Source organism: Gymnoscopelus microlampas, assembly GCF_963454915.1.
Source record: "Gymnoscopelus microlampas genome assembly, chromosome: 13".
NCBI lineage: Eukaryota > Metazoa > Chordata > Actinopteri > Myctophiformes > Myctophidae > Gymnoscopelus > Gymnoscopelus microlampas.
This window is the reverse complement of record NC_139950.1, coordinates 35,196,308-35,268,396: the sequence shown is the minus strand read 5'-3', so window position 1 is coordinate 35,268,396 and position 72,089 is coordinate 35,196,308. Positions and strand designations below refer to the sequence as shown.

Below are 72,089 nucleotides of genomic sequence, written 5' to 3'. Positions count from 1 at the left end.
GCGCGCGTGTGCGCGCGCGCGCGTGCGTGTTGGTGTGGGTGTGTAGGTGTGTGTGTGGGTTGACACAAGTGCATGTATTCTGAAGGATGTGCTTGTACACATTTTGCTAACACGTGCGTGCACGTGTTTGTGTTAGTGTGCACAGATGTGTGTGTGTGTGTGTGGTGTGTGTTGTGCATGTGTGACTAAAAGTAAGTACATTGTTAGTTGTCAAGGAGACAATGCAAGAGGAATTACTCGTCCCCACATGGACCTAACTCTGTGCCAAGTAAGCCTGGACCATGTGAGTCTCTCTGTAGAGTTTTTTTGGCCCTTAAGAACAATAATGCTTGTTAATAATGTGAAATTAATCCAAGTAGTTCTATACAGCTTAGTCGTCTGATAAGAAAAACAAAAACAAATTCTGACAGCATAACTACAAATACATGCTGTTTTTTATTTTTTTTTATTATGAAATTAAATGAAACCGAAGGACAACTAGGCTGTGTTTTATCTGTCTTCTTTATTGTAGTTACTGTAGGTATATGTAACATTGGATGCGCTTCTCTGTATCAGGACTGGTATTCCCTCGACTATGCCTCCGGCTATATCTCCTCCTTTTCGCTGTTCTACAGCAGATCTCAACAGCAGCGCTTCTGCTCCTGCTGTTGTAGATGCTGCAAACACAGTGGTGATGGTAGTAGTAGTAGAAGTGGAGTGGTGGTGGTGGTGGTGGTGGTGGTGGTATGCTACGTAGTGAGCAACCAGGGAGAAAGTGTTGGGGCTACAGCCATGGTCTTTCTAATTCAGGCCCCTGCCAAGGGTAGCTGCTGAGAGACACGGTACATTTTAACAAACACGCTCACTGGCCACTTCCAAATCTTCCGTGTGCTCAGCCGTCCGGTGCCTCTCCAAAGCCCCTTTCAGATATCCGGAGGAGTGCTGGTCGGGTGGTGGTGGTGGGGGTGGGTGGGCGGGCGGCTAGGGAGTGTTGGGTGGTAGTGGTTGGGGGGCGGGAGGGGGGGTGGTTGGGGTGGGGGGTGTACAAGGCGAGGAGGAGAGTCGGGGCTGCGCTGTCTCTCCAGTTTGGTTTGGTCCGAGCACAGAGCCAGCTGGCCTCATTAGGACTTGATGGGAGGAAGGCTGGCATGAGACGTGCACATGCATGCACACATCAACAAATGTAGTGTGAAGCGTGGCCTGATGCCCGTGAAAGATCTGGACAAAAGTTTGCGCGCGCGCGCGTGTGCGTGTGTGTGTGTGTGTGTGTGTGTGTGTGTGTGTGTGTGTGGTGGCTTGCAGGCGGAGGAGGAGGCGTATGATGTATTGTACAGGGTGGAAAAAAAACAAAACTCAAAAAACAAAAACAAAACAAAACAAGATCATTAGTGTGTATTTTCTCTTTCAGATGCCGTCTCATACCTGGCTCAACCTGAGCTACCCTGTTGAGCCCAAGAGCTTGTATGAGGGGAGAGAGGAACCACGAAAGGGGGTGATCTGGGGATGGTGTAGTGGGGGTTTGGGGTGTCAGGGGCTGGGGCTGGCTGAAGTGGGGTGGGCATAAAGCGACGGGAGGATATGATTCATGGTAGGGTGGGTTCATCACGAGAGACGGCCGCTGACCTACAGTCTGAGGGCCGTTGGACCGGAACCAAGGCCTTGTTCCGACAGAGCGAGTGTAGCGTGAGGTGTGACGGATGGCGCCGGTCTGTTTGAGAGCCCCTGAGCAGGTGTGTGTCTCTCGCTCACATCTGCAGGCGAGCACAGTGAACCGAGACCAAATGGCAGACGCACGGGGCCCATCGGGTACCTGTGCACTGAGACACACTAATGATTATGGATGCGGGCCTATTAACGGTCACATCTGTAAGAGAGAACAACAACCAGTGCGCTGGGAGTGAGTCAGCACTTTTAACTCCCCCCCTGGAACATGGCAGACACGGCGGTGTCAGTGTTGGGAGAGGAAAAAACTTGAGTCAAAAAATGCTTGCTCGCTGCCTCTCCCCCAGTTCAGGCGTGCAGGTAGACCTCACCCAGACTCTGCTCTGATGGGGTGTATCGTTCCGTCTCGTGAAAAAGGCTTCAGAACTTTACTTGTTGGGAGCGGGGAAACAGCCATGTACTTGATGTGGATTGAGGAAGGGCTAGAAATCGGGCTGACATTCTAAGGGGTGACATTTCTTCTTAATTTTCTTTTGCTGGTACAGCTCGACACTAAATTATCTAATGAATTCATCAACTTAAAAACATCATTAAATATTAATTCTAAGAGTATAGGTAATAAATTAAATATTACTCATTGACTCATTATTTAAAAATGCATAATATGATTTGCATAGTTTTATCCTGATAGGAAATAATAATGGGTAGTTGTCTTGTAGCGTCTTTCATGACGGATGAAGCTTGCATCTTTTTGTTCCCTCATCATCATCCTCTCCTACTTGCTTCTCATTAAAGTTTTAGTGGAAGCTGTTTTAATTGTCAATCCTTTGACAGGTTGATAAAAGCAACTTGACAATTAAGTTCATTGGCTCAGCTATGCATATTAATTAGGTCTTATTTGGGTTTCTATTGTTATTGGAAGGAGCACTCAATGTGTAGCGAAATGTCAGCCATTAGCTCCACTCTTCTCAGAACTTAATGTAATTAAGCCTGCTATTGTATGACTACCAGACGAGGCTCCAGAGAGAGGAACTTTCAGTATTCATGGCATAAATGAGTAATGTCATCCCTGTGACACTGCAACAACGCTATTTCTCCAAAATCAGCAATTCAAATCTATATTATCCACAACAACTGCTGCCTAGACTTGTTTGGTTAATGGACAAATGAGCCTTGCCTTTGTCAACTTGTGTATGAATAGGCTACATGCATGTGTGCTGTAAGTGTTCATGTGGCGCTATGGATGGATGGATAGATAGATCGATTTTAAACTATATAAATATATATATATATATATATTTAAGTTGTAATTTATGTTACAATTTTTGCAAAAAGAAAATAATACCACAAAGTAATTTATGTTGTTGTTGTTAATTTTAACCTGAACTGCCAGAATTTAGCTAGTATAGCTAGTCAAGCTGTGTGTGTTTAGCAGCTAGCCGCTATAGACGGGGATCAATTTACGTTGCATTTGCACATTGTGCTGGGATGCGTTGTGAGCTTGTAGATCAGCTATTTTTGGCAAAGAGGTTTGGTGTAGAAGGGAAAAAAAAGAGCAAACCAAGTCCAGAGCCAAAAGTCAAGTTTACTAAGTATTGAGGCTTTGGGTGGTTAAATGTCTGAAAATACACTTTAACATGAATCCAACATATTAATAGAAAAGATAATGTGTAAACAAACAAATAAAAAACATAGATTTACACAGCACAGACCTGCAAAGCTATCTATGAAATCTATTAAAAGGTTTAATCTGCAACACAATTTTATACAATACGTAGTGAGGGTCCCTGTTTCATCTCTTTGGCCTGAAAAACGTTTAAGACCCAAACACGGTATCACACGATTTCCATTCCAGTCATAGTCACACAAGGTAATCTATGAAATGTTGCTGGGGACATGATGCCAGTGAAATTATCATATCCACTACCACAAATTTGTAGTCTATCCAATCAACCCAGTCAGCAGAATAAATTGTTGGCATTGTACGTTTCTGCAAACCACGGATACAATGGATATTGTTGATATTTTGTTCTTGTATAGGCTATGTGACTGTTTACAGTCTATGGGAATCATTAACTTTTCTGTGACATGCACACATATTTCTTGTATTTTGCAATATATGAACCCAACCCCAAAATGATTGGTTCTTGGTTCCTGACTTCCTGTGATAGGAACGGGATGCTGCGGTGAGGTTAATTCATGTTTAGGATGTCGCATAGTCTCTGCATAACGTTGCACGGTATAATTCACAAGAATTTTACAAGTTCATAGGTTCTATTTGAAGTGTCGCTGCCCTTAGTCCCTTGTTCCCTCCATTCCATAGATAGGCTCTTTGGTGGCTTGTGATTCAACAACATATCAGTGATGTGAATGAGAAGTTTCCAGCAGGTTTCCGAATGGTAGACCAACACCCGAGTTAAAGAGTAAGGGGAAGAAGATAAGAGCGTTTGCAGAAGTAACTGTGGTCTACATGAGACGCCTATTGTTTGGAATCAGTGGTGTGTGGAAGAGTTGTTTATGTAATCTTCATATTAAGCTGTTAAAGCAACGGCATGGTTAGTGTGGAATTAGCCTTGAAATGTACTGAGTGACTCTCATTAGGCCTGGTACAGCTCGTTGTCTGTAGCTGTTATACTGCCACGTTGGGCACCAGGCCGCTGGCCTGTCTGACTGGATGAAGACGTAGGCCTACTGTGGCGATCATTAACCCATTCAATCCGGGAACGCTTCCGTGTCATTTTAGATTTCTTTTGGCTATTCAAAAAGAGCAGATATTCAAGCTCATGGCGCGGCACCGAGTGTCGCACTATGAGCTTGTAGATCTGCTATTTTTGTGAAAATGTGTGAAAATGTGTGCAAATCTTTTAATATATATATATATATATATATATATATATATATATATATATATATATATATATATATATATATATATATATATATATATATATATATACACATACATTTTTAACTCAAATCTTTGCTTCTGGGGTGTCCCTGGAACAACATATTTTGAGATGGGGGGGTCTGTGGACAAATACATATAATTGTGGGTGGTCCTTGACATGAAAAGGTTTGAGAACCACTGATATATAGCAACAAAAAAAAAACTGTTAGAGATTTAGAAGACATTTGTAGAATCCCCAGAGGCAAGGATTTGAGTTACAAATGTTCGCTTTAAAAATATTAATATATTCAAAGATTTGCAAACATTTTCATTATTTTTCAAAAATAGCAGATCTACAAGCTCATAGGGTTGCAATGCAGTTTGTATATACTGTATGCTATTTTTGAATAGCCCAAAGAAATCTAGAATGACATAGATGCGTTCCCGGTCTAATTGGATTAAAGTTGGCAAATGTTCACTGTGGAGTCTTCTTTGCGTAGCTGTGGCATTCCTTCAGGGCAGGTTGCTGCTGAGTGATGTGAGATATTTATAACTCTGATCTGAAACTTCAGACAATTATTGAACAAAAGATGGTCTGACGCTGTTTATTCCCTTTGCACTTTTGCCGTGTTTGTTGCAGATAGAAAGAAGGACTTGACACAGAGAATGGCTGAGAGATGAGAAAGTAAGAGAGAGGGTCTATCTACAGCATCCCGGTGGTTCTCTAAGTGGGGTCCGGGAACCACCCGGGGGTCCTTGGGGGGTTCCAGGGGGTCCCCAGCTAAATTAGTTAATATACAGTAGCATACAAATCTGTTTATCCACTTCAATTCTATGTACATCAGCTGTTTAAAAAAAAGTTGAATATTTTTAAAACAACACAAATCTTGTATGGGGACAAAACCTTTTCATGTGGGGGTCCATGGTCAAATACATTAATTAAGGGGTCCGTGACATGAAAAAGTTTGAGAACCACTGGTTTATGGGGAGAGGAGGACATGGGTGGGACATATAGGGGTGCGGAGAGGCTGAGCAAGCTGGGAGACAGAGGAAGGAGGAATGAAGGAGCAACGGGAGGCGGGGGGGGTGGAGGGTTTATAGGGTGGGCTGGTGTTCCAGCAGATTATCCAGTCTACAGTACCGCGCTCAACTCTGTAGGCCCACACACTCACATCAAAGCCGGTACCCCCTGTCAGCCCGAGGCTCAGTCGGCCCCTGTCCACCCCCCATGTCACTCCATACATCCTCCTGTTCATGCTGAATAATTGACAGATCTGTTTTACATGCTCAGCATTTGCCAGGACATGGTAGTGTGACTCCAAACAGGGCATGACTCTGAGAGGTGCTCCGTGTTGGGTTGACTTCATTAGAATGTGGCCTACTAATGCTCTGCATGCACCCGGAGGTCCGTGGAGATATCGCCTGTTGAAAAAAGACAAGGCAGCCGGGGAAAGTGAAGGTGTATTTATTTTTTCGCTGTGCTTTTATTAACATTTGAATCCCCTATATAGATAGAAAAGTTGTTCTTTCCAAATACAAGTTGCTACGAATTTACATTGCAGAACCTTTTGGGTTTTTTTTAACAAAGAGGACATACAAATCCCTGCTAGGTTGCATTGAAAACATGTCCGTTCCACCTTAGAAGACACCCATGTACTATCTGGTGTGTACTTATCTGCGAAATCTGCTGAACTTCTTGGCCGTCACTCAACACCGCCAGAATGGCCGTGCATAGCAAAGGACAATGACCGCCATGGGTGCATGAAGGGGGCTGGAGTGTTTGTGCCAGGGCAATCTCTGAAGTCAAATAAGCCATTATCAGTCTGTCAAGCCAGGTCTCATTTGAAGTCTCTTAATAACAATTAGGCAGTTTGATGAAGTCCCTCAGAATGCCCTGGTAATATAGATTTTTACAGCTACTGCAGAGAACTTGGATAAAGAACTTAACCACTTAAACCCTAGTATACATAGTAGACCAGAATCCCCCAGGGCTCTATACTAGTCGCAATGTGCCGCGTTGTGAGCTTGTAGATCTGCAAAAAAACCACCAAATGTTCACCTGTTTTAGCAGAATATATTCTGTTATGATAAGCCCAGAATAGGGACGCATGCATTGGTTAAATGATAATACAAACATGGGCCGCTGTACCAGTTTAAGTGCACATCTTTTCTTTCTTTTTAAGTACAAGAAAAGGCTGGTGGAAAACTTTAAGTCGGTGTGCGGGGTTATGAAACCGTAACCAATCTTTTGCCTTCGCTACATGTTGGTAGTTGGGTTTGTGTGGATGTTCTTAGGGTTTTAAGACCAACTACTACAGTGTAACTAGCGTAGTCCTCCTAGTGAGGTTATAGGAAAGGCCTGACTGTTCAATTTGATACTTTACCTTGACCCCAGAAGTGTGTCGCTAGCACCCTGAGGGCTTGGGCTGGCCAAACCTTTCTCTGTGCCCCATGGGAATGATAATCTCAACGTGGGCGTTTACCGCGGACACCAGACACAACACCATTAGCCACAGATCCGCTGCTGCTCATTAGGACCCCCGATCGATATAGGCGGCCACAGAAATCGCCAGTGCTGCGGAACCAGCTATCACTCTTCAGAGTTATTACCGTAAACAGCACTGGCCGAGATTTAGGGCAGTGCCCCTGTTTCCTTTTGTCTGTTAGAAATAAGAGGGTTGGGAGGGCTAGCAGCGATTGACCAAAGTCACCCTTCTAAGGTGACATTATATCGTTTCATTTCATGTCCTAAAACTTTGCACAGTCTGGAGTTGTGGTTGTCCTGCAATAAAATTAGAACCTGTCAGGATGCATTCTGCCCTGCTCTTTTCACTGGGGTTTGACACGATCAGAGCAGCAAAACTATGACATAGAGGAGGTTCACTCATCTCTGAGAAGATATTTTATTTGTGTTGATGTCTCCCATATATCAAAAGAGTTTTCATAATGCTTAATAAATGACAACTTAAGTGCATTGGGGGAAAATATTAAGAAATGATGGGGCCAAAAAAGATCAGAATCTCAAAGCAAAGATGAAAGACCTGCTTTTTGTTTCAGAAAACAGGCCATTTTATATCAGTTAAAGAAGATATTTTAATTATTTCTCAATTCTTCCTCTTTGAATTGTGCGTTCTGGAGGCATTAAGTCACAGGAAATTGTAGATAAAAAGGGAAAAAAGAGCATAGTCTGTGGTTTTCTGGCAGAGAGGAGAATAATATTGAGGCAAAATTGTGAAAATAAGAAAAAGGGGAGGTGTATTGATTTTTGGAGCCAGGGAAAGAAAAGAGAGGGAATAAAGAAGTGCTCTTTGGCCGATGTGTCCAAATGATGTCTCTGGGGACGTTCTTAATGGTAGGGGGAGGGGTAGAGGGGGGTTAAGGGGGTGAGGTGGGGGTGACGGGGGCAGGTGCCTACCCTGACTAAGGCATGGAACTGCCCTTAGGCTAGGGCTAATGGTATTGGCTGAGCTTACTTTAAGCAGCTCTTTCCTAATGGCCAACTATGAGTGTGCCACAGGATAGACAGGTATTGATTGGTTCAAATGCTCTTGAGTTGACAAGAACTGAAAGTCCCTCAAGCATATACAATCTTGCAGCAAATTATGTCACACGGAAAGGTGATTAAAAACAGAAGCTCGGGGCAGACACACTCATTAAAAGTGTATATGATATTTCTCTCGCTGTCCTTGTGTCTTTCGCTCTTATCTCTGTTTATTTCACCAACATGCAGTAACTTCATCTCTCAGTAATTTGTAATGTTTTTAAGAAAGAAACCTCTATTCAAAATTCCTTCAGTAGTACCATTCTTTATTTTCAATACAGAGATTCATGGTATTGATGATTGAACGTCCATTGCATCAGTCAGAGTTGCATACTTGTGGACATATTGTATATCCTATCTATTTGAATAGAGTTAAGTTGCCCGTTATTTTCTTAACACAAATACAGGTGTGTTGTTTCTTTGAAAAGAGGTGCTGCATACAGGTATGGCGTACAAAGAACAATGCCATATTATTTGCTTTGTTGTCATGCCCCCCTTCCTCAATACACACATACAAAAAAAATGCTGCGTACAAGATTTTCTCTTATTCACAAGGGGCGCTTTCTAGACTGCTCGAGGCATCTGCTTTGATTGCATAATTCCCAGGAGATGAACAACACAAAACAAAAATACTGACTGAATTCAGACCTATAATATACCGAACAAATAACGTACCAGCTCCACTCTTCAAAACCATAGTTCTCTAAAGAAAAGGAATTGGAGAGTAAATTCAAAGTTGAAAGCTTAGCTCTTCCACAAAGTGTGGGGGTGGCGTTGAGACTGAAAGATGAAACAAACTTTATATCTGGCTGCAAATGTCTAGCATTACCAAAACAAATAGTCCATAGCAAGATGACTTAAGCACACTTTAACCTATAAGTGGGACGTATCAAATGTACCATAAACCATTTCTAAGACCTATATACTGTAGACCTTTCAGGAATGACTGGTGAGGAAATACTGTATTATGCAGAGCTGATACACAACAGGTCCCTCATGTCCTCTAGTGTTTTGCCCAGCGTAGCATGGCAGTTTCAAGCAAAGCAAACAGAGTTGAACAAATGAAAGTTAAATGAAAACGACGAGTCCCTTTTCCTCTGGAAAACAAAAGAAGAAAAAAAAGATTTTCTGCATCCAAACGATATGGTTGCACCCAAAGCTCGCGGATTTCTTCTCTTTCGATTAAATGCTCTTTCTCTGGCTGTTTGTGCTATACAGTGGAGTGCGCTACATCGCTACTTTCTTCTCTACAGGGGCCCCTGGGCTCCCCAAGCAATAGGAGTAAATTAGAGTGCACCTGTTCCAGCTCCAAGATAAGCCATCTCCAGAGGATTTCCTCTGAGTAAAATGAAGTGAGTGAAGAATAAACAGAATATCACAGCATTACTCCGCCAAGGTGAAGTTGCTGCTGCTCTGGGGACACGGTTCGTTTTGCACAACACCCAACAAAATATCCTCTATAAACCTCTGGATGTAAGACTGTAGGAATGGTCTCTGCTCACAGCGGAGAGAATAGCCGCTTTCCACCTCTGTGTAGCGTGCGCAAGGCGGCGAGTTGTGCCTCGCAACTGTATCTGTTTGCAACCTTGAGTTGAAATGCTTTAGCAGCCTTCTGTTATTTGTGGTTTGGGCATTGTGGTTTTGTTTCCAGCATGTTTTGACTCTGTGTCAACACATCTGCGGTAGTCGAACATCAAAACCACAAACCTCCCTTTTTTCCATTCTTGTGCTGCAGCCAAATATTTCTGAAAGTGCCTAATTAAGTCAACTAAGAAAATTGTCAGTACGACGTCTCTCCTTTCTTCTCAAAGGCCCGTAGCCACATGAGTTACCCCTAGCATGTCTCATAGAAGAAATAAAAGATATAACCCCAGTGTGAAGCCCAAAGACCACTGACCGGAGATGTCTAGTATGCAAAAATCACTCTGTTGGTTTACACATAAAAGGCATGGATAATTAGAGGAAAAATGTAATTCATCATACGCTTGATAATCAGTTTGATTTGGTCTCCTATCTGCACCAGAGCATTCAAATAACCCCCCTACTATTAGCACCCCACTCGCCCTCACACCAGTAGTCTGTTTTACCCTCTCTTTGTTCCCCGACAACACATTATCATTATTGTAGCTAATTGCACGGTTCGCCTTGAAGTTGTGCTGGATACTCGTGATCTTGGGGTTGAAACGTGGATCAGAGTCCGGTCTCCTCCGCAGCTTGGCTGGCACTGCTAATTGCCATTATGACAGGATAAGGCACGCGCCATGCGGCTGCCAGCCGGACAAGGCTGAAACAAGCACCGGGGGTGGTAGGGAGTGGGCCGGGTGGTGAGGGGATACCATCACAGGGGAGGTGGGATGTGGGAGGGTGCAGCTAAGGGTGGCAAAAACTAGGTGGGATGGGGTTGGGTGGGGTTGGGTTGCACTGGGGGACCAGATTGGGGAGGGAAAGGAATGTGGTGGGGGGGGGGGTAGAACCAGTGTTAGATGTAGGTCAGGAGGAGAGGAGCACCCCCGAAGATTACAGTCAGTTAGCGTGACCCCTCTCTGACAGGATCTGAGCCCCATGCTCCCATCAGAGCTGGACCCCGGCATTGTGGGAACCCGGTGGTTAGGAAGGCTAATCAAGCCCTGGCACAAAGTTTCAGCACCTCCAGCAGTCCAGAGACATCGCCCGGCCACGGGTCCAAAGGCTGGATCTTAGTTAACAAGACTGAATGTGAGTTTCTAAATGACTATTATTGAAAACAGCTCGAGGGATAATAGCGGGTATCTGGCATACAGACCTATTAGTCTTGGGCGATATCACAATCGTAGGCCACTATAATAATTGTCACTTAGCAATTGGCTTCACACTATTATCATTCTGAATGATAATATTGTGATATTGCCTGAGCCTAACAGACATAAACACACACATATTGAGGGGCTGCAACAATAGTTTTGACTCTTCTCACTCTGTAACAAAACTTTAGCACAAAAGCACACATTCCCAACCCAACACCCCAAAAAGACGTGTATTTTTCTTTGATGGCGGAAAGATGGAAACTCTAATTCAAAAAACTAAAACTAAAACAAATAAACAAACAAAGAATCTTGAATTCATAATTTGTGTTTTTGTAAGCTTCTACTTGTGGAATTGAACCAATTTAGTTTTGCAAAACAGAAGCCTATAGTGTAAGGGCTACATGTAGAATTTAGAATATTGTAATTAATCTTTTTTTCAATTACATTACATTACATTACAGTCATTTTGCAGACGCTTTTATCCAAAGCGACTTACAGTAAGTGCATTCAACATAGGTAGGCAAACTACTAATCACCAGAAGTCTTAAGTGCATTCTCTTCTAAAACAAGCAACTAAGAGCATACCTAGCGCTAAGGTAAAAGTGCAATATATCAGCTATCTACTTTCTTAAACAGACGAGACAAATAGGAAAATCAAATGAGCAAGAGCTAAAAACCAATAAGTGTATCAAATAAACTATCAATTAATATCAATTAATTATAGTAGTAATAATATTTATTGTCATTATACTGTCAATAATTTAAATTTGCCCAAGCTTAGGAACTATTGCCTTTCCTATTTGAATTTGCAAACCATTCTAATCGCCATGTTTATATATCTTAAAGAAGTGTAATGCGACGATGAGTCAATCTAACTCTGAAAATCGAAGGTTTGAGAGAACAGCAATAGTTCCTTAATTCAGATGGGAACGTTAGTTTTGCACCACAGTATCAACTTACAACTTCAAAATGAGTCACAGCTCCCCACTGGGCCTTGAGAAAAGGAAATGGAATCATGCACATAACTGGTGACAAAGCCGCCATCACCTCACAGAAGATCTTATTCCATCTGTGAGAACCTTCGATCTACCCTAGAAAAATAACAAATATCCTCCATAGCTGGTGTTCATTTTGTTCAAAAGTGAGGTTTCAAGACCAAACACAGGAAATGGTGTCATTAATGATATATATTATGAACTAGGGCTTCATAGAGTAGTCTCTGTACAAGTACATACTGAAGATGGGTAGGGGTTGATCTCTTTGCTAACAAAGGATCTCTAAAATATGAAGTGAAAAGCTACCCAAGATGAAGCTGGTAACGAAATACACGAGGAAGAGCCTATTTCCACAACACAAACAGATTTCCTGGCCTTTAGCAGTCTCTTACTGGGATACTTTGAGACATATCCATCAAAACACAGCTGTATTCATTCATATTTCATACCTCCTCCCTCTCCCAGTGCTTTAACACTGTTCTTTGATCAAAGCAGAGAAGTCGGATCACAACAGGAAGGTTCCCTGCCAGCCATGAAGAAGCAAGGCCAACTGACTACTGTACATGCTCCCGTATGTCTCGCTGTAACATCCAGTTGGAGGAAAAATTTAAAATAATAATCTTAATCTCTACAAATGCAAAACTTAGAACATTAGACAAATGTGTTGCTTTTGAATGTTCCACCTATGAAATAGTTTAGTGCGGAGTTCAGTATATTTCACGCCTTGCTTCCTTCCAAGACATGTAGCCTATGTACAGCGCCGCCTTGGAGAATACAAATTTGTACAAAAAGCTGTTGATGTAAACACAAATTCCACTGATACATAGGCATGCAGTGAAAATTAACAGTTTCCACCAAGTAAGAGATGATTGATTGCGGTCTTTGTTTGATTTAGAGGGATACAGTCATTGCAACTTTGGTGGTGGAATTGTTGGGAGACCAACAGGGGGTAGCAGATTCCAGTCGGGTAGCTCAAGAGTGTCACCATGTGGACATAAGAGGACACGGCAAGGGCTGTAACCTTTAATGGGAAGAATAATTTGACACACACATTTTTGCCTTGGAATTGAGCTGAACAAGTTATATACTGTGTGTGTGTGCGTGTGTGTGTGTGTGTGTGTGTGTGTGTGTGTGTGTGTGTGTGTGTGTGTGTGTGTGTGTGTGTGTGTGTGTGTGTGTGTGTGTGTGTGTGTGTGTGTGTGTGTGTGTGTGTGTGTGTTAAAGGAAAATAAAAATCTATAACACATTTTTTTTATATATATATATGATTTTTATTATCCTTTTTTTGGCCTGGTTTCCTCCCAAATTATTTATACTCTATATTATCCCTATACCAAAGTTTATGTACTGATTGTTTTACACTGACTGTTTCAAAGTAGCCTACTGTTTCATAGACACCTTCAACCCAGTATCTCCCATCTCCCTCTTCAACTCACCTCCACTATATTATTTCCAGGAGATAGTGTTTCCAAAAGCCCCCCCCCACCCCCCGTTCAGTAGAGCTCTGGAAAAAAAAACTGTTTGAAGACCTCCCTGACATTTAGACCGTCTCTGAAGATGACTTTGCCTTCCACCATAGCCTGCGGGAACATAGTAAGACCCACACTAAACTTCAATTGATATTCAGGCCCAGATTCCTCGAGGGAAAATTATCATTCTGTTCATAATAAGAGCCACAACAAGCACCTGGAAAATGACTTCATTATGCACTCTGCTTCAATAAAACTTTCCTATGACCCATCGGAAACGCACACGCAGTCTAATCGTGATGAAATGAAAACTATATTATGCATATGATAGAATACTCATTCGATGGTTAGCTCTGCTAGGATGCACATCGGCGAGGATGTGTTTGATTGGCAGGTGTGTTAATGCAACACTGTAGCCTTGGATGAGGGTGTGCTCTGAGACCCCTTTTTTTTCTCCTGAAGCCATTATCCAAATATGTTCTGTTTTTGAAACAAATGAATGGCAGAAAAATCAAAGTATCAAAAATGTATTGGCCTTCATAATGGAATTCCCTCAGAGCAAGGACATGTAACAATGGGCCATTCTCCCTTCCTGTCCTTTCCCTCTCTATATGCCAATGGACGTGACCTCCAAAAGCTTTAACAATGGGCCGACCAACAACACAAGCCCTTGGCTCCCTGCCACAGCCACTACGCGCAATAAGGTGGCTTTCATCTCTGTTGTTATATTTAAGGATGACATGCTAGCCTATCGGCCTCTACCATTGTCTTCACCGTGATTATTTTCTACCGTTGTTTAGCCCCAGTTGCGGCTCTTTGATGAAAAGGTCGCTGCTCAATTGGAAAACAGTCATTAAAATGCGGTGGGTACTATTCACCAGTGTGCATGGGGGAACAAACTCAACTGAGCTGGTTAATCAAAAGTTAATTATATAATTTTCATGCAGATGAGGGCAACATTCAAATGAATCCCAGCCCTACAATCATTACAAAAAATAAATAAATAAATAATTCTAAAATGCTATAAAATGTTCAGGGACTGGGAGGCTGTAAACAATATGAAGTTTAATTTGAGGTAAACAAAGTGAATATCCACCAGGGGGTCTGGGAAGGAGAAAGTGAGGTTAAATCAAATTTGGAAACACAGATACCAGCAGGTTTTGTTGTCTTGATATACGTGCAATTAGGCAGGTCCTTGATGAGGACACTGGGACAGAGAAAGTTGTGTCTCACGCCAGCGGATAAGGATAATTTAAAGGGAATTTATATCTTTTAGGCAAAGTGGTAGATATGTGAAATGGGTAGCAATTGTATCGAATTGAATTAAAATCCACATGTTACAAGAGACAATGCAAGCCACCTATAGTAGGGTATTTTGCCAAATTATTGAACAATTGAGAAAGAGATACTGTAAGAATAACTTAATTAAGTTGCACTGAGTGTGCAGGCACTACATACTGACCTACACAACATTCAACTTAATAACTTTGTGAAAGAAGGCAAAGTAAGATGCAGTACTTTTCTTTTTATTCTCAAGTCTTTCCTCATCAAAGGAAATGATTGTGTTATGCAAATTACAACCATGAATATTAAACCGACGATGTGAAGTATCACAAATGAAGAACCATTGTTCTGGAAGTGCAATGGAATGTGGTTTAATTTCTCTCTAATTCTATGTGCTTTTATAATGTTCACCTTTTCCCAGTTGTGCCAGCGGGTTTGGGTTCATTGGTGTGCATTACAACCACGCTCTAACAATACAGGGCCTCCCCCGTGTCAGCACAGTTCATGAATCCTAGCCCCTTATGCACCAGGCGATTAGTATGGTTCTCAGTCTGTGGGGCTTTGCCAGAAAATGAGTTCTCTTTAAAACATATGCCCCCTGCTGATTCTCTTCCTTCCCTGATATGAAATTCCAATTTTTATAATGAACACCAATTTCCTGTACGGGCAGGGGAAAAAAAGTTTTACACATTTTCGTCTCTTTCCTTAGATGTCCATGCTTATCCCCCCCCCAAAAAACCTAGGAAAAATCAGTTCTGGACCTCATAAGTGTGGTAAAATATTCAAACAAGTGATGCTGATTTATGACTGTATGGAGGCTAGGCTACAGGTACAAATAGCATCTTGTGCAGTTTCTCCAAGACGAATGCACATGACTGTACTGAGTGTAAATCAAATTACCTAAACTGTAACAAATTCAATTAAGTCATTGATTTCTAATAAATTGGCTTAATCACCAGCTGTTGTCATGCTGAAATTGTTGTATCACAAGTTTGTCATGCTTGTCGGTCGTGGCTTCCTTACAAAGGTAATTTACCTTGTTTAAGTGCTCGAGGGCTTTAATGGTTAAAGAGCATCATTTACTGTTCTAGCTGAAATAAATAAATAAAAACATTTGAGAAATGGAGCTCTACAAAAAAGTTAAGAAATGATTCAAAACCCCTTGATAGGTTTGTCCAAACTCCAAAAGTTTATTACAATTTTACATGGATTTAGGATTTAGTTACAGTACATAGGAAAATTAATAGCTAAATGTAATGCTATCTGGAAGGCAGTATCCTGCACTGGGATGATCTATCACTGGTGATGTTGATGCTGAGGATGGTGAGGATACTGTAAAGACTGAGCATTTACTATTGGTCTTCATTCACGTGGCTTCCTTTTCTTTATTTTGGAATGATTGGATTCATCATTAATCTGTTGAAATTTAAATTAAAGTTGGGTTAACAATTTGTCCTGTTATTGCTGGAGCATCTAATTCAACAGCATATCATGTTCATTTTCATTTATGAAACATAGTAAACAAGTTTGAGCAAAAAATAAAACAAAAAAACATACATACTCAAAATATTACTTTAAATTGTGAAAATATTCAGTTAAGAGAGCAGCACACAGATGTTGAACAGTTTAATATACTATTACTGATGCTTTGGCACAAGCACTCTGTAGCTGTAGTGTACATTAATATTGCACAATTGAAGGAGACATTGGCAATAAATTATGTATATCGGCACTTACAACATTGTATGGGCTCATCCTCTCTAGGGTATGGACACTCGTCTCTTCAGGAAGAGACACCACACCTCCTGTATCCATCATCTATGAATAGCACAATAAAATAACTGAGTATGACATTAAGAAAGCTTATTGAATCCAAGCTTATTTAAAAAAGAAAGAGAAAAGCCTATTGAGTTACATTCATATTTTTAAGCATGATTCAAGTTTCAGCGTTAGGTTTAAGAAAGCACATTTTTTTACCTCAAATCTCAGAAGGCAAAACAATAAAACATTGAATAATTACTTAAGCTACAGAACGACTTATCGTTTGGTGAACGGTGAAGCTGACTTACCCGGATGGTGGCCTCCATTTCTCCCACACCCCTCTTCCCTCCTGGTAGCCAGCCATAGGACCAGTGCTGGGAGAGGGTGACCTGCACCACCAACGCCAACAACAACACCTGCACCAACACTCTGCTAGTGGCTTCCATTGGAGCTGGAGAGGAAGCCAAAACCATTAAGCCTAGTTTGTATACTCGTCGTTCGACGGTGTCGCCAGTCGGAAATAGCAGCTTTCTGTTTGATCCACGAGCACACAACTTGTAGATCTGCTATTTTTTGGTGAGGGACACCGTTGTGTGTAGTACAGTATGATTAATTAAGCATAGAGAATAACAGCATCATAGTTATCCCCTCCATCTCAAACCCCATGACTTTAGGCGGCCAACGCGTATCCATACTCATAATGATCTATACACTTGACTCTGAATTACAAATTAAGTGAAATAAAAATAAAAGAGAGAATGTGAACACAAAACAAATAACTTAATTTTTAGACAGACTCACCGCTGTATTTGCCTTGTGAGCATGTGGTGCATTAGCCAGGAGGCGATTTTATAGGTTTTTGCAAAAGGCACGCACAGACTGTTGTCGGGAATATAATCCCCTCTCTCCAGGTGTGACACATTTAAGCCTGACTAATGGGACCCAAAGAGGGACCCAAAATGCTGCTAATGGAAATGGTTAAGATATGCCATCTCCACGAGGGTTCAAACAGCACGAGTTTACTCTATTAGTCATAATTGCTTTTTTTTGTTTTGTTTAATAGATAAAAACGACAGTGTGACGATAAAATGAGTCATTTCTCTCAATCTGTAATTTATTGCAACCAGCATTTAGCAAACAAATTGTAGCTAAACCCCATACATATTCAATAAGAGGGAAGAACACTACACATGATACTTGTGTATTACACTGTAGGTACATGAGGTGCTAGGCCCGGGTTAGGGTTGACTGTCTAATACTTATTAATACACATTTAGGCTAAATGTAAAGACCAGTGGTTTATTCAAAAGTACAGTAGTAGTACAGCAGATCATTTTAGTGATGGCTAAAGACCACACTAAGAATTGTAAGTACATCCATGGCCCTAAATGAGTATTCCATTAATTAACCCATGTCGATAAATTATGATGAAGGGAAATACAAAACAAAACATATTTTTTACATAAACCTGTGTTCCAAATGATCTAACAAGCAGAACAAAGCAAACAAACAAACAAAAGTCAATGCAAAAATATATTCTAATTACTGTGTAGAAATGTTGTAATATCCTACTAGAAATTTGCAACAAAATGCATTGTCCAAACCTGTTGGAACATCATTGCATGCATCTTTCAACATTCTAAGTTTGTTAATATCAAAGCATTTCCATTGTATTCTCTATTCCTGAGGAGTTTGGATAAACAAGGTTCAACTGTGTACCAACTCTTCCTTGACACCTATAACTGCGAAATCTAAATCAGTTTAATATACTGACTTACAGAACATCACTTCACTTCTTAGATTCATAGGTTGCACACTTACTCTTACTGTAACTATCTGTGCAGCTGTTACTAACGTTATGTAGCACGCTGAAAAATAATCTATACAGGTAATAAAATGAAGATCCATTTTAATACCAACACTCAAAACATAATTTTACTTTCGAATAGCGTGTAAATCATTACTTGTGGATTTGCTTGATGTAGACCATATGACCAATATTACAACACAGCAGTAATACATCTGGGAGCAGTTTGCAGTGTATGGACTCTTTTCTCATCAGACTTCACCATAAAATAATCATCTGGCTTATGCATATTAAATGTGTCACTTGGTGACAAGTTTTCCATGATTAGAATTGTCTCTCTAATCAAAATGGCACGTTTCATGCAAATATGCACATGTAAATTACGTATAACTGTGTGTATAAAAATGTCTCTTTAAAGCATGATGTAACGTTAGACTGTGAAACAAGATTCACTGTGGGTTAATTTAATTTTATGGAGTTAGACTAATTTACCAAGTGTTATTGCCACAGGCAAAAAATAAAGTTAGCGAGGTTAAATAACACTGCAGTAGCTGTTAAGTGCTTGTTATTTAACAGAGTACTGGTGAGGTAATTTGCACTTTCTGATGAAATGCAATGTGTCAGAACTTAAATTTCACGAATTTGTTTTAATTAACTTTGGATCATAATTATGTATCATACATATATCATATATTTTACACATGATATAATTTTAGCATAAACATGAATGATTCTTTAGTTAACTTAAAAAACATACTTGTCAGACTCTCCAGAGGTGAGTGGACAGTATACTGCATACAAGACCACTGGCAACGAAAGGCAGTGTGGTCAATAACATAATAAACAATCATAAATAGAAACAAATGCTTGTATTCTACAAACACATAAATAGCTATAATCCATTATAGGCAAATAGTAAGCAATACATACTATATACAGAATGTACATAATGTAAAGTTTGAATAAATGTATTCTATTCAATTCTATTTTTCCTAAACAAACATCTGCATTCACCTTCAGCCTGCTGGATCTATGCAGTAAAATCCAGAGTGTTAATGTTACTCTGAGAGTGTAAAAATAGACTCACTGCAATGGACCTGTAGGGGTACATTAAAAAAATAAAAGAACCAGTAAGAGATTTTCTTTTCCACTCTCCGAGTTGAATAACATTCCAGATTTTGCTGTTTATGCAAGCAAACCAAAAAACTATGCTTTGTATTTATCCAAGAACCTGACAACCTTATTGAATAAGCTTAGCTACAATATAGCTAGATATATTATATCTACTTTATCTCACACTTCTAGACAACATTCACTCAAACATTCTTGAAGGAAACAGACTCTTGAAGCAATAATGCAATTAATTAGCCTATGTTACAATATGTCACAATGAGTTTTTAGAACTGTAATTGGAGTGCAAAGGGTGTAAAAAGAGCTTGCTGTAGAAAATAACATTCTGACAAAATTGCATAAGTTCATTTGACAGAAGTATGTGGTATAATATCTGACAGGCATCCTCCCTTATTTAAAATTGGCGTAGTCCGAGAAAATGTCGACAAAGTCCTGAACCACTCTGTAGCAGAAGTCGTATTGTTCCTGGACAGAAAAGCAGAGAAGCGGTATTTCAGTGAACATGTGAACGGAGATAACCACATCAGCAAAAAAGAACAGTTGAATCATGTCATAGTATCTGTTCTGGACAACCTACCACAGTCTGAACCATGTGTGGTCTCTGCATGCGTAAACTTTTGACTGTCTGAAATACGTCCAGGAGGCCTTCAGCTTTCACCCTCTCCAGAATGTTACTGAGGGCGATGAAGGTACCAGTCCGGCCCGCGCCGGCACTGAAATACAAGACCAAGGACAAAGCTATCAACGCCTGCATCTTGCCAAAATAACAGTGCAACGAAAGGCCTAAGAAAATGTTGGGCTTTGCAGCAGGACTGCAACTGACTTTAACAGGGGATTTATGTTTTTAATACAGAAACTCTGCCTTGCAAGCTGACGACAAGCATTGAAAATGACAGAAGGCAATTTATACAAGTTAGAGCAAAGATAAAAGCAAATATTAACAACTGTGCTTTCTTTTTCCCCCATTTTCTTTTTCAACAATAGTGCTACAATGAAACTCCTGTAATCTCAGCAGAACATCCTTTTCCCATTTAACTGAAAAAAGTTAGCTGGAGAAAAGGTGACCTTTGTGTAATAGTGCTAATAATCATCCTTACTTAAACGGAGGTTAATCCAAACGCCAACACTAATCAGTTTGGAGGCTCAGTGTTTGACTGAGTCAATGTTTACAATGATGGTGTGATGGAGAAAGCCAGAGAAAGGATAGAGAAAGGGAGAGCGAGAGCGAGAGACATGGAAAATGTTCAAGAGAGACATGTAGAGAAAGCAAGAGAGAGAGAGAGAGATACGTGGGGGGATTGCAGCGGGTTAGCCCCGTTCCCAATGGGCGGAGAAAAAGCTTTAAAAAGCCCCCTCTTAGACAAGTGGTGATGAAGGAATAGAGGAGAGTGATGACACCATTTCCTGTCGTTAGCTCATCTCATCAGATTAATCATAGTGGGAGTCGGAGGAGATTTCACTTTGAGAGGTTTTAATTGACTGTGAATCGGCGGATTGGATCAATCCCACAGGGCTGCGCTGCTTTAGAATCACTTCACCTGCAGCAAGGTTCTGATCAAAGCATCTCCAGCTAAGTCTTTATAAGGGATCACATAAGTGGTTGAGGCATGGAGCGCCGCGTCCACCGAGGCAGAATGCAGAATTCATTGAAACAGACATTTTCGGGAAAAGGGGGAACATTTATTAGTAAATTGAAATTCTTTCTGGCATCATTTTGTGTTCTGTTCCATTCCGGTAGTGATCAGTTAGTGGAAAAACTGGGGTGGAAGTGGCAGGATGAGCTTAATGTGAGTCTTTCACTTACTTAAATGGCCAATTTGTGGATTTGCAAAGCACAGGACAGAGCTTAGATTTTGACCTAGATAAGTCTGTCAGGACAGGCGTCCACAAACTTTTCCATGCCAAGGACCCCCAAATAGCCACAGCCTTTGGGTGCAGCCGCCCTATAGTTACCTGGCTTTATAAAAGAAACAAAAATAGAAAAAATTGGCCGATCTACAAGCTGCAACACGTTGTGAGCTTGTAGGTGGGCTATTTTAGCTATTTTAGAAATAGTTCGAACTGGCACAATAATCTTATGAATTAAACTGAATTTGAATTGAAATGGCATTTAGAAAAAGAAATGTATATATACCCCCCCTTTTCCTCTCCTTTCCAATTGGCGCCCCCTGGTGCCCTCTGGCGGGCCCAACTTTGAAAACCTGAGTTTTAATACAAAAATGCTAATCTATGAGCGTTACAGCAGCATTGTTAAACTCAGGTATCTCACCTGCAGTGCACAATTATGGGATGGTTTCCAGACTGCTGCTGCTGCCTCTGCACGGCGGCGATGATGTCAATCATTCCTCTCCCCTCCGCCGGTATGCCGATCTCAGGCCATCCGTGGAAGTGGAAGTGTTGGACGTGGCGTGACTGCTTCTCCTGGAGAGATGGAGACGAGAGTGGGGAGGGGAGGGGGGGTTACCAGGGGTGGGCGGACATGAAGCCTAGGCCTGTCACAGTTATCACCTAATCACAATTATTTGAGATAATAATCGCATAATTTCCATTTCCATGTTGAAAAATGTTCATGCATTTTCAAACAGTTTCAAAAATAGTGGAAATAGCAAATGTTGAGTATAAAATGATTACATTTGGTGTATTTTGGCAATTGGACAACATTTATTTTGATCATTGGTATCGGTCATTGTCAGTCAGGGCAGTTGTCAGTTATTCGTCATATCTGCCCCGTGCCATTTTTGTTTACAAAGCCTAAAAGCCAAACAGAAATGTAAGCTTTATCTTCCAATGTTCAATGGAAGAAACACAATTAAATTGTTAATCGCAATTACTTGTGTGGCAATTAATTGTCAAGTAAAATGTCATGATCGTGACAGCCCTAGTGAAGCGCTGTTATTTTCATGCACCTGAAACTCGGCGTTCGGAACGCATTTGCATGTCTTCCGAGTGCACTTCGATGGAAATTTGTACAGCTGAGCTGGCCTATAAGGCCGTGAAGACAACACAGTGGCGTTTATGTTTTATGTATATTTCAAAATGCATTGAGGTGGTGTATTGAATGTTTTGAGTGTTACGCACTGGTCCGTAGGTGAGCACCATGTCTTTCAGAGTGAAGGTGTCACAGAGGGCATCGCCTGTCAGCTCCAGAGTGTAATCTCCAAATGTTATACTGCCCTCTGCTGGCCAATATTGGAAACACTTGTCCTGTTTGGGAAAAGGTTACATGGAAATAATTGTTATATTTGACTGAAAATATAACACACACACACACACACACACACACACACAGGCAGGCCTGCACACATACACAGGCAGGTACACACACGCAGGCCTGCAAGTACACACACACACACACACACACACACACACACACACACACACACACACACACACACACACACACACACACACACACACACACACACACACACACACACACACACTGTACCTGTTCCCGCTCCTTGAGTTCGGTGAGCATAACGATCGAGTGACACCTCCACTCCCATACCATCCTCCAGAAGTCCTCCACTGTGTGAGGCAAGGGACCCTGGGTGGCAATGAAATAGTCCTTCTGCCTGTAGCCCTGCAGGGAAGACGTTTACACACTGTTTTAATTCGCAGTACTTACATGGGAGCAGTATTATACATGACGTCCCGGAGAGATACTCACATCAATAAAGGAAGCGTTTATGTAGTCGGTGAACTCCATTCCCCTTTTCACAGAGAGTATAACTCTGTTGAAGTCATCTGTGAAAAGCAACAACACAACTTCACAATTAGGCTACAAGAAAAAACAAGCAGTTAAGTACAACGTTTCCTGTTCTCTTAATGTCAAATGTGACACCAATATTTAGCACTTCAAAACGTTGTACCATGGTATTTTTTGGAAAGACAGTCCTGTGCTTTTCATTGTTCTTCTCACTACATTATTTCACGATAAGAGCCAACTCCATATCCAATTCATCATTGACTTGTGTAGCAAAGACATCACTGTATTTCTGGCATCCACAAGCCAATGGTGCTTTGATGTTATTGGCATGTGATGTATGAAGATACATTTACACTCCATCTCGCAAGAGTGTCGCTTGCCAAAAAGCTAACAACATGTAGCGTTGTTACCTTGTAGTTTGAGTAATGTATTACTTATACTGCTGAGTATAAGTATACATTCTTCAGAAATTAGGCTTTATGAAGCAGTTGAGTGTATCGGAGACAGATTACTACTTACATGGAATGATCTGAAGCACGCGGTTCTTCCGCATGTTGGCCGGAAGGTTCCCAGTTCTCATGTTCTCTTTCATTATGCGCACGTTGGTCAGTTTCTGATGGAGGGCAAAATAAGATTAACATCACCATCTCCCAAAAGTAGCTGATGATGTGACAGTTTGCTTTACACACCTGGCACGGCACAGCAAGCAAGTTGAAAGTAAAAATGAAACACTGACACAGTAACAATAGTACTAACAAATCTAAATAGGGTATCATTGGTGCAGAAGAAATTATGAAGAAGACACTCAAAAGAGTCGGCAGGGACCTGTGAAGGGCAATGTGTGGGGAAGACAAGAAATGTTCCCCGATCTAATCCGTTGACTGTCACAAGAGAGTTTGCTTAAGTTTCTGGGTGATTAAGAGCAGTGGCTCCCAAAAGCTGCACCCTGTGCAAGTCTCTGATGAAAATGTCCCAATGTAGGATGCAATCCCATACCGACTAGGACGTAAACCCCTCTGTATAAAAGGCTTGATATACTTTGTTGTGTATGTGGTGTCACTTTTTATCGTTATTCTACTGTTGTTATTATCTATGATGCTGCATTGTCTGACGGAACCAAACCAAAATAAGCTTTACTCTTATGTACCCGACAACCTGTACACAAGAAGTAACAATAAAGTACAACCTTGAATCTTGAACCCCACATAGCTGATCTACAAGGTCACAACACGTTGCAGTGTATAGGTTATTTTCAGACCTACAGTAGGAGTGGACTAGCTTCTTCTGCATTCTTACCCTGAACTCTTCCTCCAGGCCCAGCCTGTCATGGGGACCCCTGGTGTTGTGCAGCCTCTGCAGGTGTCCCTCCAAAGAGCACACGTCTAACTCTGTATCCCCGTACAGGAAGTACTCCAGCAGAGCTTGATAGATGAAGGAGTATTGCATCTGAAAAGCATGAGAAGGGGGGGGGCTCAGTGAGGGAAATGACCAACTCGATAACATGAGATTAGAGCCCAACTGATACATAAGTCAGACAATGTTATCAGCCGATATTGGCCTATACATTAGCTACAGTATCACAGATATATGGTATATCGGCGTATATGATATACTATGCATATTGGTCAATAAGAAAAGTTTACAGAACATAATGCACAAAAAGATGCTTGAGTACTTTTATTATCATATTTCTGCTTATAATGTTTTATAATTATTACAAGTTTACAGTTTTAGTGCATTGTTAAAGGTCATTGTTAAACCGTAAAATATCTTTCCTCTTTAATAACCACATTTGGGGGTTGAAGTTTTACACAGTATATTGGCAGCTATTGTGACGATGAAGATAAAGAAACAGAAGACGTATTCAAAACACGTACTTGGAGAAGAACGGAGGAGAAAAACAAGCAACAAATACAAACTACAACAGTCACAAAGTATTCTCTGCCTGGATTGTCCGTGTTGCACCCTCACTTGTTTACACCAACCACAATGACCAGCGCTGTGAGTTGAGCTGTCAGCTGCAGGTACGCGCGGGTCAGGCGGGGGGGGGGGGGGGTTGGGGGTCAAGGTTTACTTACGTCTGTCTGGACGAGCTGACAGCGCTGCTCCCGTATTCGGCTCACCAAGCCAAAGACGTCCACCCGCTGCTCCGTGTGCATCATGTCCATCATTCCATCGATGACAATGAAGGTCCCCGTCCTCCCCACGCCGGCACTGTATAGACATTTATGAAGATAGATTCTTAGCTAGTTTGTTTCAGTCATATGATGAAGTGTTCAGCGCTGTGCACACCAGGAACCTTATTCATCTTTCTAATGTAGACTTGATGCTATTAATAAGAAGGTCATCATTAGATCAGAACAGAAGACCCAAGTGTTGAAACGCATCGGTCAGCTGTTGCCTTGCTCAATAAATACATTATTTTTTCACCTGAAGACGGAGTGCCTCGGTACCTTTTTCCCTACAGTCTGCCTCGCCACAAGCTGAACTTTGTGTTTTTTTTGTCGCTTCCATCATTAGATCAGTGTTTGCATTCCTGTTATTTCAGTGTTGGAAAACATCATTCCTCTACATCTCAAGAGAGATGTCATCTGCGGTCAGGCTCTAAGCATGTGTTAAATTTACAGATTTACAAGGGGTCATTTGAACAGACGGCAGTTCAGGGAGCCATGAGATGGGATTCCACAGTGTGGGTGTTGAGGGGTGCCTGTTCAATGGGCCCCATTCAACAACAGTGGCCCCATCCCCTCAACACCTGTTGCAGCAGTTGCTACAATGGGCTGCAGATTTCTTTAGTGAAGTTGTACACCGGCTGACCACACACAAATGCACACACTCCAGGCAAAGCTGTGTTTTGATTCAGATGGAACCGGTTTACAGTTAAACACATACAGTACCTTTACCTTAAGCGCCTTCACACAACGGGAGCCCTTATATCGTGCGATTAATTCACATGAATTTATCACATGAAGTACGTCTGCACAGAACGCAAATAGCATGCGGAGATAAAGCAACATAATTTATTTTTGAAAAGAGGTTAATTTTTCACCACAAATGAAATCATCAACCTGCATGAATGAGGCATCACCAAATTAATAGGTTTAATAGTTTTTTTCTTTCTCTGATCGTTTATTCGTCACACTCCTGGTGTGTAAGGACCAAGTACAAAACCCCAAAACAAAACAAGACACTAGCAGGCAACTCAACTGGCCACGCTGAACAAAAAATATCGTCATATCCTCTGCATTTTAGAGCTATTAAACACTGGATTTTCTTCTATGCAGTGTTTAATAGCTCTAAAACTGACATTTAATGTCAATTGGGAAATTACCTCTCGGCTTGACATTCTAAAAAAAGCCTTTGTCTCGTTAACATACCATGCAACCCATTTATTACCTGCAGTGCACCACCACGGGTCCGGCGTACGTCGGGTTGACCGTCTTAACCTTCTTGAGGAATTTCAGCATGCCAATGGGAGAGAACGGCACCCCAAAGTCTGGCCAGCTGGTGAAGTGGAGCTGGGTGACCAGCCGGGGAGCTCTGGGACCGTCACTACCCTGCTGTGGAACACAAGGCACACTCAGTTCATGCCTGATTCAATTGTACACATAACAACATATTGGGCACAATTAGTCAAGAGCAGGACCTTGAGTCAACTGGTCGACCAGCTGGTGCACCATGGTCGTTGAGCAGAAATGGCTCAAGTAGCTTGGAGGGAAAATTAATCAAAGCCAGCATTGTACAGAATTTCGTATATCTGGTACTTTTCTTTGTTTGAGAATTATGAGGGAACTGTGGTGCATACTGTGGTGTGAGGGTGTGCCTTTCCTGGGGTTACATACTTTTCACAGCAGGTGAACATTTTCATTAAAATGTTTGAATAACAAAATGTCAGAGTCAGTGGTTTGTCAAGAAAACAAATATATAATTTCATTGCTTATGCTTTCGCTGCTGAGTGTAGATGTATATCCCCGGTATTGACACTTCACCAGATTTGGTCCTCAAAAATGACATGTTTTGGGGGGAAATCTGTTCCAATTTGTAAAAGCAACATTTGGCAACATTTACTGTAGCTCAGTAACACATACAGTATGGTGGAACATTACACAAAATGTGTGCTGTCCAGTCATACAGGTTTCTTTATAAAAGTAGTGCATAAAGAAACATTCAAGTCACTTAATTATCTACAGTAGGTTTGGCTGAAAAATAAAATCTTTGATTATCATTAAGGCCCAGTTATGTAAACCAACACATTTTTATAATACTTACATATTGTATACAGAACTTTCTAATGGTGTAGTCCACCAATACTGTGAAGTCCTCCATTGCCACCCTGACATTCCCATACATCCAACAGCCTTGGTCAGGCCAATACTGATAACATTTTTCCTGGGGGAATAAAAGAAAACTATATGAGCTGGCTCCTGTAAATGTCTATGGGTTTGTTTACTTTTAAATATGTGGGCTTTGGCAAGTCCCTTACGAAGATTTGATATCATTAAAAGTTACGAAAAATGCCTCACTTAAAAAAAGGTGTCCTAAACATCCCCTTTAGTTTACTCTCATACCGTCCCATACAGACCCACAGTATGCTGCTATAATGTTGACTGCAATAAGCTGTGCATCTTTGTCTGTGCTGACAACACATCTTAACGATCACAATAGTGGATTAAAAATTGATTTGCATTGCTTTTATCTGTCACATATATCTCACAACCAGAAAAAAACTGGACAAATGTGCAGTGCTCTGTCAATAACATCATCACAGTGATGTTTCAACCCATTAATGAGATTCTCAAACTAATTATCATGCTGTCTCCCAGGATCTTATCAACAATTATTCTGTTATTGATCCTTGATGCTCCTGTTCAGCAGTATCAAACCCACTGTTTAGCTCTTTATTGATCATCCCTTTGAGGCTCAATTTTAATGGGATGCTAAGTAATCTGCTCTGTGACACTTTGTATGGATTCAGAGCTGGGGAAGGGGTCAAATAAATTATTCCTGTGACTTTGGATTGTGTTGAAGACAGGAAGGGCTCTGGCAACTCCATATCAGAGCAGCATATAGGTTTTTTCAGATCACAGACCAATGTTATATGCCACACCATTCAGAAAACATGGTGAAGAATATAGTACTTAAGTCAATAGAATGTGAAATCGATGGAGGAAAATGACTACCACAATAGATTTGAAAGCATACTGTAGATAGGTCATACAATGTGCCCTACTTCCGTGTTCACAGCCACCTACAGTATACTTTTCTGGCTGACCAGAGTATTGCTATGGATACCATAACCAGTGCATCTTCATATGGAACAAATGTCTCACGGAGGCCCCATAGATTGATTATTTCCTCTTCCATTTGACCAGTTTGACATGCTATAAATGGAAAATGTCTCTTCAATACATTGTATGTCTATGACTACCCCCTACCTCTTTCCTCTCTTTCAAATTAGTCAGCATGACTATGGTAGAGGTCCTCTGTTCCCAAACCATCCGCCAAAAGTCAGCCACTGTCTCTGGCTTTGGGCCTGAATGGTAACGAGAAACACCATATTAGTTCAAAATACTATGGAAATTGTGAAATTTGAAAAATCCCATACCACACTGATATAAACTGATATTAACATTTACCTTGAGCAGCAATGAATCTGTTCTTTTCTTTATAACCCTGTGTGAAAGAGAAACAAGAGTCATGGCAAATCTGTACCAGCCTGAAAATGATCAATTCCACGACGATTCGGGTGGTGCAGGGGTAAAGTAGTAATCCCTCGACTGTGGAGAATGAGGTTTGATTCCTCCATGGTGCCTCCGGCGCTTGGCCGGGCACTCCAACAAACACAATTGTTGGCAGGGGAGGGTGTTTTCTGTCGCTGCATTAGCAGCACTGTCAGGAAGGAGAAAAAAAAGTGGCTGGCGATTCCAAGTGTATCGGAGAAGATGTGGTTGTCTAGACCCTCCCCAGACCACACAGTAAAGGTTGGCAGTGATAGAGACTACAGTATACAGTACATTCATATAACGCCAACATAAACAATAAAAGTAGGCTCCTCAGAGCACAGAAAGCGCAAAATGGCATATGTGGGGAGTTGGGTCATGATCCAAGGAATCCAGGGAATATTGTTTTTTGATTGTACGACCTACGGTTCAATAGTTATAAGCCAAAATGTGAAGTGGGCTATTATAGTGCCACCATGAGGCCGAAATAATTGTGTGTGTGCAAATCAGTCCAACGGTGCCAGAGATTCACTGTTCAGACGGGGACACACGTGCGGACACGCGGATGGACGCACGGAAGGACAGGGGCGGAAACATAGGCGGATACAATAAATGAAAGAAATATAGTTGATTAAAAAAAAGACAAATAATTTGAATTGCAGTGATTACTCACATCAATGTATGATGCATTTATGTAGTCTGAACATAAATATCCATCTACATGATTTAGCACCACTCTTGAATGGTCATCTGTTGCAGAGAGGAGAAAAATATCAAATGTTAATGAATAAAGTCTCTTCTCCTTTCGATTCATAAAGCTCAAATAGTCTAATGAAGCATAAAATGAGAAACATAAAACATCTAAAGTCCTCCCTCACATGGTAGAATGTTGGGATATCTGTTTTTCTCTCTGTTGTGTTCCCTGCTTGCCTCCTCAAAGGACCCATGGTGGTAGTAACATGGCAGCGACTATAAAGACAATCCAGTCACCATGGGTTAACACAAAAATCTATTTGTTAAATACTCATACATAACACAAAGTAGCATTTCATGACTCACTTATTTAATCATTTTGCAAGGTGCTGTCGACACGCTGGATAGTAATATTAGTCACAGCTACACTGCACACATACAAACGCGCTCCTGCTATTACACAGCCCACACAGAATAATCCATGCATCATCAGTTACAGTAGCTACAGTACACCCTAGCATCCCTATTCTGGGCATGACATAATAGGCGAACATTTGTCAAAAATAGGCAAACATTCTGCAAAAAAATACACAGATCTACAAGCTCACAATGCCTCGTGCCGCAACGCTTTGTCAGTTTGTAGATCTGCAATTTTCCATAATTGCCGTTCAATAAAGTATATAGGGTTTATGTGGTTAAATACCAATACATACCACAAAGCAACAATTCATGACTCACTTATTTTATCATTTTGCAAGTTGCTGTCGAAACACTGGACAGCGATATTAGTCACAGCTACGCTGCAGACATACAAACGCAGTCTTGCTCTTACACAGCCCACACAGAATAATCCATGCGTCATCAGTTAGCTCAGGTGTGCGAGGATGTGTAAGTACACCTACGTTGAACTCCTCTCTGAAGAGCTTGCCATCGTCTGCAGAACGTATCCGGTACTCGTCCTCCAGGGAGTCGAGAGGGATGGGGAAGTACCTCTTAGATGGAGAGGGAGATCTGGGCAGGAGGACCACTGTCTGCTCGCCTGCGTGGGATGAAAAATACGGTGGCCAGAATGTTAATGTTTCCCCATAGGGGACGGTTCCAGGCTCTCCCAGCACCTGGAAAAACAAGCCTAATGGTCATTAAGATTTCCTACTTTTGGGGGCACCTGCCAGAAACAATTCCTCAAGTCGTAAACATACCGCCGCTGTTGCTGCATGAAAATATCATAACTCCAAATTTGGTCTTTCCATTTTTTTTCTCCCCTTTCCTTTTTTACTTGAAGTGAAAGTTTATATAGTTCCTTATGTGCTGGGAAAGTTTCATGACCTCTGGGCCCATTTGAGTTTTCAAACTTTTCCTGGGGCATAAAGGATCATGTAAACTCGGAGTCCAAGTTTTAAAAATAGACAGAAAAGGAAGAAAGAATATTGTATTAGATTTTGTGCACTATAGTGGCTGCATTGTTTTTTAGTTGTTTTGTTTTTAGATTCTGAGAACAGTAATATATCACCTTGTTCTTCCAAGAAGCCATTTGGAATCTTCTTGTCCACTGAAGTTACCAGAGCCTTCCTGTGGTTTTTGAACCTAATAACATAGACAGAATGAGAACAGAGAGGATGAAGGCTGCATGCTTACATGAAGTCCCACTCTACCAAGCAAAACTGTTCGCCACATAATGGAGAAAATCCCAAGCATAATTCCAAATAGCATACAATCAAGATGGAGGGAAAAAGGAGACAACTCAATTCTTCAAAACATACTGTACCTCCCCACACAAGGAGGACAGCAGACACCAAACAAATACCAACCATCCGAAAGAGCCAAAGCTGTTCCTCCTCATGAGGGGTCCTGTGTGTAGTGTGACTCAGTGAATGAGTGTCTCGGACTCTGTCTAACCCTAGCTGTTGGTTTGCTGTCTTTACTTGAGGTGCAGCTGTTTTATCAACAAAGCCCCTGTTCTCTTTATGTTCAGAGCAGCCCCCCAGCTCTAAGACACACCCATAAATACATGCACACATGCACACATGCACACAGACAGGACAGAACAGAACAGAACAGAACAGAACAGAACAGAACAGAACAGATAAACCACTGAGTAAAATCCTCAGTGTTCATTTACCCATTTGTAACCAGTGGTGTAAAGTAACTAAGTACATGTACTCAAGTACTGTGCTTAAGTACAATTTTCTGGTGTTTTTTACTTAACTGGAGTATTTCCAATTTTCAATACTTTTACTTCTACTCCACTACATCTCAGAGACACATTTTTTACTTTTTACTCCACTCCAATTATTGGAAAACTGTAGTAACTAGTTACTTGTAGATTTTGATCATTATTACAAAACATACATTAACCACTTCAGCCCACTCCTGCATTCCGTCAATTTGAAAATAGATCTACAAGCTCACAATGTGTCGTGATGCGATGCATTGTGAGCTTGTAGATCTGCTATTTTCAAAAGATGTTTATACATTTTATACTCTTGAAATGTGACATTCTGCATAATGAGTACTTTCTACTTTTGGTACTTTAAGTACATTTTGATACCAATACTTTTGCACTTTTAAGTACATTTTTAATTGCGGATTTTTACTTGTAACAGAGTATTTCTATATTGCAGTATTGATACTTTTATACTTAGTAAGTAAAACAATGTTAGTACTTTTCCCACCACTGTTTGTAACTCAAAGTTACTAGAACGCTGAAGATTTATCAGTGCAGTACACACTTGAATACGGACAGAGAGTGTATTGTATTGTTTTGTGTACGTGGGTGTGGTTCTGCTTACCTCAAACAGTAGATAGTGAGGAGAACAATGATGATGAGAAGCAGTGATATGACCAACGTCGAAGGCAACACATGTGCCCCCTGCTGGGTGGGGTTTTCTGGACACAAAAACACAAGTCGTTTACATCAGCGGCTCCCAAAGGATAAATTTGATGTCACCCCTCAACCCAAATGTGCAAAAATACATTATTATTAGAACCTCAGCCTTATTTAAAAAATAGTGACAATACCTGATCTACCAGCTTTGTGAGTCTGTAGATCTGTTATTTTCACTATTTTAGATTTTATTTTTTTAATTACTGGAAAATATTGTAATATTTATTTTCTTTTTTTAAGCATTATGGGATTTTTTCTCCTTTTTTTCAGGATATTAACTTTAGACCCATAAAAAGGTCTGTGACCCAACAACGAAGTTTGAGAAACACTGGTTAACATTAGCTTTTTAAAAAAAAAAGTTATATGTCAAACCGAAATATCACAGTGAATTCAAAACATTGAGTGAATTCTGACATCTAATTGTTTCTTCATATTGTTCATGGAAAATGTAGTTTACCTGCGGTTTGGTTGTCATGTGAAGAGCTGTTCAAGGCTATAGTGGTTCCAATGAGAAACAACACCATTGTCACTGCAGATAAAAATGTAAAACCTGTGTCAATTGTACCATAATAATTTACTGTCACTCAACAGATATAGTGGAAGCAAGACTCCAACACACTGTCTTCATATGCAAAGTCTTTAGTGGGAAACACAATGTTTCGGTCCATAGACCTTCATCAGGTTATCTTCATTCCTTTAACCTGATCAAAGTCTGTGGACCAAAACGTGTTTCCCATTAAAAAGTGAAATTTGCAGTCTTGCTTCTATACTAATCGGTCCTCCATCTTCTCCGGTGCACCTCCTGGTTCTTTAGGTATGCAAGAGTTATGTTCCTTTTTGAACAGATAATAGTAAATGGTACAGTAGAAAGATGTAATACAATACAAAGTCCACTAGGGGGCACCAGTAAGCAGTAATGAGAACTCAAGCCACATGTGTCTAACTCTGCTACTGTGTGTGTGTGTGTGTGTGTGTGTGTGTGTGTGTGTGTGTGTGTGTGTGTGTGTGTGTGTGGGTGTGTGTGGGTGTGTGGGTGGGTGTGTGGGTGTGCGTGCGTGCGTGCGTGCGTGCGCTGCAGTTCAGCGTCTCATTGTCCAGCCTGCTTGTGCCCGTGAACTGTGGTGATGATTGAGTGAACAACCAAATCATCCTTATAAACTAAGCAACATCAAAGCCCCGTCAATGTGATCCAACCCTTAACCCATTCAATCAGGGAACACATCTACAAATCTCTTCTTAATCCTAACAGTTTTCTGAAAACCGTGGGTTTCTATATCAGTGGTGCTCAAACTTTTTCATGTCAAGGAGCCCCAATATTATATGTATTTGGTCGTGGACCCTAATCTCAATATATTTTGTTCCAGGGACCCCCCAGAAGCAAAGATTTTAGTTAAAAATGTTCGCTTTAAACATATATATATTCATAGATTTGCAAAAATGTTCAAGATTTAAAAAAAATAGCAGATCTACAAGCTCGTAGCACGGCACTCGGTGCCGTGCTATGAGCTTGTAAATCTGCTATTTTTCAAAAGCCAAAGTATAAAATAATGGTTATAGTTAACTTCTAAAATGACACAGATGCGTTTCCGGATTGAATGGGTTAAAAAAAAAAAGAGAACTACCTCATATGTAGCACAAACCACATCCCCTGTGGGCCTGACACTGGAGATGAGCTAAACATAACATTTTGTGAGATCTGCTGTAAGAAGGCGTCTCATTTTGCAGCGCTGTCTGTCAATGATGTGTGCCGCTATTACAGCATTGTGGATGTTATATGATATCCACTGTGTAGAAGGTGGTGCGATAGGGATCATCTTGATTCTCCTTGAGAAACTTGACGTTGAATGAAAACCATTTAAATAGTCGCAGTTTTAGCATGATACTGGTGCTGCAATTATCGATTATGTAATTATTCCATTGGCTACTTTTTCGATTAATCACGTAAGAATAAAGCACAAGTGCTTTACAGAAAAAGTACAAATCATTTTACAATAAAGCAAAAAGAGAAAAGCAAAAGCATAAAACGACATTAAAATAATAGTGGACTTCACTGTCCATTGTTAATGCTACTGTATTTAAAGAAATGTACAAACAACACAGGACTCATTTTATGACTGTGTATTGTTGTTGTGTGTGAATATGTGCAATTGAACATTATCTGTAGATAACACACAAGTACTCAAGCCTAGAAATAATGACTAACAATCAGGGACACAAAAGAAATCCCCCGTTATTTATGAGCAACTGAAACGTTTAGTTTTTCCTAGGTTTTTCCTTAAACAGGATGCCAGTCAATGATGTTAAATAATCAAAGATTGTGTTTATATGCTTACATTTCATACATCCACCATATGTACTTCTGTAACTTTCACTGGCAAAATGGGTTAATTTGTTTAAATTAATATTATTTTTTATAATCAATTAATAAATGAGTTTGATTAACTGTTGCACTCCCCCCACATTATACTGCACTGTCGAGGATGTTCTTATGTTCTTATGGAGAGGGGTGGCTTTATGTCTCTCTCTTACATAAATATACTCTGTCTCCATCTATTTATGAATCCGTTTCTCTCTCTCTCTCTCTCTCTCTCTCTCGTGGTCTTTGCAGTCAGCTGTCATTATTTTTCTCAATCACATCTTCCCCACACTCTTCCGCTGTGCTTTATTGCCACAAGCTATTAGCGGCTTAATTGTCACAGAGCTCCGTGTGATTCTCTCCAGAAGGATGTGTCAACTTTATCATGACACCAAAAGTAAATTGATTCTGTCACATTGTCCTCACGTCCCATTATCTCCTAATGTGACAACCAATTTCTCTGAACCAACACCTATCCCCTCGTTTCCCCTTCATTCCCCCCACAGTTAAGACTGTAGGAAATCAGAGTGTAAATTGGGCAAACAGGGCAGATCTGCCTAAGTGCCTTTGATGGAATAAATGAGAGTAGTGAGACTGGAGTGCCCTAATTTATCTTCTGTTCTAAGTCCCCTTGACTCGTATCAGAGCCCACTAGATTGAACGGAATAATTCATGTGGTCAATTTAGCTCCTCTAGAAATGGGTCATCTGGAGGGTTGAGAGACATTCTTTCCCACACAACCCTGCGGGGTTTCACATAATCATATCTCTCTAAAGTCTTCCCAGGAACGAGTACTGTAACCCTAAACCCCAACCACCTGCCCACCCCCACTAACCCAGATGTTTAAAGGACCATACCGGTGGTCTGGCATGTTTAGCCCACTGGCTATGACTCAGGGTATACTTGACATTACTGCCGACCACTTACCAAAGCATTCCGCCGTTTGTTGATATAGGAATAATTACCAGATTTCTCTATTTTTAAGGCGTGGCTCTGTAGGAGGCAGAGCCGTCTAGATGAGGGTCTGTACTGTACCTCCATGCGATGTTTCTCACTTAATTATACAATGGAAGCCAATGGGGATCAAATCAGGCTGAAACCTTGCCCAAAGTAATACATCATAGATATCATAGACTGCCCACATGAAGTCTGATGTCCACATGGGAGCCATGCCTTTATTAGACCAAGACTTGTTTAAATTAAAACTGCAGTGAGTGATGAACCCATCTTAAAATGATCTGCCTCTCTAGAGGTCATTTCATTTGTCAAGGATAATTTTTAGCTCTCATTTTTAGCTATCAATCCACACTTCCAACTGCCTTAAACTCAACAATAATGTACAGTACTGTAACTTTGAACATAATAATAAAAGTGCCATACATTTGTTTCAATGTGTTGGATTTAGGATGGGAAAAATCCTAATGACTAAATTGGGAGAAAAAGGAAAATAGGAAGAGGGAAAGAAAGTACTGTGTGTTGCAACCAATACATTCTTACTAGTTTGTGAATTAGGAGCTGTGGACATGGCACGCACACTTCACAAGTTCATATTAATAAAACATTTCACCGAAAAGGTCTGATTCTGTCATCTACTCGCCCTCATGCCATGGAAACACGGATTTAGTTTCTTTGTCCACAAAACACACAAGGAGTTTGCCAGCAAAACTTCGTAGCAGTTTTCTCCAAACAAGCCAATGGTGGCAAGACCTATGAGTTATGTTCTACTCCTCAGTGCAAAGACTTGGAGTATGCTACACAATCTCTATGGAGTAATTCTTTGCCAATGTGTTTGCTCTATTTGGACTTGTCACGGTTGCCTTTAGTTGTTGGCTTTAACTACCTCACTACAGGGTGAGTATGTAATGAAAGAATTAAAAAAAATTGGCAAACTACTCCTTTAACCCATTAAAACCGAGAAAGCATCTGTGTCACTTTGGATTTGTACCACGTTAATCATTATTTTATACCTTGGCTATTCAAAAAAAGCAGATATACAAGCTCGTAGTGTGTCACTTCGTGCCTCTCTACGAGCTTGTAGATCTGCTATTTTTGAAAAATAGTGAAAATCTGTGCAAATCTATGAATATATATATATATTTTTTTAAAGATTTCTTCTGGGGGTCCCTGGAACAAAATAGTTTGAGATGATGGTCGACATGAAAAACTTTTTTTTTTAAACTGTTAGGATTGAGAAGACATTTGTAGAATGGGCCTCAGGTCTTAATGGGTTAGCCTCTTGACACAGAACACACACACATACACACATACCCCCCCACACACACACAACCGTTTTGTCAATTCCCGATCTCTTTTCTCACCTTGCATGTATGCATGCCTGCACATAATTTCCACAGCTAAAGGGCACATGCCACATATGTGCCACACTGTGCTGAAGGAGCCAACTATCTCCCCAGTGTTAACAAGCTGACAGCGTCGACACCTGTTCCCCACAATACCCCACTGGGCAAATCACATTCAATCACACCGACCCATCCTACGGCTCCATGCTGCAATGCATGCTGTGAGTACGGGTCACTGGAGAGGTTAGAGTGTGTCTGTCATCCCCAGGCAGCTTTACATAGCCAACAAGAATGGAACTGATACATATATGAATATTTCGGTAGAACTGTCCACTCCACTCGACTGAATAACTCAAGTAGGCTTTGAATATTTAAATCAGTGGTTTTCAACCTATTTCATGTCAAGGACCCGCGGACCCCCATCTGAAAATGTTTTGTGCCAGGGACCCCCAGAAGAGAAGATTTGTGTTAAAAAATGCAAAATTCTACAAAATTCTTCGAACATTTTCAAGATTATTCGAAAACGTTAAAAAAATAGCAGATATACAAATTCGCAGCGCATCACGAAGTGACGCGCTGTGAGCTTGTATATCTGCTATTTTTGAATAGCCAACGTATACAATATGTATTACCACTTCTTGCTGGGGACCCCCTGGAGCCCCCTCAAGGACTGAGAACCACTGATTTGAAGACTGTGACGTCTGAATAGATGCGTGACATTGTCATCAGCTCTTTATTCGAATGATTAACTCCAGTCAGTGAGCCCTGCCTTTATGTATATTATCAGTCATACATTAACAATAATGCCTTTGGGGGTGCCGATGACCAAGTGGTTAAGGCACGTACCACATAGCCTTTGATGCCTGACAGTGTGTCCCGGGTTTGATTTCCGAGCCCGGCTGCGGGTTTTGCTGCATGTCACTCCCTGACTCTCTCCTTGTTTTCTTGTCTCTCTACTACTGTCCTATCGTATAATTACCTTTGCAGCACCCCGCATGTCATGAAAGCGTAAAGTGACTTCAATTATGTTATATCACTGACATAGGGCATGCAGTGCAGTGTCAAATGATATATTATATTATACGCTACAACTAGGCTAGTTGAAGCTCAAAGGCAATGTTAATATTTGACATAGTAGTGAGTACTGCTCAGAACCAATAAGCATTCCTTTTTCTCAGAAAAGAAGCAATTTGAAGAACTGAACCTGACTGTGCATAAAATACATGGTTGGGTGATAAAAAGGAAAGAACAGTACAATATAGATATAGCATAAATACCATGTTAAGCCCCTGGGTCATTCAGTGATGAATGAAGTTCTCAAGTCCCCAAAGCTCATAGCATCCTAAGAAGGAGCTGTTCCGCTTCGTTTCAATATCTCCCTCCCCATAGGGTTTCACAAAGAAAACCTAAACCAGTGAGAGAGACAAGAGAAAAGTGCCATCAGAAATAATACCGCCACTCATAGAAATTCAACCCTTTCCTTTCGGGCAGAGCTGTAGTCTGTGTCCATTCATCTCTATCATTAATTCAAGCCAACTGTGCAGCAGAAGGTACAGTTATGTATTATCTATTTCCAACTGGGAAAAGTCAAAGGGTCTGCTGGGAGCAGGCTGAGAGGTTTTCTCTGTGCTTGTGGTCAGGTGAGAGTCTTCATTTATACACCATTCTATCCAGAGTTCCGGACACAGTCAAAACATTGGTAATCGGTGGTCTAGGACTCTCCAAAATCGCACCCGGCATCAGACACAAAAATCAAGCATTGATCTGGCTCTAATTACATTCTATCCGGACATACAGTATTCCTCCTAGGCCCTAAAGACTCTGCGAGAGAAGCTATACTAGAAACTCACAATAACCAATATGTATGAAACAATATGTGTATTTAGCGATGTGCATTCGGGATAGCACTGTAGATTAAATAATATAATAATATTTTTTTATAATACCATTTTTATCCCACAATTTTGCAACCCAATTTTTTTCACCCAGTGCCAATTGTCTAAGTAATCCTCGGCGCTACACTCCCTCTGCCAGCCTAGGGAGAGCCCAGAGCCGAGCTCATGCCTTCTTCAATGCATGAGCGCTAACAAGCCTTCTTATCATCCGATAGGGGGGGGGGGGGGGGGGGTTGGACGTAGCACGTGGAAGGAACACGTTATTCCAACCAGTTCCTTTCCCCTCCATCAGGCGCCCCGGCTGACCAGGGGGAGGCACTGTGCATTTTTATCGCAAATGTTTCAATACATGTCATTTTCTACAGCTTTAGCCATACAATAAACTGTCAATTTTCACGTTAATAGCTTTATCTTTTGATCGTTTATTTCATTTTTGCCAATAATGACATATAATAATAATGCCAAAATAGGGATGCAAGAGCATCTAAGCATTTTGATTGATTAACCCATCAAAAAACCCTATCCACAAAGTAGCAAGTTCACACTCCTGGGCGTGATGTGCATAACAGAGATGTTAGCCATGTCTCAAAACAGACTTCACACCTCTCACAGCCACCCACATTATGTCTGAGAAATGCTGAGAATCTGCTGATGCGCACTGTCATTCTCTTTTGAGCTGAGCACACTAGTTACCTTGTTTCTTGCTAAAAGCAGACTTCTCAAGGGAGGAAAATAAAATGACCTAGCTTAGCCTTTGTCTTGAATGAGAGCAGGGCGGAGAGCAACTGTGGTTCACCAAGAGGTGAGAGAAATGATGTAGGCATGAAAGGGCAATCGGGCTGGTATCTAGATGTTAGATTGCCTATCTCAGGCAAGTCTTACTCTTTGCAGGTTGATTTTCATACCATGCTAATGACATGACTGGTTGGCTCCTATGTGTGCATGTTCCTGATAAATGCAGAACATTCAATGTTGAACGTGCATATGCTGTACAGCACTCAACAACTTAGGCTACAGTAGAATATAGACTTATGCACACACACACACACACACACACACACACACACACACACACACACACACACACACACACACACACACACACACACACACACACACACACACACACACACACACACACACACACACACACACACACACACACACACACACACACACAATAATTGTATGTATTTGTATGTGGCAGCCTTTATGTCCAAGACAAATTTCCCTAGGGACAAATAAGGTAATCTTGAAGCTTTTTAATAAATGGTGCCATAAAGATGTTAGATTGCCTATCTCAGGCAAGTCTTACTCCTTGCAAGTTGATTTTCATACCATACTAAAATGATTGGAATTCAATGGCTACCTTGAAAATCAAAAAGCACCGTAAGCATTGACAAATGGTCGGCAATAATGACAAGTATACCGTGAGTCGTAGCCAATGGGCTAAACCAGCATGATCCTTCAATGACGCATGATGTGCAAATACATCGATGCCTTGCTGTCTGACATGGCCCTGCTCTACAGCTCACTGTGATGGAATGGGCATGCATTTTAAAAATGTCATGAGACATTGTCCTCAGTAAATGTATGGTTGAAAAATGACCTCACTGAGAACACTGAAGATACTGGACTGGTTCTGTTTGAATGGCTGTTTCTGAACCTCACCAGAACCATTCAGAAAGAAATACTGGTATGGCATTTCCTTTTGTTGTTAGCCTGCTTCTGAAAGGTTTTAGAACCGGTGTCAAGAGTTTGACGTGAAAAAATATACCTATCAAATGGATAGTCGCATCCTTTCTAGTCTCAGTTTCAGCGCAAATCAATACGGCCTCAAAGACACATTCCATTTTGGCCATGGTGCAGGATGGATGACATCTTGTAGAAAAAAGGGCTGTTTGTTTACAAGGAGAGACAGAGAACAGAGACAAAGGGGTAGAAACAGCCACCACTTCAGCTGTCGACCTCTGAGGAAGAGGGTAGAACTGTAGTGTAGTCAGTAATGTGAGGGAGAGAGGGAAAGATTAAAGAACACATGAGATGAGAGGAGAGGAGTAGGGCTGAAGGAGATAAATGCCTGGATTCTGGCTCAGGAGATATCAGTCATAATGGGAAATGTCCTGTAGTTGTACATAGAGAAAAAAGGATGAGGCCTTCCTGTTAAATTGTTGCTATATTCTCAAATAGAGCTCTCTGTATTTCTCTCTGTATGCAGGCTGGACTACGTCTGTAGTAGAACAGTGTTGTGTTTTTGCATACATGCTACTAACATTAAGCCTCTTAAAGTAGAGATATAAAGAACTACTGTATCTTAATAATCTCATTCTACTAACCCCGTTCACTTCTCTCTAATCACTGAATCTGGCACATGGCTAAGGTCAAAAGAATCAATCTGGAGAGATTATTTTGGAATCCAATTACTCCCATCTCAGAGGGGAGATGGTGAACATACTAGATCATTTCCCATTAATGGATTTAATTTCAATTGATGCCTGGGATTGATTCGGTCAAGATGAAATCGAACTGGGCCGTGGTCAGGAGTGGGGTGGGGTTGTTAATAAATGGACTTACCGTTCCAAACAAAACCAAGCAGATCCGATATCAGTCGACCTGTCAGTCCATAGCAGCCTATAAGTCCCAGTTCCTTTACTGGTTGGGCTCACTGGGGTTCTCCACACTCCACCCAGCCCCTATGCACATCCTCTCTACGGCATTGAAACAGTACTGGATGTAGAGAAGCTTGTATTCTTCTCCTTCGCCAGGAAACGTGGATCTGGTGTCTGAAGATCTGTGTGGTCTTCAAAATGAGATGCCACCTGGAAGATTAAGTAAAAGACAAGTGGGTTAGAATACATACCAGCCAAAGTTTAATCAAAACCAGCCCAAGGGATGTAATGTAATGTGTTGTTTTGTTTTGTTTTAAACAAGGCAGATTTTTCCCTGACTCACTGTTTGGGGCCAACTACAGAGACCAGTCTCTGGAAAAGAGCACAACAGATACTGGATGGAGTGGGAGTCTGCATCTGTGCACAATATGGGACTTTGCACTGCTCATGCAGGAGAGAGAGAGAGAGAGAGAGAGAGAGAGAGAGAGTGCTCTGTGAGCAAGATTTGTTATAACCTACTCTGTGGTGAACCAAATTAAGAAAACAGCTAGTAAGCTATTTATTTCCCTGCATACAAAGAAAAACATCTTACCAATTAGGCAATGTTTCCCTAGCAGTCTCTGACATACACAGCTTGGACACACGCCCTGTGGGTGTGCACACACACAGGCAGGCAGGCAGGCAGGCACACACACGCGCGCACACACACACACACACACACACACACACACACACACACACACACACACACACACACACATGCCTGCGCACGCAGGCTAACACACGCAGGCCTACACACACACACACACACACACACACACACAGGCCTGCGCACACAGGCACGCAGGCTAACACACGCAGGCCTACACACACACACACACACACACACACACACACACACACACACACACACACACACACACACACACACACACACACACACACCTTGTTTTCAAAAGAAAGTCAGATGATCAAATCAACATCATCAAAGCGAATAATATTCAAAAACAAATCAAAATATAAATCAGTGTGTTCCCATGAATCTGGGTACACTAAACACGGCCTGTGGATGAAGTAGAGCCCCCTCGTCTCAACACAGTCTAGACAAAGCCTTTACTGTGGAGTTATTCTGTTGCCCTGCTTGTGTCTGAGAAAGAAAGCATGCCTCTTAGCGCCCACTCACTCCCCCGCTCTCCCAGGGTGCCTCTGCCCACAGGTGCGAGACACAAAGCCATATTGTTAGCACAGTTTGGCCACTGTAACACAACAAGAGCAGAACGCAGAGGAGAGGTGAGTCAGTCACTGAGCCCAGCTGGACAAGCCCACTCGGCCGGAGTTGTGGCAAAGAAAATTGGTCACTGAGAATCAACAACCTGAGGAGAGCACTTTCTCCTCCACTCCCTAGTGTACCTGTAAACAAATGCTATAAATCAACTTTAGTGTCCCTTTACAGATATTTAGTGCCATAACCTAAGCTTAATGACCTAAGCTGAACATTTTTTTATTTATCTTGTTTCTGACTTTTACTCTTACCTGTTACTCTCCTGTCTTTCAACCTTGTTACTGTTGCCGCTATGACACCTGAATCACAAGGATTAAATAAAGGTTTGTCTCGTCTTGTCTTGTCTTGTCCTATCTTAGAGCTGTTAACCAATAGGGGGTATGCTTGAATTAGGCATTATTGAATATTTACGAATTTGTGGGAACTGGGAATGAAGCAAAATAATATACTGTAATTAATTAATCGAAGTGTGTTTGAATTAGGCTATGCAGTACACACATAAAAAGTCACTTTTATCAACCATATTCAAATATATGACTGATGTTACTTCTTGTCTACAGTATCTATAGTCTATCTACAAACAGTGTCTGCATTTAAAGCCAAACCGCAGGAAGTGACATACAGCTGAATAACACTTATGAATAAGTATAACTACAATATTTCTCCTCTTCTGGTATGCAGTCAAATATGATTCTACTAGTGTAACAAACAAATGAGGATTGCAGATGAGGCAGCAACTTGTGTGAAGCCGTATAATATGTTGATAATACTACAGAGTATTTTTTTGTCTTCAAAGTACTTCATCATCACTTCACCACCATCAGGGACAATAAACCCTGCATACTGTATACTGTACTGTATTTTGCACATATGGTATTTGCTAAAAAGCATATTCTATATATCCGTTTGCTAAATTATTCTCCCGTCTTACAGGTTTACCTTTAATTGTCTTTTCTCAAACCTGTACTATCACTAGTGTTAATTAAACTCAGAGTGTTACGGGTCCATTTGGTTTCATTTGTACGCTCTCCGAGTTACAAATGCATAAGTTAACACTGAGGATTTGACTGTGTATATGCTTAAATACTGTAGATCAAGCTGAAGCCATACAAACACTAATTCCATTCCATAATCTGCCAGTCAAGGATGAATCACAGTCTATCTAGACAGAAATCGCCACGCCAGCGTTGTCCTCTTGATTTGCGGAGGGAGGCATTTCATTATTGCATTTCATTTTTCAGCTTCCAGGTGGAATTCGACGACATCTGATACTGATGCTGATTATTTAAAGAGATGGAAGCTGTTACAAGGTTAGATTAAGTTCAGTCAGCATGCGGCGAAAAGATGACATTCATAATAAATATTTCAGTATTAATGATGATAAGTACAGTATGGAAAATATACAAACTAGGCTATATATTTTTTTCAGTGGCATAATAACATTCCCTATAAAAAGGCTGTGCTTAAGAATAATACAACTGAAAGAATATAAACTGGGTTAAGTTGCTCATATTTCACCTCTGGGTAACCATCATGGTTTAAATAGAGTATTTTTCTGCTTTGGGCTGAGATGATTGAATCCAAATGAAAAGGTTTAATGCAGACAGTTTGCAGGCACACACTTCCTACTGTGCCTCTCTACTAACCATTGACTAAAAAGGAAGACATGTGCCAGCCATTAAAGTTTCATTGGAGTATAGTCATTTTCCAGCACCCTGTGGCTAAATAATTAATTTATACCCAAATATGCCGCACTGAGGAAACTACTGTAGCATGCTTGCACACTAGTTAAAGGCTCTTTTCATTATGCTGTAAAGAATATAATGACACTATATGGGATTATAAGTCTTTGAAAGTCATTCTAAATGCATGGGCTTCGTGAATCCTGAATTTGAATTAATTTATTTTCAAACGAATTGTCTCATCTTTAGAGATCATATCATATAGTGCAGTAATATAGGTTCAGTGGGTCCAGTAAATGTAGTGAATGTAATACGGTATGTTAGCTATTCATGCTAGTCATATGAAGTGTTCATGATGTACCGAATATTAATCACTTGAGTGAGATACTGTACTGTGTTTTGATTTGCAGTGAAGTTAAGTAGCCTACAGTAGGTTTTTAAATAGGACAAATGTATGATCCTTATTATTGCGAGTAAATCTGTATACAAAACATTTTTCATGTCATCCTTGTTCTTGACTGTCCTGTCTATGTCAAGCTCAAATCAAGTTCAGCCTTTTGTCATTGTACTGGTACAATGAGTTTAGCAGCCTTCCAGCAATATTTGATGCAGCAGCACAGGACATAATAAAAACTAAACAGATTAAAAAAAGAATTATTTACATGTGCCTAAATACAAATAAATAATGGCATTGGTTACTGAGGCTACAGTACAGCACAGTATTGCCCTTAAAATCAGGAATCATTGCACTAAAAGGAGTATTGCACAACAGGAGATACCTGATACCAAGGTGGTAAAGTGCTGAGTGTTGCATGTAATGGGTGGGGTGTGGTTTGAGTAGTCTTTGGTGCTGCCAGAGAAAGAGATTGTTACAGATGTCTTCAACACCTGGAAGTTAACTCTTTCACTGACAGATATAAATAAATAAATCACCCACTGCCAGCGATTTGTAAAATCGTTTCAACTAGTCACATAATATTTATATCCAGTATGATGGATCCCCCGACGGTTGTTAAACACGGAGGGTTTCACTGTGCTTCTGCGAGAAAGAAAGAAAAAGTCATTGCGACCCCCCGTTTGCTCGTTACAGGCCATTGAATATAGCATGTCTCGTCAAAAATGCATGCATGGAGAAAAAAAGAAAAAATATACAGCCGTTTCCCCAAATACGCTAAGCAGGAAGTTAATGGAGATCTTTTGATCACGTGATCTCCTGAATCTGTGTGACTTGAGGATGAAAATGGTCACTCGTGTGTTAGAGAACAGCGCCATCTGGTGGAAAACCACTGAAAAAAAAAAAGTTGTAAAAGTCGTCTTTGGCAGTCTGGGCCTTTGGAGAAAAAAAGTCGTAAATGTCGTCCTTGGCAGTGAATGAGTTAATTGTGTTCCGGTGATTTTTTGGTCAGTTTTGACTACCCGTTGTAGTGCTTTGTGGTCAGTGGTGTGGAGAGTATTATATAAAAAGAGATTTGATAGAAGTTATCATTTTTTAATTTTATTGTATACTGACAATAAAATAAAAAAATCTACCTCCTGGGCTACTGCTGTGTGTGTGAATGTTAATGTCTCCAGATCGGCTAAAAGGCATTGACAGCGCAGTATACTGTAGGATGTGGGTGTATGAGCAGAGCTTAAACCTCAACTTTACTCCAGTGATCTCCACCCTTGAGTTTGAGGGCACTGGAAAATGACACTTCTGGGCCACAGCTTAGGCGGGACCGAGGACCAGAGAGCATAATCATTGCAATTACAACTCCACCACTCCTCCGGCTCCTACTGCAGCATAACACAGGGTACAAAAAGAAAATGATCCGAGATCATGTTCCTTTTGCCAGGATTCTGTTTACAATGTAAACAGAACTTTGTGTCGATTTTACAGGGTAAAAACACACACGATTATCAATCAAGCAAAAAAAACAAACAGACTGCTAGATAGTGTAGTACACTACACACACACACGTTATATACTGTACATACGCCATCTTCCATATTTGCAGAATGATGTATACAGAGTCGAGTGAGACTTCGTTTATTCTCCTTATGTCACATGAGAAAACATGTGGGATAAGGGATAATTCAGACCGCTGTGATGTTTCTCTGCAACATTTTTACCCCAGTGTCCCGAGGCTAATATTAAAATTGGCTAATGAGGGCCAGCAGGCCTATGACTCTGACATAACCATATATAGAGGCCGTCCGGCAGCACATCACACTATGACTCAGACATAACCATATATAGAGGCCGTCCGGCAGCACATCACACTATGACTCAGACATAACCATATATAGAGGCCGGCCAGCGGCCCGTCACTATGACTCAGACATAACTCAGTCACATAACCCCGTCACATGCCCATACAGTATATGGGCATGTACTGATAACATCATGGATCTCCATACATGGGCAAAAAGGGACAAGGAATGACAGCTACAGAGATCTCTATAATATGGCCATATCGGTCGGATCGATGTGAAAGCCTCTAGATCGACTATTTTTGTCGCAAATCTTTGGTCTGAACTACCAACTAGGGGTGCAACAGTTAATTGATTATCGATAATAACATTTATAATCAATACTTTAGTAAAAAAAACGAATTGATTCCCTATTTTGGGCATGTCATTGTAGGCAAAAAATACTTTTCTATTACAAGCTCAAAACATGTCATTGGTAGTCTTCCCTATTTTTGCACAACGTCATTGTGCGATGAAGTATAAAATAATGCTTAAGTAGTTTTCTTGATATATTTATATATTTTTCATTATGTAAAAAACAAAGCGTGCTTCTCGATTATTCGATTGATTGAAAAAGTAAATCGATAGAATAATCGCTAGGAAGATAATCGATAGTTGCAGCCCTAATACCAACCCAACTGTGAGTTGCTTGTTGCAGCTGGGCTCCCTCACCATCTCACCACCATGAGCTCAAACGGCCCTTTGTGTCACAGAGTGCAGTTGTGCTCATTAAAATGTCCAGTCACTTCCTTCTCTCACCATCATAGACTCTCAGTGACAACATATTCTGTGTACTTCCTCTCCTCACAGCAAGTAACACCACAAGATGAGCTGTGGTAGGCTGTTGAAACAGTTAGCCAATACAGTAAGCTGAGGAGCTCTCAATAGACATATCAGAGAGTTGCTGCACAATTCATTGAAAAATAATTGAAGATCTTGGTTTTATGTTAGACAATTATGTAATCATGCAACTTTGTGATGAATTCAAACAAATGATTTTGTCAGCTGTTGCTCACATACCAGATATGCTATTAATGAAAGTGAGTTTTTCCCCCCACAAAAATAAAATCACCATTGCCAATATTAATAATAATCAATAACATATTGAACATGTTTTCGGGATTATCATTTTAGCCGTAATCATGCAGCCTTATATCATATGCATAATAACATAGAGCAGAAACAATGTGCTGTTGCGTGAAATGTGAGCCCCATTCAGCCAACCATCAAAGGAGCACAGGCTCCTCAAATGGCTTTCCCACACATTTCATCATCAAGATTAAAAGGAATCTTTGTAGTTGGCAGGTCATTCCCTTCACACCACTCTCACTGCAGAGACACAGCGCTGGAGCAGGCTTATCAGTTTATCCTGTGGTGACAAATGGCTTGTATAACTTGACACAGTGTTTAACACTTCTGTGTGCCATGATTGCTACCCAAACAAAGACGATGTGCGGCCTCACTCCCTTCTTCATCTCCAGCTAACACAAATGAGCAAATGTTTAGGGGCATTGGACATCATATTTCCTTGGCATGTGCACATATATACAATCTGCGTAAACGTACACACTCCCCAATAACACAGAATGTCCCTAAATGACAATGGTAAAACATGGAAAGCCTCATATATTAATAACAAGCAGCTAGCTAGCATGCAATGACTACATAAAAAATAATTTACAATAGGGTTATCATTTTAACTGTGATTATACAGAAACTCTGGCCCAGATCATCCACATTGACAACAATAACATCATTTTGCACTGTGAGGGCTGAATGTGCAAATGATAACCATGACGGCAGTTAAGATAATCAAATGCGCAAAGATCAAGAACCAGGAACACAAGACGTTTGTTAGTATTTTACTCTATTAAGCCATTTTGTTCTACCAACTACGTCATTCAAAGGTTAACTCCTTTCCAAGACCACTGCAAAGATTGAAATGAAAGCCCTCTTGTCCAAAGCCAGGATAATGATGATGGAGAAGGCATCAAGATTAGCAAAACACTACGATGCGATGTAAACCACTTAAGACCTATATACTTTGTTGTGCGACAAATAGAGGGTATGCGCATGCTTAAAGTGAATGGCACATCAAGTGGCAAAGCGAGTGGCAAAGCAACATGCAAAGTGAGTTTAACATTGTTTAATGTTGTTTAATGCAATCAGATATGACTTTTCTGTTTGGATGCATGGGCTGTCAAGGCCAGAAGTATTTTTTTGACACTCAGTAGGCATTCCTGCATAACTTCCGGGTTTGATGATGATGTCACACGCATACCCTCTATAGCAAAAATAGCCAATCTACAAGCTCACAACCTGTCGCGATCGCACATTGTGAACTTGTAGATCTGCTATTTTGACATGCTCAAAATAGGGATGCCAGGGTTAATGTGGTTAACACAGGCTGCACTGTCTCTGGCTGTGAGGAAATTAGATAATACTAGATAACACAATCAGTAGAAATGATAAACAGGTCTTCTCAGTAAGCAAGGGGGAGGAGAGGGGAGAGGTGAAGCAAGGTGAGGAGGGGACAGGAGAGTAAAGAAGAGGAGGGGAGGGGAAACGAGGGGAGGAGGGTAGAGGAGATAGGAGAAGAGACATTGTTTTTTAGTTGGTTTGTGTTCACAGCCATGCCATCATGAAAAGTAATGGGTCCCACTGACCTACAGTACAGTACAGCTGATCAGCTGACCCCAACATATGGCACTGATCGTGGAAATGGACTACTTTCCACTTGCATTCCCTCATCTCTCCTCCATTTCTATTCCCCATTCTCTCTCATCATCGCCAATCCCATCTGTGTGTCATGTTTGGTACCCAAACAAGAACGACTTGCTGCCTCACTCCCTCTTCGTCTCTAGCTAACACAAACGAACAAATGTATATATGCACCTCATGTGCACATATACACTCTCTATGTAAATGTAGTATGTACACACTCCCACACATACAATAAATGACAAGGGGAAACATATAAAGCCACATACTGTATATCAATGACAGGGGGCAGCTGGCATGCAGTAACAACATGGACTACAGTACCTGATGGCACTATTAATTCCTCTAAATTAAATAACAGCAATCTGATAATAGTCCCTGGCAACCTCTGAAATTGTCCTGAAACATATGGCGGTTGATCGGATTCCCAAGGGCACTCAATATCTTTGCTAAAAATAGCCGATCTACAGGCTCACCATGCGTTGTGAGCTTGTATATGGGCTATTTTTTTTTCACAAAAAGTTCACATAAAGTACTATACTGTAGATCTGCTGGGATTTGATTATGTGTAGTACAATGCTTACTGTATGATTAAACCAGCAGCAAAATATGATCTGCCATATGAATCGTATCATCTTTGTTTAAGTGCAAGTGTAATTGTGGCTCATGTAGCTGAGGCACAAACCAGGTCATTGCTATATTATATAGTATTCATGCCATGGCTGGGGTGTTTTGCAATTCTAAAATTAACTTAATGCCTTTTGGGTAATTTAATCAGGGATTGAACTGAATGATAGGTTGTTATGAATGAGGTTATGGTGAATAGGGAACTAGATTTATTTTTGTTTTAAGTTGTGAAACATATCAGTCTAAAGTTACAGTAAAGGCAGGCTGCCTACCCTGACTGCACATCTCTGCACTGTATAGAATAGTTCTGCATCAGTTTCCTGTTATGGGAATGATTAACATGTCAGTTATTCTATATCACTGTTCTAATAAGGCTAATAAGGCTTCAACCTTACTGCATGAACAAAAAACACCGAAACATAATTGTATTCCAACCCGTGTTTCTCTGCTCATAGAAGTAGACGTGCACATCTTGCAGACTGGAGGACAACACTGTCTATAAGTCATGCTACTAGTGTTGATGATATCTTGTATGTCATTGTATGTATATATTTAAAATGTCTTGATGAATTGAATACACAGGACAACAATGGAAACAAGTCCTTAGGGATTTTTGTGTTATCCTTTTAGTATCATTGTATATCATACCACTGTTTGCAAGCTGTTGATAAAGCAATCAATCAAGCAAGCAATCAATCAATCAATCAATCAATAAATCAATGGGTGGATAGCTATATCCAAACTTTGACAAACCATGGGCTCATTCTGGCCTTACTATAGGCTATATTATGAATTGACTTGCTTCTATTCTGTATAATCACTATTCCCACATCTAGATTAAATACACTGACTGAATACCTGTGCCAGCTGGCAGCTGCCATATACAGTACAATGCTCCCCCTTTGTTCTGACCTATAGCCTTAAGCACACCTTTAAGGTACACGTGCTGCCTAGAGGAGGCTTCTGGGCCTCATAGTAGCCTGGACGTGCCTCGTCGTCTCACGTTTTAGGTCTAGACTGATGAAGCCATCATATCCGCAACCAAGTCTTCGGCTTCTCTCTCACACACAACTCGATCGACATTCTTTTTGCAGAGAAAACATCTAGGTAGATCTACACCACAACAACTGTTTTAGGTCACAAATAACATAAACAACAACAACATAATTAACATGATGCTCGATGAAGCTAAAGCATCCTGTCACAAGGGGTGTGGATTTGCTCCACTAACCCACATTGACTGTTACAGCCCCCTGTAGGCTATGGTTGTGTAGGCGATATGGAATGTCCTGCATTCCCGCAACATCATTCCGATAGTCCAAGGATACTAAAATTACTAAACGAAATCGTTTCTTTTTCAAAACACCTTGCATTCCACTGTACGCAAGCAGGCGAATAATTCGCCTGCTTGCGTACAGTGGAATGCAAGGTGTTTTGAGAACGAGGTTGCTTCATAACGTAGCCTAGAATAAGCGGAGCGCACTTATACTGCTGCAACCCAGAGCCAACGCAGTGCATCGTAACGTTTAGAAACGTGGTGGAAAATTGTCACAAAAACACAAAATGTCATGGTAGGCAGTCAATATGAACGCTGTTTTAAAACGTCTATAAGCATGTTGTTGTATACCGTGGTAAGCGATCAGACCTACCCTTGGTGCGGCTGAGGTTGATCACTGTCAGCACAAATTCCGATGCCAGCTTCCGATTGCTCGTGAGTCGTTAGTTAGGCTATTTTATTACGAGGGAGGGGGGGGGGGATAATCACATTCTAACTAAATCTGTTGACGTATGATGATGAAGAGTAGATCATGTTCCCTAGGCTGCTGCCGCAAAGCTCCAAGAGGATGCGATTTCGCTCTCTTGTCTTGGCCGGTGGATGGACCAGCATTGCCATGTTTTGTGAGAGAAATAAGCATCTAGGAAAACAAGCCCAGAATAACAACTTAGGCCACATGAGCACTTTTAAACCACTTTTAAACCTATATGCAAGGCAAGCTTGTAGATCTGCTATTTTCAAAAACCCTTGCAATAAAATGTGGAATATTTGTTTTTGTTTTTTTTTACATTCTAACAACATAAAGGCTCTCTGGCACAAAACATTTTAATGGAAATATTTGAGAACCACTGGTTTAAATATTCTTTTTTTTTTTTTTTGCGAAACAAGCCCAAATAAGCAAGTAGGCCTACAATTTAGAAACAAGCCCAAAAACTGCGCAATCCGCTATTACCAATATTTATAACTTAAGCAACTTTACAGAAAAGGAAGTCACTTATAATAAACGGACATGGCAACACTGGGATGGACTCGTCTTTAGACAGCCTTTTGCGTTACACACTACACACAGACCCTCCCCCGGGTTTAAATCACCATGTATCAGGTGGGCGTTATAACAGAGTATCTCTCACATTCCGACATCAAACCGTATTGGTCGAGGTCAATGACGCTACTGTGAGATCCTGCTTGTTATGTTTTTTTATAAAAAAGGTTCTCCTGTATTTCCCTGCAGTGACACTGTTTAAGAATGACATTTAGTGTATGACATTCCCTTGATAGGCCTGCAATAAACATTTCAAATAAATGTTGTTTTCTGATGGGGGGGGGGGGGGGGGGGGGGGGATCAATGCTGTGTGTGCTTTTCTTGGTGATCGTGAATGGTATTTGCCAACCCAAATGTCAGTTTTGAAAGGCCCTCAGAAAAGATAGAAATAACCTTTAAAAGGAAAAAAAACAATGACACGTTTGTTATGGTCAAAACGATACCCATAGCTAGCTCTGTCCAATATGCGTTAGAGCTACCCCCACCATGGGTGGGCCTGATCAGGTTTAATGCTTATATTATTATTCAATATTGCAGATAGTGAGGATGTATAGACCTATACTAGCCTACTGAAGCATTATGAAGTCATAAGTAAAATTGACACTTGACAGAACGACCAAAATGTAGGTGCTGCAAGTGATACTTAGTTTTCTTTTGTAAAAAGATGATCTCATCATAGCTGATCTATGATAGTACTTACAGCCTAATCTAGTGTTCAGTAACAGAGCTATCCCTTTAATAAACAGACAATACATTTTCAGATGGGTCAGAATGTCATCCAATCAGGAGAGAGAACCCATTTATCAGTTTCAATGTTGATGTGCAATAGAGCTATATTATCAGTTGCTATTCCAATTACACACACACACGCACGCACGCACGCACGCACGCACGCACGCACGCACACACACACACACACACACACACACACACACACACACACACACACACACACACACACACACACACACACACACACACACACACACACACACACACATCAGCAAAGCCACGTGTCAAGTTTGAGAGCTGGAAGGTCACACCTGACTAGCTTGTTCTTTATTGTTGGAGCCCCTCTGACACTGATCTGAATAATAATAATAATTGTTGCTCTCAATGATGTCCCAATTTTTCTTTATAATGTGTTTGATCAGGATAGCTTCTTCAATATAGCATGTAAGAAATAAAGGTTTCTTGGTTTGCTCTTGTTTTGGTTTGGGGCTGAGCAATTTCCTCCTCTCAAGTGACACTGAAACACTGCATGTCCATTAATTGATTTAGAAAATCATATACTGTATGCCAGGGGTTTTCAACACGGGGTCCAGGATCCCTCGGGGGTCCTCAGAGTTACTACAGGGGGTCCGGCAAATCTTTGTATGATGTGTGTTTTTTTTACATTAACCACTTGAACCCCTATTCTGAAGGGAACATTCACTGAAAATAGCAGCTATCCAAGCTCACAACACGTTGTGCTGCGAGCCTGCGATGCGTTGTGAGCTTGTAGATTGGCTATTTTTGGCAAAGAACTTTGGTGTAGAGGGAAAAAAGAGAAGCCCAAATACAGGTATTTACTAAGTATTGAGGGTTTAAGTGGTTAAAACACACATAACACAAATCCAACATATTAACAGAAAAGATCATGTGTAAACAAACCAAAAAAGATATACATTTACACAACACTGATGATAATGCTGTCAAACAAGTCTATGAAGCTATCTATGAAATCTATGAAAAAGTTTAATCTGCAACACGATTTTATCCAATATGTAGTGGGGTCCCTGCTTTCTCTTTCTCTCAGCTAAAGGGTCCCTGCATGGCCTGAAAAACAGTGAAGACCCCTGCTGTATGCATTAGTCTCTGGATTTTTTCTAAAATTCTTAAGGAACCGGGGTGGGTTCTTGTTGGTCATATTCAACTTGTTGGTAATATTCCATGCTCAACTTTATTTTTCATTTAAACTGTTCACTTAAACATGGAGGCCTGAAAAGAACAAGAGCATATCATTGATGTATCTGCCCCTTCACACCATTTCTTCTTAAAAAAAAAGAAAGACATCTTGTTCTTCCCATAATCTTTAAAAAACAGGTTTGCATAATTGGGTACAAAACGTGCACCCATAGACATCACCTTTCCTTGTCTATACATTTGCTCCTGGAAGGTGCAAGCCAAATTCAAGATTCAAGGTTGTACTTTATTGTTACATCTTGTGTACAAGTAAGAGTAAAACCTATTTTTGTTTGGCTTCCTTCCACCACAGGTGTGTTTTTTAATCATTCTAGCCCACTGAATTAAAGGTCTTTTACTACATTTTTCAAGTGCCTTGACCTAGAATATTATGCCTTTTCTTTCTTGAGTGGAGGGAGAGAGTTGGCTGATACTGAGAACACTCACAGTATCAGCAGACATGGCTCGGTATATATACAGTATGTCAGTCATATGGTCAGTCAAACAATACTGAGTGGGGGTGCTAGCACGGGGGGGGGGGAGACCACAGGCTGGAGGCAGAGGCAGGCCAGTGTGCCTCGTTGGCAGTCATTGGCTGAGAGTGTTGGAGACAGGGGTCAGCACAATGCCCGAAGGGCACAGGCTCTCCGTTGAAAGGGATAGGTGCAGCAAAGTGGTACCAGGTGGTAAATGGTGCATTAATATAGTGCTTTAATCCAAAACGATTTGCAATGTGCATTACATTCAGCTATGTATGTGCACATTCACACACCGATGGCGGAGGAAACCATGCAAGGTACCAACCTGCTCATCTGGAGCAGTTAAGTGTCTTGCTCGACAAGAACACTTTGACACTAACCTAGGGGGAACCTGTGATTTAACCTTCCGATTCTCAAGCAGCTCCTCTACCACCTGAGCCACTGCCGTCCCTGGTAGCAGCAAGTGAGGTTATAGGAAGGGAAATCGGTGGCTGATTGTCTGCTGATGGACATGGGGTAGGGTGCTGGAAAGCAGAGGAAGTGAGACGGATGATGGGACAGAGATGTACATGAAACCTAACAAGGCTATTAAGACACATGGCGGGGACAACACAAAGTGGAGGCTCGAACACTGAGGCACATCATGGTCTGGGAGGCAGCATCACTGTAAAGCATGTAGTGAAAAAGACACAAAAATCGATCCCGAGCCATTGTTTGGGAAGCACTGAGTTAAAATAGCCTACTGGAGTACTTGCTTTTAGAAATACGTAATGTTATAAAAAAAGTATGCAGTATCATAACTACTTGGTGTTTACAACACACCAAACCGTTTGAAAATCGGATGAAAATTGAGCACGCTGTGGTTATTTCAATAGTACATGCACCACAGACATAATGTTATGAATGACTGTCGCAAGATGGCCACGGTTGAGCTACGCTTGCGACGCCCCCTTGAGCCATCTAGCCGTTATATATATCTATGGTGCAGGTAAGCAACTTCATTGAAATGAATGGGCGGGAATTCCTGGTCCCCACTCTAGAAAATATGCAACTATATGGTATGCACTAAGTATTCGGGGACAATGAGTATTGCATAACTGAGGTTCTTGTGTGACCAACGGGTATTGCCCATGCATTTCTAATTTTGGAGACATTGACAATGCCTCTCTGCCAATCACAATGCGTGGTGACGTCACTGCCAATATAAGAGTGAGCGGAAGTGTTTAAGCCTTGCAGTTAGCAGTGTTTGTTGCAGGTTACAGTTTCTCAGTGAAATAATATCAGAAAATTCAAAGTACGCAAACATGCAGATCTTCGTCAAGACCCTCACTGGCAAGACCATCACCCTGGAGGTTGAGCCAAGTGACAACATTGAGAATGTCAAAGCCAAGATCCAAGACAAGGAAGGCATTCCCCCTGACCAGCAGAGACTGATCTTTGCTGGCAAGCAACTGGAAGATGGACGTACCCTTTCTGACTACAACATCCAGAAAGAATCCACCCTCCATCTTGTGCTGCGTCTGAGGGGAGGAATGCAGATCTTCGTCAAGACCCTCACTGGCAAGACCATCACCCTGGAGGTTGAACCAAGTGACAACATTGAGAATGTCAAAGCCAAGATCCAAGACAAGGAAGGCATTCCCCCTGACCAGCAGAGGCTGATCTTCGCTGGCAAGCAACTGGAAGATGGACGTACCCTTTCTGACTACAACATCCAGAAAGAATCCACCCTCCATCTTGTGCTGCGTCTGAGGGGAGGAATGCAGATCTTTGTCAAGACCCTCACTGGCAAGACCATCACCCTGGAGGTTGAGCCAAGTGACAACATTGAGAATGTCAAAGCCAAGATCCAAGACAAGGAAGGCATTCCCCCTGACCAGCAGAGGCTGATCTTCGCTGGCAAGCAACTGGAAGATGGACGCACTCTTTCTGACTACAACATCCAGAAAGAATCCACCCTCCATCTTGTGCTGCGTCTGAGGGGAGGAATGCAGATCTTCGTCAAGACCCTCACTGGCAAGACCATCACCCTGGAAGTTGAACCAAGTGACAACATTGAGAATGTCAAAGGCAAGATCCAAGACAAGGAAGGCATTCCCCCTGACCAGCAGAGACTGATCTTTGCTGGCAAGCAACTGGAAGATGGACGTACCCTTTCTGATTACAACATCCAGAAAGAATCCACCCTCCATCTTGTGCTGCGTCTGAGGGGAGGAATGCAGATCTTTGTCAAGACCCTCACTGGCAAGACCATCACCCTGGAGGTTGAGCCAAGTGACAACATTGAGAATGTCAAAGCCAAGATCCAAGACAAGGAAGGCATTCCCCCTGACCAGCAGAGGCTGATCTTTGCTGGCAAGCAACTGGAAGATGGACGTACCCTTTCTGACTACAACATCCAGAAAGAATCCACCCTCCATCTTGTGCTGCGTCTGAGGGGAGGAATGCAGATCTTCGTCAAGACCCTCACTGGCAAGACCATCACCCTGGAGGTTGAACCAAGTGACAACATTGAGAATGTCAAAGCCAAGATCCAAGACAAGGAAGGCATTCCCCCTGACCAGCAGAGGCTGATCTTCGCTGGCAAGCAACTGGAAGATGGACGCACCCTTTCTGACTACAACATCCAGAAAGAATCCACCCTCCATCTTGTGCTGCGTCTGAGGGGAGGAATGCAGATCTTCGTCAAAACCCTCACTGGCAAGACCATCACCCTGGAGGTTGAACCAAGTGACAACATTGAGAATGTCAAAGCCAAGATCCAAGACAAGGAAGGCATTCCCCCTGACCAGCAGAGGCTGATCTTCGCTGGCAAGCAACTGGAAGATGGACGCACCCTTTCTGACTACAACATCCAGAAAGAATCCACCCTCCATCTTGTGCTGCGTCTGAGGGGAGGGCAGTAAATTATTCCATAATCTTAAAGTTTGTCCATTCTCCAACGTGTCCTGCGTCTGAGCATAGGACAATCTTAAGATTCCATTTGTTTGTCATCAGTGCCCATACCCTAGGCGAGGTTGGCGAAAGGGCTTTCTGTGTGGAGTTTGCATGTCCTCTAGGGTAGGTACCCTCACAAAAAACATGCAGTAATCCTGGTCTCTCAATACTGCATCCCCTGGTCAGCCAGAGGGAGGGGAAAGAATGGATGGGAAAGGAACTGGTTGGAATAATGTGTTCCTTCCACGTGCTACGTCCTACCAGGGAAATCTATAAAAAAGTATAATATAAAAAGAGGTGGGTGGGGATGGCTCACCAAGTAAGAGTCAAAGAGTGCATACCATGATGACAGTAACATGTATTGGGTCTGATTCAAACTGAGGTCAACTTCAGGTAGAAGAAAGAACTAGAGCCTGGTATATGCGCTCTTTGTGAGTCATGAGGCGCCCGCCAAAAAAACAATGTGTGCCTCTCAAAATCCAGCCCTACGTCCACGTTGTGAGAGGTGGAAGCAGGTAATGCTGACTAACAGGGCTCTGGTAAAACTGCATAGACACTAATCACCTGTGCAGTGGAGATAAATGAAGATTACAACGACATTGAACAAGAGCCGGTCTAATAGATAATGACACTGTCCAATAATGGAACTGGATCCCATGTGGATCTCAGACTTCATGTGTCAGTCTTTGCCGTTGTTGGTCATCTATGACAGTGGTTCTCAAACAGTGGATCTGGACCATAGAGATAAAAATAATAGAGAGGGCACCGGATATCCCTTCCCATCCACTTGCATTGAGTTGCTCACACAGCGCATGGGCCGAAATCACCCCTTCTTCCGGGTTGGGAAATGTGATGGGCGAGGCCAATTTGCTTGTGCGCAAGCTCGTGAGTCGAGCCCATTGGTCGAAACCGTTTTCGCTCGTTCATGTACAGTGGCCCCAACCGTTTTTAGCTGCAGTACCTATGAATGGCCAGCATGTCCATTGCGCTTCAATGCAACCACTGGGTTCTGGGGGCTTGGTCTGGACACAAGACCCATTTGTGGGTCTTGACACATCTTCATGGGTCGTGAGTAAATACCATCTTTTTTTCTTTGTTTACAACAATTGTTTCAATGATTTCAAAAGATAAAAAAAAAAAAGAAAGACACAAAATCTTTCAGAAAAAAAAATCACGTTAATATTAAATATTAAATATTAATACTAAATACTACTATTAAATAATAAAATGAATTCCATTAATACATAAATAAAAACTTTTAAGAAGTAAAGAAAATAGTAGATCTACAAGCTCACAACATGTCACATTGCAACGTATTGTGAGCTTGAAGATCTAAGCTCACAAGACTAGACAAAGAAAGCATGGATTAAATAAAATCTCCAGACTGAATTTTTTTGTATGTCTTCATGTCTAATTTGTGAAACAGTGTGAAAGGAGCCCCCCACAAAAATCCTGAAAAATCAACACAATTTATAAAATTATGTTTTATAGTAATATTGTTCCTACTGTTCCATATACTTCCAACCAAGTGAATAAATCACAGATTGAGGCTTTAACCATGCTTTTATATGAAATATCCGAGACTATTAAGATTTTATGGAATATAGCATATTCTGAACATATTTCTAGTTTGACCATTTCAAATATTCTAATCTTAAAATAATAACCAAAAATAGCCTATAAACTGATAGGCTAATTTTGCTGCGTAACATTCCTCCCATAGAAGATATGCTGGCTTCTATGGAATCAAAATGATTGAAATCAGTCGTGGCGACTGAGAACTTTGATCCTTTTGAAAATGGAGTTTACCAATTATTTGTTTACCAACACTGAGACTGGACGCACAGGTGATTGTGTTTCACGCAATCAATTCTCAACTTGTTGTGTGTTGGCTGGTGACGCGTCCTAGCGAGACCTGACAGAATGGGTTTCATTGACCGCATGCTGGTTCTTATCAGTGTGACGTCGTCTGTTAAGGGGTCTGTTACTGTCATAGAGGTATAATATACTGTCTTACATAACATAAAAGTTTATATACCCTATGAATAAAAATGGCAAAGAAGCTCAGAACGTTTAAAGACTTACAATACAATACGTATTTATTTATTTATTCAGGCTATTTTTATTTATAAAATGAGATCTGAGACGTCGCATAAGGTTTTGTCCAGTCAGAATAGATGGCTATTTGTGGCGGCCATTTTCAAATGATGCAACACTCGAGTGCGTACCGAAAATATCAGACCAACAGCATAAACTTGACTATAGTTCGGTGACAGTCATGATTGTTTGGTTCAGAGACATTTGGTGGTTCTTACAAAATGAAAGGAAAAAATACCACGGAAGAAGCTAGACTAGAGGAGGTGAATTATATTTTAAAAATATTCCATTTCATTTAAACGTTTTCTTAAAAAAAAAAAAAAACACTGGATGGATGGAGTCGACAAAAACGTCGACGTCGGACGAGACGAGGGACGCTTTGTCTTTGAATCGGATGTGTTCTTTTCGGCGAGCGAGTTGTAATGAAGGTCTTAATATGTCTATAAATTATGAGTTCTGTCGAATTACGTATAGGCCTATGCATTATAGTTTCGTGAAACTGTTGAACTTTAATGAGACGTTACAAGGAAGAAGACAACAAAGGTAAGAAATGTAACTAACATTTCTATGCTGGTTTTGCATGTAATTGGATACACATTTTTCACATAAAATAACAGGTGTTACTATAGGTATGACAGCCCGAGCCTGATAACAATCAGCAGCAGCAGCATGCATGGTCTGTTTTGATGCGAATGGAAGGCAAATGATTATTATCAAACACTGTGTAGCTGATAACACTTGCTCAGTGGTGTTCAAACTTTTTAATTTCAAGGACCCCCATAACTCTGTACAAAATGGAACCTTTTCGTTGGTTTTGGTTCCATTTGTACACTCACTCTCTCAGAGTTACAGAACTTCAAGGGTCCATTTGGAACCTCCTCATCATTTAACCCACTTTTAGAACCACTAAAAGTTATATTGTTACCTGAGGTCTGACAGTGGGGAGCTAACAGTAACCCCAAACCTGAACATAGGCATGAGTCATGACTCATGACCCCTGACAGTGGCACAATAGTGGATTGTGAACTTCTTCTTTTTTTGCAGGATGTGCCTTTCGGCTATGGTTGGTAAAGCATTGCCTATATTTAATATCATATAGACATTATGGTGAAGCATTGCCTATTTATATCATACTTAATATCATATTACCAGTGATTCCCAAACTTTTTAGCTTGAGACCCAAATGAGAAATTTGATGTGGACCCAAACTAGTGAAAATAGCAGATCTACAAGCTTTAATGTGTCACGATGCGATGCATTGTGAGCTTGTAGATCTGCTATTTATTAGGCTACTACTTAAATTTTTTTTTTAGATTTTGTTTATTTATTCATGAAATTCTTTGAACCATAGTGGGTGCAACAAATGTTTTGGGGGGATCATAATAGGGGGTGGAACATGTGGCAAAGGTGCGTAAAGCAAGGAAGCTGGACACCATCAATCCAAACCCCTCGCCTTGTACCGATTGCGCAGTTGAAACTGACAACGTTTTGTTGCCCAAGCAAGGGCGAGTCATGGTATGGACAACTTTGACTTTGGGCTGTTTTTTTGTTCTGCAGTGTAGGCTACAGTATTGGGCTTATAGTGTGTACAGTATACCTTTTGGCTTTATTTTTAATTTTTATGACTTTATTTCACTTTTTTATACAGACATACAGTACAGAATATGTTTCTTCACAACGTATCAAACATAATAAACAAAACATACAATAGACATTACAAGACCAGACATAACAAACCCACAATACAGACCAACAAACAAACAATGAAAAACATCAACGAAACACATACCCTTTGGCTTTTGCTTACATACTGGGTTGTGCTTTGGGTGGGATACTGTGAGGACACTGTAACCTTGTGGTGTTGTTTTTTCTGCATAGTGCAGGCTAGTTGTATAGGTGTATATTGGATTCTGTTGTTCATTATTGATGGTGCTTCTGTAATGTTATTTCTTACCTTTTGTATTGCTGTATCCGACAGTTCTTTTCCAATCTTTTACTCTGTAACTCTAAGCAGTACAGCAAATTCCTGCAGGAGCAATAAAGGTCTATCTGGCCTAGTGATTACGGCACATTCCACATAGCCTATAGGCTCTAATAGGCTCAAATGCAGCCTGACAGCGAGTTGTGGGTTCGATTCCTGAGCCCCACAACCTTTCCTGCGTGTCACACTCTGTCTCTCTCTCTCCTGTTTCCTGTCACTCTCCACCATACTATCCAAATGAAGGCAGAAAAGTAAAAAAACATAACAAAAAAAAAACATTTTTTAAAGAATAAATAAAGGTAGGCATCTATCTAATGTTCACCAAATCAGGTAAACATGATCTCGGGAGTCATGTGACACAGAGGGGGCGTGTGTGCATTTTGATGTTACAGAGAGTGTAAGAATTATTATTGGGGCCTGCATCCTGGTACTTAATCATGCATTGCTGTGAAGAACGTTATGAAATATTGTTACATGCAATAATATAATTGATGCCAATTTACACTAATCTAACACGAAATACCGCATCGTGGTTGAATGCATATAGTATTCGTGTTGTGGTAGCAATTTCATGAATGCGTTTTGTGAGTCTACATTGACCTTGGCTTTGACCACCTACTTGCCTCAAGTATTCTTGAGATATTGCGTTCACAAGTATGGGGAAGACATGAGGTCACAGGGACCCTTGACATTCGACTACTTACTTTTTAGATGCAATTGTGAACAATAGCCAAGTCAGATGCAGTTGTGAACAATAGTATAAGTCAGATACGGTTCACTGACAGACGGACAACATGGAAACATAATGCCGCGTGGAGGTATAAAACACATTATCAACACATTTGCGATTTTGCGCCTACGCATAGTACAGCTGACACAATGCTGCACATCATTCTTGCCATCTCATTCTACCACTTAGTCCTGGATAGGCCACTCAGCCTGACAGAGATATGCAGTGCTCGGCGGTGCGCCCCTTTCTCTTTTTGCTTTATTTTCACTTGTATTATGTGGTGATTGAATAGTACTTTTATGATAACTTACAATCTTGGATATGTCAGTCATGCAGGCTACAGACCAATGCACTATGTCTGTCTGGGAACAGGCAGCTATTCATCACCGCGGAGTGTGACACAAAAACAGATACATCAGCTTCTTTCACATTGTCTGTAAAACATGGTGATTACACAGTAACACTCAGAGCGTCGTCTTTAATTACTCTACTGTTCTGTCTCCTCTGTATATTGACTATAGGCCAGCCGCTGCCAAGTAGCAACAAATAAATGTCCCAACTTTTTTCCCCATCTCCCTTCATGCATGCAGGTCTTGAAGCAACAATGAAAAATGTTCTTTACTTAACTTTAACATATAACATCAGAGCAGATCTGCAATAAGCTAAGCTGTTGCGCCGCAGTGCATCTACGTACAGTAGGTGGTGCGTTTCTTGCCTCTCCTGGCTTTGCGCGGGATTGGCTCAATGGCTCCCACAGTGTCATTTTGCTTGCCACTAGTTGCGGGTGCCTGACGCAGTGCCCTGCCAGCCTCATCATCCTCTCTCTGTCTTTGTCTGTGACCCGTGGTAGGTCCCCATAGAGGATCACATTTCTGATGTGAGCTCAGGCTGATTCCCCGGTAGTTGTCTGTCTTGATGAGGTCGCCTGACTTTGGTACTGGAACGATGAACATTGTGCGCACCACAGCTTCAGCAGCTCGCCAGACATGTGTGCTCTGGCAAAGGCCTTCTGGATATACCCGTGACCAAACTTAAAACTAAGGGTGACCGGGCCTTTGCAGTGGTTGCTCCTACATTGTGGAACGCTCTGCCTTTGGCGATAAAAAATGCTGAGTCAGTTGATGGTTTTAAGAACTTTTTAAAACACATTTGTTTCGGAAGCATTTTGTCTTATGAAGTTCTTACCTGTCCCACCTGTGCAGGTCAATGTTTTCATTTTGTTTTTGTTTTTCTTGCTGTGCTATTTGCTCTTATGTGCCTTGTTGTAACTTGTTTTACTTGATTGTTTTATTGTTTGCCACTGTACAGCACTTTGTAACATTGTTTCAAAAGGTGCTTTATAAATCAAAATGACTTACTTACTTAAAATCCAACACCACCTCGTCTATGGGCACATACTTCAGAACCTCTGGCGTCACTCCATCCTCCCCGCAGCTCTTGCCGCACTTGATAGTAGCCTTGGCCCTCTGGTACTCATCCATGGTGAATGGTCCGTCTGGCAGGATCAGATCTGCAATATAATGACAGATAAAAGTGGGATGTTTATCAGCCTGCATGCCTGCTTTTACATTTACTGTCTGATCAAAACATCATACTATCATACTATAATTCTAGTAACCTCTGTCCGTTTGTAGTGGGAGTAGGTGAAGCTACCCGGTTCTCCTCAGTGGCTGGACCAATTGCTCTGATTTTGCACACAGCCATTGACCATTACCATCTGAACTTAACTGTGAAGCCCGTTTTTCGATTTCATCAAATCTCAGCTTCTTATTAGCGTTTTACTGTAAAACACTGTCGCCATGGTTACGGGGCTGCCCAGCTATGGGACGAACTGCCTCCCGGGTTGCCAGATCATGTGCGCATATCCCCCCACGGATGCGTCGACCGGGTATGGTCTAGTATATTTAAATTTGTTAAGAAAACTGAAGGAAAAGAAAAACAATGAAAGAATTGTCCCCCGACCACCACCAACATTAGTATTTGTGGGTGCATATGCACTTCTCATGTGTGAATGGCTGTCAAACAGCACATACAGGGACATGCTTTTCAAATTGTAACCTTCATGTGCTTGTGGGTGGGTGTAAATCTTGTCTTATCATGGCATACTCAAGGGACAACACTATAGCTAAGAACTAGCCTGTCAATGTCGGCTGTTCAGTTCTATAGAAGAGTTGTTGACATTATGTACAGAGGAAAAGAATAGCATGGCTTTAATCTTCAAACTGTGGCTAACAAACAAGCACAAACAAACAGACTGTCATGTATTTCTGTGGGCAGGGTAAAAAAAAGGAAAGGAGGAAATGTGTATAAAGTAGGTTACTGTAGCTGTTCTCCAAAGCCAGACAATTTTCACGACACTGCTTGCTCAGACTAACGGAGAGTCACTGATTCCTCTGTACTTTAACCACTTTCAAACTGGCATCCCTATTTTGGGCATGTCATTATAGGTGAACGTTTAAAAAAAATGTTCCTAACAAAAGCAGATCTACAAGCTCCCAATGCGTTGCATCGATGCGTGAGCTTGTACTGTAGATCACGCAACATTGTCATACGAGTTGTGACAAGATGTGACCATGCAGCACCCGTTTAATGCAACGGGATGGTCCTGTCGCGTCGCATGTAGGCGAGGACTGATAGATTGATTTATATTTCCAAGCCTATTGGTATGCAACTTTTTATGAAACTTGGTGGAGCAGGGGAGAGACACCTTCAAAGTTCTCATTATTTATGTACAGCACCAGAAAACTACATTAATCTGCATACCATGCCTTAGGTACTATAATCACTAGTAGACTGCTGTAGCCATCATCACACAGAAATAAGTGCAGATAAAACAACCTACTGTAGTGTGTGGAGATGGATTTTTTTTTGCATTGATTAGCTTGATGTATAACAGGTGTGTCTTCACACCCAGAAGAGAGTCTAATTAGTTTGGCTCAGTTGTGACTCCTTAAATCAGCCGTCACCCACCCCACAGAGTACAGACCAGTCAAAGGTCACAACTGAGTTGTTGGTGCAGGCAGGGTTTGCAGGTGCATTTATCTAATAATAAAAATGTGTGTGTGTATATATATATACACATACATACATACATACATACATACATACATACATACATACATACATACATACATACATATCAGATATTTGTTAATCTTAAGAAAAAAATATTCTATTTGGTTACACTTTAAGGGAATTAACTTAAGAGCACTTCAATCATTTCATGCTTCTTTTTTTTGTGGCGACCTTGGGTAAAACCTACCACAAGTGTACATCAAATTAAATTATTATAAACACACCATCTATGATGTTTACATTGCTTTTGCACCACATTAGTGCTCAGAAGTTGTATCACCTGTAGAACATATCTTTTGTCAATCGGGGGCAGTATTACCCCATGAATGCTATACAACCCTCAATTGATGCTCACTATGCAGCTTCATGGTGCATCCAATGATATACTGAAGCAGTTCACATAGGTTAATTCCGTGTTGTAGGATTTTGTTACAGGATTGTATTATTCAAATGTTGTCATTTTCTAATTAGGACACCTGGGCTGTGATTGCATTGTGTGTATTGTTAAACCAATTGTAGTTAATCACCTCCTGATTGATGTCCTTAATGATGAGTAGTCCACTGCAGTTTATAGTATCACACACACACACGCACACGCACACACACACACACACACACACACACACACACACACACACACACACACACACACACACACACACACACACACACACACACACAGTATTTACACATTTGTGTTGATGCCTGAACGATTTGGATGATGCAGGAGAGGAGGGATAGTCAGTCACATCAAAACTTGAAACCTGTGGTTCGTCAACCAAGTGCGAAAAGACACTTTAAAAGTACAACATCCATCTTTTCAGATGTCACCAATTCATTTGTCTTCACAAGGGATCAGTTCTCAGGGTTTGTGGGAATAACATTGGTGTAGGACATGTCATGGAAAGGCAATAGAGTGCTTTGTGGTCTGCAAAGTTCCCCAAGGCCCTGGAGACCTTTAGGGAGGAAAATGTTTTCCACCTGCATGTCAAACAGACCCTTATCCGGAATAAAGCCCTACATTTGACTTTCATTACTTCATCTCATCTGAGGGAAGAATATTTTCTCTGGAGATGACGTGCTCAAATATCCATATTCTGTTTTCTTTCTGATACAATGCACTGAGGGCTGGGGAGATTTATACACAATGCCTACGAGGGCTGCAAACAGATGTCCCCCTGAAATATCCTGTTTGTGACAAATAACGAAAACCCACACATCTTTCAGTCGTGTCCTTGTACTTGAAGCTTCCACAATTCAGTGCTGGCGGCTGTGCTACTGTGTGAAATAGGCCACAGTGTCCACGAGTGACCAGTGGCATTGATATATTTCATTTTCTTCTTCCGCCTGTTGGCTCTAATGCCAGACCAAGAGACAAGGTGCTGCAGTGCTTGATGACAAAACACTTTATCCCCCATTAACCTTCACAGGGTCTATCAAGAGGGGATTTCAGGTGGAATAAAGCACCAGTGTAGATGGTTAGGGGTGCTGCAGTAATGGCAGGTGACATCCTAGGAAGGAGGAATCCTCTGTCCTTCACACCCCCACCCCCCCTTCTTTTAGGGTCATTCCTCAGCTGGGCTGAACCACTGATAAGGACATGATTAAGTACAGCAGATCTGTGCACATCCCCAAACCACTTCTACTTCTGGGGAATACATATAGAAAGCTCTATCAATAGCGCTTGCATTGCCCCTTACATGGACCATATGTATGACTATGGACCATATGTATGACTTTGTGGCCTGAGGTCCATTTAGATTTGTCAAATTACCCCATAATAATGCACTTTACATACTACTACTAACTTTTAAATGCACTATTATAAACCCTCTATACTTAGTCAAAATTTGTCAAATGGACCGGAATTGGCTTTGTACTTGGGGTGCTCTTTCCCCCCCTACATCAAATCTCTTTGCCGGAAATAGCAGATCTACAAGCTCACAACGTGCTGTGTTACCCTCAGACTAGGGATGCTATGGTTCAAGTGGTTAACACACTCTGCTCCTGTTTTGTCTTAATGATACTTGTTTTTTAGATCTCGATTTTTATGAAATATTTGAATGATTGTTGATATGTTTTTGATGTTATACTGCAAGTGACTGATGGGGATCTGTATTTCATTTTCTTTGTGTATGCAAGTACACAGGGAATATGACAAATAAAACTAATCTGAATAATAAGAAATGTTAGCACTGACAGAATGAATACTGATAAGAGACTGCAGTGCTCAAATGATAAATATCCAAAGGTTTAGCTTCATCTTTTATCTCCAATAAATCAAACTGAATTGAGTGTGATTCACACACACATGAACATGTGAGACTGAGTACACACACACACACACACACACACACACGCGCACACGCACACGCACACGCACACGCACACGCACACACACTCACAGATACAAAATCCCCTGATTTAGTCCACATGGATCAGCAAATCAGGCGTGAAATTCCCCTTGGTGATGTATCTGGGAACCCATGAAAATGGGTATGGCAGTGACTGATCTGTCAATGGTAGACCAGTCTGGCTCCTCATCAGAGCCATTCATTAGAGTGGAGCACTGTCTATTACTGTTAGATCCACTAATCCGACTCACAACATGCCACACATGACCTTGAGATGGGCAGCAGAAACATTCTAAAGGGTCCCTGAGGGACAACAAACAATGCTGTAACTTTGTTATTGAGATAGTAAATGTCGCCCTGTGAGTGACAAAGTTGTTACGAGGTGTTGCACAAACTGGCTTTAAAGACCGCCCCATAAATGAGGTGTGCAATACCGTGGGGAGGCACTCAGGCACATTTTTGTGTTGTTAAACCAATGATCTAAACGAGTGGTTCTCAAACATTTTCATATCACATGGCCACAGACCCTAGAGCTCTTCACGGGCCCCCCGATTCCGAAAATAACCGACAGAACCCGAGACTTGCACGGGTCGGATCCGTGTTTTATCATAATCACTCGGTACCGGGTCCGAATCGGCGCTATTACCTCGGTACTAGCGACCCGTAGTATGCCTTCTGTGTGTGCGCGCGGCTGCACTAATCAGGAGAGAAGCGCAATTTAGTGCTGTTTAACTTAACTAAGTGCGTTTTAGACAGACCTAGGATCATGTTAGTGCAGCAGCGACATGAATGGCTGTGTATCTTGTGTTTTATGCTGTGTGATTATGCTGGTTTGCGTTCCGATTACTGCAGCGCAAAAATGTTGCTGGTGCGCAATGCATGCGCACCAGCACCATACTGCAAGGCAAGCGAGCTGCCAGGCTGATTTGAAAACACTGGTGTGCAAATCATGCATTCCTCTGACGAGGTGAAAGCGAAGCTTTGATCATAAAATGGTCATTGGTCAATAGGTCTGCTATCATTTCATAAAGTCCACATTTATTACAAAGAACCTTTTGTCACGCATATTAAATTAATACCTCTGCGCATATTTATGTTGTTTATGTGGCTCGGAATCAGACAAAATTGTCACTGGTCCACCCGGGTTTGGTTTTGTTGTTTGAAAAAAATCTTGGAACGGCTCGGGATCAGATTTCACAGGTCCGTTTCGGTTCCGTTTTTTTAGACCTGTGAAGAGCTCTAACAGACCCCCATCTGAAAGGATTTTTTTGGAGGGAAGATTAGTGAGAGAAGATTTAATCCAATTACTATTTTCTTCCCCAAAAACGTTCAAGTTTGTTATTTTTTATGTGTGAAAATGGCAGATCTACAAGCTCAGAATGTGCATCGTGACACGTTGTGAGCTTGAAGATCGGTATACATCAGTATAAAATAGGTTTAAGGTGGTTAAAATGATTTAGATACTTTATTAACACATTTTCCTGGGGACCCCCTGGACCCCACTTCGAGAACCACTGATCTAAACTCACTTGCAACATATCATGGTAAATGCACAGATAATGTGATTTTACATAGTCTACTGCATGAGAGTTCTTCTTTTTAGCTCCATGCAGGAGAAGCTTAATTGAGTTGGATGTGCATCAGTGATTTCACTTAGGGCGGATCAGCAAGATTCAGACCACCCTTAGGCCAAAATTCCCCCTTGCACACAAGATATCTCAAAATATAACAGGCGCATTGGCATTAATGGTTCCCAGAGGATGATTTACTGATTTTACTGATTTTGGTGACCCCATGGCCTTACCTCTAGTGCCACGGTGCCACCCTTAGGCCAAAATGTAAACTTTCATAATCTCTTAAAGACTCCTAAACAAGATCTCTCGACAACTATTGTACAGTACCTGGGGTCTTAGGAGCAGCATGACATCTAGGGGCCGCTTGTGGAAGCCATGGTGCACCCATTGTGCTCGCCTCACAGTCCCCTGCCAAGGGACTGAACTGTTTTGAGGACGATTATTTGAAGCAGTAGACTTCTGTTGATAGGTTTCCAATTAGATGCTGAAATAGTGCTTAAGTTGAGATCCTGCAGTGCACCATCAATACGGATTTTACTTATGTTATGTTGACTTGAAATGTGTTCCATTCATCAAATGCATGAACTCAGACAGACATGTGAGTGAATGAAGTCAAAGTTGAAATACTGTGTGAATCTGTGAAATACTATGGCGTGTGATGATAGGCTGTAGTAAGCTCAGATGTATTAAAATTAAGACTGAGGATTCAAAGATACATGCAATACCAGACACGGCACAATATGTCATTATTAATATGCCAGTAAGTCCCTCTGTTGCAGACATGTATTATAATGCATTTCGGCTTTGGGGACAGTCAGTGGGTGCTGGCCAAAATCATTGTTTACTTGAATGGATTACCTTTCTGTGGATCTGCTTGAATGTGCACTGTGCAATCGCCACAAGAGATCACTACACAATGAACTGGCAGCACCATCAAAACAAGGAACTCAAATATTGAGTGGATGTTTGATTTGGCAGCGATTTGGCTTTTCCAACTACTGTAGGAAGTATGGTACAGAAATGCTGTCTTTGTACTAAACAAGTAGTGCTTTACTGGAGGAGACATACATTATTTAGAGTGAATTCCAATCAGTGTAGCCTGTTCACAGCCACCATTTAGATGACATTCTGGCAACGTCTAAAAGTCCCTACAGTACATTGCTGTTCTACTGTACAGTTTGGCACTATGGGAAATGCAATGGGGTCACCAAAATCTGTGGTAACGGACAAACAACTCATATCGACAAGCCTCAGCTGTCCAGTGCACCAGCACCACAGGTTGTTTCGGCCGGTCGCCAGTCAGTGTCCTTGTACACAACTTAAACTCTATATCCTTTGCTGTTGCGCAAATAGCAAAAATAGCTGACTACAAGCTCACAATGCTTTGCAAAGCTGTGCATTCTGAGCTTGTAGATCGGAATGTTTGCCTATTTTTGCAGAATACCGTATTTGGCTACTTTTACCAAATGTTTGCCTATTATGACTTGCCCAGAACAGAGACGTTAGGGATCACGAGGTAAAGACAGAATATTCCATGGTAATTCAGACATTGAGATGTGTTGTTTGGTCCCGGACAGACCGACCGACCAACCATCCAATAGACATGAGCATCCTTTGTTCTACACACTACGTGTCTTTATTTCAAAGGCCAAGCTTTCACTCTGTATAGATCATCATCAGGGCAAATTATGAGTGCAGTGATATTCTCACAAAAATAATATAATTATGTGCTACTGTACTGTAGCCAACATTGCGCTGCATGACCTTTTATAATTGAAACTGGGGTGCCTGGTGGCTCAGCCAGTCACTGCACTGACCATATGCTCCCTGTGAGACGTGAGGACCCGAGCTTTTATCCATTCTTACTCCTGCTATGTCTCTCATGTGTCTCCTCTCTCTGCCAAAGGTTTCCTGTCTCTCTAAACTCTCATATTTAAATAAAGAATAATCCTAAAAGAAAAAAAGAGAGTGAAAAGAAACACAATTTTAAACAAATCAGATTGCATACTTGTTGGTGAGTTTAACGTTGTTTTATAGAATCAGATCTGACTTTTCTGTTTGGATGAATGGGCTGTCAAGGGTTGGTATCGCAACTGTAGATGCCAGATAGCAAAAATAGTATCTAAAAGTTGCTTGCGGCTAAGCCCTAGACACCATTGATGAAGATGCTAGAGGTTAACGTGACAAACAACGGAACACAACGAGAATAGACGATCGTGTTACCTAACGTGCAAAATTACTACACAGTAACGCAAACTTTTCCTTCACTCATTTTACACTTATTTATGACCCAAAAGTAAACTCTAAACATTAAATAAACTACGTTTCTGTACTGACATTTCTGTGTGATTTGTGAAGCATTACCCACGGCCCACCTGAAAGACAGGTTAAAATGTTAGAACGGAGGCAGTGAAACCGTATAGTCTTGTATATAAAAAACAGCAGCGCATGCGCTCTAGACTACAATCCCAGAAGGTGAACCAGGTTTGAACCATGGTCTTGCACTGCCACCTATTGATTAAAGTTATTATTGTTTTTGGATGAAAAGCAGAATACAAAGACAAAAAGTGGGTTAAAAGGAAAAATTAAAT

General features: G+C 41.2%; 3 protein-coding genes across 7 annotated transcripts; 1 reads left to right on the top strand and 2 right to left on the bottom strand.

The window, feature by feature from the left end:
• Positions 1–15,860: 15,860 nt before the first annotated feature.
• gnrh3 (gonadotropin-releasing hormone 3) lies at positions 15,861–19,245 on the bottom strand (the record flags this gene model as incomplete). Of its 2 annotated transcripts, XM_084077134.1 has the most annotated exons (5): positions 15,861–16,016; positions 16,338–16,418; positions 16,670–16,812; positions 18,926–18,974; positions 19,183–19,245. In XM_084077134.1, 4 exons carry the CDS (start codon positions 18,963–18,965, stop codon positions 15,963–15,965), a joined length of 318 nt encoding a protein of 105 aa, XP_083933260.1. In that variant the 3' UTR covers positions 15,861–15,962. The 2 variants fall into 2 exon arrangements, with proteins under 2 accessions (XP_083933260.1, XP_083933259.1); XM_084077133.1 differs by lacking the exon at positions 19,183–19,245 and having other exon boundaries at positions 18,926–19,019.
• On the bottom strand, positions 17,546–51,863 carry LOC311059320 (receptor-type tyrosine-protein phosphatase epsilon-like). 4 transcript variants are annotated; one of them, XM_084077131.1, is made up of 22 exons: positions 51,659–51,863; positions 41,431–41,675; positions 38,239–38,367; positions 32,763–32,834; positions 32,211–32,307; positions 30,932–31,005; positions 30,324–30,460; positions 29,607–29,697; positions 29,402–29,478; positions 28,645–28,681; positions 28,444–28,541; positions 27,278–27,397; positions 26,405–26,568; positions 25,087–25,222; positions 24,305–24,454; positions 23,528–23,621; positions 22,970–23,046; positions 22,748–22,882; positions 22,378–22,503; positions 21,569–21,720; positions 19,877–20,012; positions 17,546–19,764 (listed from the first exon to the last, which is right to left on the bottom strand). In XM_084077131.1, the coding sequence occupies exons 4-22, from the start codon at positions 32,827–32,829 to the stop codon at positions 19,690–19,692; spliced, it is 2,043 nt and encodes a 680-aa protein (XP_083933257.1). In that variant the 5' UTR covers positions 32,830–32,834; positions 38,239–38,367; positions 41,431–41,675; positions 51,659–51,863; the 3' UTR covers positions 17,546–19,689. The 4 variants fall into 4 exon arrangements, with proteins under 4 accessions (XP_083933257.1, XP_083933256.1, XP_083933255.1 ...); XM_084077130.1 differs by lacking the exon at positions 38,239–38,367 and having other exon boundaries at positions 51,655–51,863; XM_084077129.1 differs by lacking the exon at positions 38,239–38,367.
• Positions 51,864–56,054: 4,191 nt separating this feature from the next.
• LOC311058635 (polyubiquitin-C-like) lies at positions 56,055–57,656 on the top strand (the record flags this gene model as incomplete). Its single annotated transcript, XM_084076099.1, has 1 exon — positions 56,055–57,656. One exon carries the CDS (start codon positions 56,055–56,057, stop codon positions 57,654–57,656), a length of 1,602 nt encoding a protein of 533 aa, XP_083932225.1.
• Between the last annotated feature and the right edge of the window lie 14,433 nt (positions 57,657–72,089).

What these genes read in the sequence shown, in the direction of transcription:
- LOC311059320 (XM_084077130.1), bottom strand. Translation starts at nt 32,829, where the DNA reads ATGGTGTTGTTTCTCATTGGAACCACTATAGCCTTGAACAGCTCTTCA. An exon ending in ACATGACAACCAAACCGCAG is followed by an intron (nt 32,308 to 32,762) that starts GTAAACTACATT and finishes TTTTGTGTCCAG; the next exon opens with AAAACCCCACCCAGCAGGGG. An exon ending in GCCTGGAGGAAGAGTTCAGG is followed by an intron (nt 23,622 to 24,304) that starts GTAAGAATGCAG and finishes GCCCTCCATCAG; the next exon opens with AAACTGACCAACGTGCGCAT.